The 72,089-nt window shown below is 47.7% G+C and overlaps 1 protein-coding gene across 2 annotated transcripts; it reads right to left on the reverse strand.

Moving 5' to 3' along the window:
• Window positions 1-11,595: 11,595 nt before the first annotated feature.
• LOC142300183 (zinc finger protein 474-like) lies at window positions 11,596-55,472 on the reverse strand. Of its 2 annotated transcripts, none has more exons than XM_075341876.1 (4): window positions 55,408-55,472; window positions 49,368-50,439; window positions 33,491-33,671; window positions 11,596-11,848 (listed from the first exon to the last, which is right to left on the reverse strand). In XM_075341876.1, the coding sequence occupies exons 2-4, from the start codon at window positions 50,259-50,261 to the stop codon at window positions 11,700-11,702; spliced, it is 1,224 nt and encodes a 407-aa protein (XP_075197991.1). In that variant the 5' UTR covers window positions 50,262-50,439; window positions 55,408-55,472; the 3' UTR covers window positions 11,596-11,699. The 2 variants fall into 2 exon arrangements, with proteins under 2 accessions (XP_075197991.1, XP_075197990.1); XM_075341875.1 differs by lacking the exon at window positions 55,408-55,472 and adding an exon at window positions 54,959-54,991.
• Between the last annotated feature and the right edge of the window lie 16,617 nt (window positions 55,473-72,089).

Genomic DNA, 72,089 nt, shown 5'->3' on the forward strand with positions numbered 1-72,089 from the left:
AGGGGTCTCAAACTCGGCTGGGTGTATGTATATTATAATAAATGTGCACATTCTTTGTTTAAATATAAAAAAAAAAAAAAAAAAATTTGATGGTAAAAAAAATGTCATGCCCTTTTTTTTTTTTTTTTTTTTACATTTCATTCCTTTCTTGTAACTAATAGTGTTACAATTATCCCTATATCCCTATGTAGAAATTTTGGCCAACATCTTTTAGTAATGTTCCCCATCTTGTTGTAATGTGCCCATGCTTGCCCCCTTGTAGTATTGTGCCCCATCCTAGTCCCCATCCTACAGTAATGTGCTCATCCTTGTCCCCATCCTATAGTAATGTCCCCAGCCTTGTCCCCATCTTATCGTAATGTGCACATCCTATAGTAATGTGTCCAGAATGGTCCCCATCTTATAGTATTGTTCCCCATCTTTGTCCCCTTGTAGCAATCTCCCTATCCTGTAGTACTGTCCCCATCATATAGTTGTCCCATTCTATAGTAATGTGCCCATCCTACAGTAATTTCCCTATCCTATAGTAATGTGCCAACCTTGTCCCCATCCTATAGTAATGTCCCCAGCCTTGTCCCCATCTTATCATAATGTGCCCATCCTGTAGTAATGTGTCCATCCTTGTCCCCATCCTATAGTAAGGTCCCTATCCTATAGTGATATCCCCAGGCTTATCCCTATCCTATAGTAATGTTTCTCATCCTTGTAGTAATGTCCCTATCCTGTAGTACTGTGCCCCTCCCAGTCCCCATCCTATAGTAATGTCCCCATCCTATAGTAATGTCCCCAGCCTTGTCCCCATTCTATAGTAATGTCCCAATCCAATAGTATTATGCCCATCCTTGTAATGTCCCCATCCTTTAGTAATGTGCCCACCTTGTCCCCATCCTGTAGTCATGTGCCCACCTTGTCCCTATTCTATAGTAATGTCCCCATGCTGTAGTAATGGGTGGGGGGGCAGTGGCGGCGGCGGCTGAAAGGGGGCAGGGGCGCTATAACTTACCGATTGCTCCCTTCACATTCCACAGTCGCCGGAGTGAAGCTGTGGGGGCGGTCTCCGGCCCCAGATCCATAGTGATTGAAGAGATCGGTCACAAGGCCGTCCTCTCCAATCAGAGCTGGGGGCGGGTGAAACTGAGGTCACCCAGCTCCAGCCAATGATCGGTGCTACAGCTGCACTGATATGGCTGGATTTCAATGTTTCAGCCATTTTCAATGGCTGAAAACATTACAGTGGCTGTGATTGGCTGACGAACGCCGTTCAGCCAATCACAGCCTCCATAGGTCCAGGGAGGAGAAACTGCCCTTCCTGAGGTCACCTCCTCCCCGAATCTAAGGTATTTGCAATGCAAAGCGATCGCAGCCACCGGGGCTCCGGGGTCGCGATCTCGCCATGACATACTGGGTACGTCATGGTTCCTTAAGTACCAGGGAGCCATGACGTACCCAGTAAGTCATATGTCGCTAAAAGGTTAATGTGCAGTCCTTCACACACACACACACACACACGTATATACATACACACACACACACACACACTCTCCTGTCCTCAGCGCCATGGCCCCGCTCGGCTCCACCCACTCCTCACTCCACACATTCTCGGCGGCCAAGCGATCAGCTGATCACCCGGCGGCCGGCTACTGGGAGCGATCAGCTGATCACCCGGCGGCCGGCTACTGGGAGCGATCAGCTGATCACCCGGCGACCGGCTGCTGTGAGCGATCAGCTGATCGTTCACAATAGTCTGCCGCCGGTAAAAACTGTAAAAAAAAAAATCAAAACGGATTCCGTTGTTTTGCAGCATCCGTTGCATCCGTTGTTCCACTATATGCAACACATCCGTTGCATCCGTCACACAACGCAATGCAACGAATACCGTTCAACGCAAGTGTGAAACTAGCCTTAATAGCTGGTATTCAACTACTGGCCTCTGCAGCTCACAAAGCCTTGCTAACATTAGTAAAGTGCAGCTCCAGCATGTGGTCATGTAGCACACTATTCCGTGATCTATCACTCGCAAGCAATGCTGTAGCACTGTCAAACCGGCGGGAATAGTAGCTGTCTTGCGGAAATAAGCAAACACCATGCCTGGTTGTAGGTTCAGGGGTGAAAGCCACAGATCTGTCTCGTCTGGTATACCTTTCAACACACACACACACACACACATCTGATCGGTAAACGGCGTACTGGCAAAAAAATTCCAAATGTCAAAATTACGTTTTTTGGTCACTGTATATTTTGCACAAAATGCAATAACAGGTGATCAAAACGTAGCATTGGCGCAAAAATGGTACCGTTAAAAATGTCAGCCCGAGATGCAAAAAATAAGCCATCACTGAACCATAGATCCTGAAAAATAAGAACGCTACGGGTTGCAGAAAATGGCGCAAAACGTACACCACTTTTTTCGGAACTTTTTTTTTAACCCCTTAGATAAAAGTAAACCTATACATGTTTGGTGTCTGCGAACTCGCACCAACCTCAAGCATCACAACAACACATCAGTTTTACCATATAGTGAACATGGTGAATAAAATATCGCAAAAACCATAAAGCAATTGAACTTTTTTGCAATTTTTCCGCATTTGTGCTTTTGCCGTTTTCCAGTACACTATATGGGAAAATTCGTTATTTCATTTAAAAGTACAGCTTATTCTGCAAAAATCCAGCCCTCACATGACCAGATTGACTGAAAAATAAAAAAGTTATGTTTTTAGGAAGAATGGCGAAAAAAACGGAAAGCGCAAAATCGGCCGGTCGTGAAGGGGTTAAGTCTACAATTAAGAGATGCATTTATTGCCTTAATCTCAAGATCACTTTAATCTCAAGTTTAAAATCATTGCTAACACTAATGTGTCTTTCTTCTTTTAGCTAAGCTAATATTTGAAGAATGAGCGTTCCTAGGAACACTTGTTCCTATCAAGCTATCTAAACAGGGTGGCAATCACCCAAGGAATGAGCAAAATGCTCTTTTGTCTAGTAATTAGCAGCCTGTGGAAACAGCCTGATAGTCTAATAAAATCATCGAGTTAAAAATCATCATTGTCGGCAGCTCATAACCCTGGTAACAAGGATATATACAGTATGATGTGAAGAAAAATGATATTCTATGTGCACAGAATACTCACATTAGCGATCATTCTGTTTGCATGTAACACGTTTGTAAAGTTAAAACACACCATTATGCTACCACTAATTATTATTATTATTATTATTAATAATGATAATAATTTTATTTGTATAGCGCCAACATATTTCATAGCACTTTATAATTCAAAAGGGACATATACAGATAATATTAGACTAAACAGAGAAAGATAATTCAACAGAAACCAAGAGGAGTGAGGTGTCGCGGGCGGAGGAGGGGACGCTGCGCTCACCCACTGCTCGGGTCCGGCTGCTGCTGCTCGGTGGTGGTTCGAGCGGTGGGCCGGATCCCGGGGACTCAAAAAGGGGGATGATTTTGGGGATTTGTTGTCCGTGACGCCACCCACGGTTGTGGTGAGGTTGTGACACAACCGCTGCTCTGGACGGGGATCCCGGGAGCGATGACAGGGAGCAGCTTGGATGTTGTTCTTCCCCTCCGTGGGTAGGGGGGTTGGTTGTCCCGGGGCCCGGTGAGGGGAGAATGGCAGGTGGGTTACGGGACCCGGTGAGGTGCAGGGTCGCGGGGGCAGCGCGGTGCCGCACGGCACAGTGGTACTCACTCAGCCAATGATGAACACAAAGTCTCCGGTAAAACAAACGGCTGGATGGACGGGTCCCACAGACGGCTGCGGTGGTTCTTCTCCCGGTAGGTTGGCGGTGACTGCCTTTCCCTGCACCTGTGTTGTGTTCTTGGTTCTGGTGGCTTCCCACCGGTAACCCGCTCCCCAGCTTGGATGGATGCTGAGGGACCCCTTTTGCCCGCAGGCTCTGGCCCTGGGAACTGTAGCCTTGGCGGTGACTGTATTTCCCTTCACGGTTTGAGCTGTTGCCTTCAATCGGGTCTTGACTACTGGCTTGACTACTGGGAAACCTCAGAGTTTCCCTTCGCTAACGGATTTGACCGGTTTTACGGCGACTCAAAGCCTGGTCGGGGTCCGTAGGCCCTGCCGAATGGTGCTGGCTTCTCTTCGCTCCCCGATCCGGTACCGGCGGGCCACCGCCCATCCCTGGTCCTTACGGTTCACGTCAATCTGCCTCGCCTGCAGACGGTCACCACCGTCTGCCAACCTTGCTGTATGTGCCCGGGCCACGCACCCGGACACGGTCAGTCTCCTCCACTACCACTTCACTCTTTCACTCCAAAACTAATCTGACTGCCTTTTCCCTCCCCCAGGACTGTGAACTCCTTGGTGGGTGGGGCCAACTGCCTGGCTCCACCCCCTGGTGTGGACATCTGCCCCTGGAGGGAGGCAATAAGGATTTTTGTCTGACTTCGGTGTGCCTAGCTGGGGTGTGGGGTGTGTTGTTGCAGTACCTGTGACGACCTGGCTTGTCCAGGGTGCCACAGAGGGCCTACTCATAAGATTACAATTTAGGAGGAATTAGGGGAAGCACAAAAACTCAGTGGTAAAAAGTGTGTGCATTGTATGTGCCAGCCATCAATATAATAAATAGACGACTCACATATCTCTTCATGAACTGGTCACCAGCCAGTATGTGTACAAATACAGATACAGAGAGATATTAAGGCCCAGTCACACTAAACAACTTACCAGCGATCCCAACAACGATACAACCTGATAGGGATCACTGGTAAGTTGCTAGGAGGTCGCTGGTGAGATGTCACACTAAGCGACGCTCCAGTGATCCCACCAGCAACCTGACCTGGCAGGGATCGCTGGAGCGTAGCTACACGTGGCAGCATGCTGCGCTTGGTAACTAAGGTAAATATCGGGTAACCAACCCGATATTTACCTTGGTTACCAGCGCACAGCGCTTAGCGCTGGCTCCCTGCACACCTAGCCACAGTACACATCAGGTTAATTACCCGATGTGTACTCTGCTACGTGTGCAGGCAGCAGGAGCCGGCTTCTGCGGACGCTGGTAACCACGTTAAACATCGGGTAACCAAGAAGCCCTTCCCTTGGTTACCCGATATTTACCTTCGTTACCAGCGTCCGCCGCTCTCACACTGCCAGTGCCAGCTCCCTGCTCTCTGCCCACATAGCCACAGTACACATCGGGTTAATTACCCGATGTGTAGTCTGGCTACGTGTGCAGAGAACACGGAGCCGGCACTGACAGCTGAGAGCGGCGGACGCTGGTAACGAAGGTAAATATCGAATAACCAAGGTAAGGGCTTCTTGGTTACCCGCTGTTTACCATGGTTGCCAGCGTCCGCAGAAGCCGGCTCCTGGTGCCTGCACATTCAGTTGTTGCTCTCTCGCTGTCACACACAGCGATGTGTGCTTCACAGCGGGAGAGCAACAACTAAAAAATGGCTCAGGACATTCAGCAACAACCAACGACCTCACAGCAGGGACCAGGTTGTTGCTGGATGTCACACTAAGCAACATCGCTAGCAAGTTGTGCCTCAGCAGCGATGTTGCTAGCGATGTTGCTTAGTGTGACAGTACCTTTAAGTGCATAGAGGGTGTGTAAGCAGATGGTAAAAAGGACCAGATATTGTAATGGCAAAATGTGTATAGTTAGATAAGTGAGGTGAGGTGATAGGCCATTCTAAAGAAATGCATTTTTAGGGCCCGCTTAAAACTGGGTATTGTGACTTGAACAAATTGTCCTGGGTAGTGTGTTCTAGAGAATTGATGCAGTTAGCAAAAAATCTTGGAGATGGGAGTGGTCAGTCCAAATAACAGAGGATGACAATCTTAGGTCATTAGAAGAACAGGGGGCATGGGTATGGTGATAGACAGAGATGAAGGAGGAGGTGTGTGGAAGTGCAGAACTGTGGAGAGCTTTGTGGGTGAGAGTGATAAGTTTATTTTGTATTCTGTAGCGGATGGGTAACCAGTGCAATGACTAGCATAAGGTGGAGGTGAGGTATCGGTGTAACGGTTGGAGACGAATATGATCCTGGCTGCTGCTTTCATGATGGATTGTAGAGAGTAATGTTTAGTAAGAGGGAGACCGATTAGTAGTGAGTTGCAGTAATCCAGACAAGAATGGATAATAAGAGAGACAGCAAGTCTTGTTGCAGAATCGATGGTAAGAAAAGGTCGAACTCTAGGGATGTTTTTGAGGTGCAGGTGACATGAGCGATCTCAACTCTCAACTCTTAATTACTATACAGGTAACTAGAGTTACAATGGGGACCCCATGTTGCATCCATGGAGTAACTGTTCTTTGGAGGAGTGAGCCTTAAGGTACCGTCACACATAACGAGATCACTAGCGAGATTGCAGTTGAGTCACGGTTTCCGTGACGCAGTAGCGATCCCGTTAGCGATCTTGTTATGTGTGACACCTACCAGCGATCAGGCCCCTGCTGTGAGATCTCTAGTCGTTGCAGAATGGTCCAGGCCATTTTCTTCAAAGGCGATGTCCTGCTGGGCAGGACCCATCGCTGTGTTTGACACTGTGTGACAGGGTCACAGTGACTGATGAGATCGTAATACAGGTCGCTACTGCGACCTGTATCGTTCCTGCATCGCTGGTAAGATCTGACTGTGACATCTCACCTGCGACCTCCCAGCGACTTACCTGCAATCCCTATCAGGTCGCATCGTTTTTGGGATCGCTGGTAAGTCGTGTGTGACTGGGCCTTAGTAGTCAGACTAGCTTTATCAGTAACTGAAGGCACATAACCAGGGGTGTAAATATACTGAATGCAAGGGTCGCAATCACACCCTGGCATTAAAGGTGCCTTTATCCCAGATGAGAAGATAAATATTCTTAAAGACCTGTGATATTTGGGAATCCTATTAGAGATTGCATTGCAGCGTACAAGTTGGATATTTTACTCCACTGTCAGGCACAGAATAAGTAGCCAAAACTGTAGTCTGAGGAACAGACAGGGTCAGATACCAGGAGATCAGTAAAAGGGAAGTTAGACAAGCATTGGACAAAGTCAGGAGGAGTTAAATAAAACATCAAGCTGAGTCAGAAACAAGAAATCAGCAAATAAGCTAAACATTGCCTGTTCTGCCCAGTGATGCTGGTCATTGTTCATTTCTTAGTGAAAAACTGAAGCTTTTGGTGGTGGAGCAGAACATTCCTATACTTTTACTATTGTTCAATGTTACCTTTATAGAAACACTTCATCAACGGTTTGAAGACTGAATGAGTTTGTTCATCAGGATCAGGATACAAGAAGTATAAAACAGTGTTTATATACGTAGGTAAGTGCAGTATATATTCAAGTAAAGGTGCCAAAGTACTGCTGTAAATGTAGGTATCGCTATTAGACTATTTGCATAGCTGAAAAAATCATTACCCAAATATGTATAAAATAACAGAGCTTACATTTACTTGAGTTTTCCTGAACATAATGTATTTATTTACAAGAAATACATAGATAATATAAAGTTAAAAGTAGTGATGCCTCAGGTTCACTGGTCTATGTCATTGTTATCATGCATTATTTTTAAAATGCACTACAGTTCTTCATAAAAATGCTATAAAAACATACTATATATATATATATATATATATATATATATATATATATATACAGTGCCTTGCGAAAGTATTCGACTCTCTTGAATTTTTCAACCTTTTCCCACATTTCAGGCTTCAAACGTATAGATAAAGATTTGAATGTTATGGTGAAGAATCAACAACATGTGTGACACAGTTGTGAAGGTGAATGATATTTATTACTTATTTTAAACTTTTTTAAAAAAATAAATAACTGAAAAGTGGGGTGTACAATATTATTCGTCCCCCAAACTCATATATATACAGTGGAACCTTGGTTTACGAGAACAATCCGTTCTGGGAGTGTGCTCGTAAACCAAGTTACTGGTCTAGCAAAGCAAAATTTCCCATAGGAAATAATGGAAACTCAAACAATTCGTTCCACAACTTGTGCAATGTCCCATCCTGGTACCCTATTGTGCCATTACACACACACACAAACACACACACACACACACACACATATTATGCTCACCTGACTCTCCGTTCCCTCGGCGGCCTCCTGGTTCTTGTAGCCCGCAGGCATGTGTATCCGGTAACCATCGCGACCAATGCAGGAGCTTCCGCTGTCAGTGCTTCAACAGCAGATGTCATACGCAGGAGCCGCTTACCTCTGATTTGCCAACACGCTGACGTCAAAGGCATGAGCCGCTTGCCTCTGATTGGTCAGCGAGCTGCCTTTGAGAAGTGCTGACAGCGGAAGCTCCTGCATCCCTCCTGGCTCTTGTAGTCCCCAGGTATGTGTATCCGGTAACCATTAATACCAGCTGTGATTTGTTGCTATAGGAACAAAGGACAGTGTTAGTATAAGAAGCTTATGTGTGAGGTACTATGATGTTAGTGGGGAGACGATAGAGACAGAAAGAGACAGAGAGAGAGAGACAGACAGTCAAAGAGACAGACAGGCAAAGAGACAGAGAGATAGAGACAAACAGAGAGACAGACGGGTAAAGAGACAGACATGGAAAGAAACAGACGGGAAAGAGACAGAAGGGGAAAGAGACAGACCTGGAAAGAAAAAGATGGGGAAAGAGACAGACAGAGACAGGCAGACAGGGACAAAGACAGGAAGACAGGGAAAGAGACAGACAGAGAGACAAAGACAGACGGGGAAAGAGACAGAGAAATAGAGACAGACAAGGAAAGAGACAGACAGGGAGACAAGGAAAGAGACAGGAAAAGATACAGGAAGACAGACAGGAAAAGAGACAGACAAAGACAGACGGTGAAAGAGACAAACGGGGAAAGAGACAGGAAAAGAGACGGGAAGACAGAAGAGACAGACCTGGAAAGAAACAGATGAGAAAGAAACAGAGAGACAGAGACAAACAAAGAAAGAGACAGACAGAGACTGCAGACAGGGAAAGAAACAGACCTGGAAAGAGACAGACCTGGAAAGAGACAGACGAGGAAAGAGACAGACTAGGAAAGAGACAGATGAGAAAAGAGACGGATGGGGAAAGAGACAGAAAGGGATAGAGAAAGACCTGGAAAGAGACAGACCTGGAAAAAGACAGACAGAGAGACAGACAAAGACAGACGGGGAAAGAGACAGATGGGGAAAGAGACAGATGGGGAAAGAGACAGACCTGGAAAGAGACAGACCTGGAAAGAGACGGAGAGTCAGAAAAAGACAGATGGGGAAAGACACAGACCTGGAAAGAGACAGACCTGGAAAGAGGCAGGCCAGGAAAGAGACAGATGGGGAAAGAGACAGATGGGGAAAGAGACAGACCTGGAAAGAGACAGACCTTGAAAGAGACAGACCTTGAAAGAGACAGACCTAGAAAGAGACAGACAGAGAGGCAGAAAAAGACAGACGGGGAAAGAGACAAACCTTGAAAGAGACAAACCTTGAAAGAGACAGACCTGGAAAGAGACAGACCAGGAAAGAGACACACCAGGAAAGAGACAGATGGGAAAGAGACAGATGGGGAAAGAGACAGACCTAGAAAGAGACAGACCTGGAAAGAGACAGACGGGGAAAGAGACAGATGGGGTAAAAGAGACAGATGGGGAAAGAGACAGATGGGGAAAGAGACAGACTGGGCAAGAAAGAGACAGACAGGCACAGACATAGAGACAGACACAGAGATAGAGAGAGACAGACAGACACAGAGACACAGAGATAGAGACAGATAGACTGATACAATGACAGACAGAGAGATAGAAACAGACAGAGACGATACACAGTTACTATCCTGGGCAACGCCCGGGTACTACAGCTAGCGTATATATATATATATATATATATATATATATATATACAGTATATATATACATATATATATATATATATACTGTATATATATATTTATATATATATATATATATATACATACATTCTATTTTCTTCTCTTCTTTCTACTAGCTATTTAATATGCACACATCCGTACTATGTACAACATACTATATTCCTCTGTCTTCACCCAATCACAGAGGCCACTGACCCTTTTAGGGTAAATCTGACAGCTGCCACAGCTGAATTTCAGTCCCAATCCGGCCCTGACTTTAACTGACAGAGTAAACAGGCTACCAACCGTCAAATGAGCAAAAGGCTTGGTTGTTGGGTGTGATGATCTTTTGTGTTACACACCATCCTATTTAACAGGACTTGTGTTTCCGGCATCCAATGTGTACTGATCTTTTATAGATTGTTCAGTGTGGTTATGAAGTATGGTTGTCAGTATACACACACCTTTTTGTCATAATCAAGGTAATAAGAAAATGAATTTAAAATTGGCCCTGCAATTGACAGTGGTGAAAGTTCCTTTATACTAATCCATAAGGGATTGTAAGGTAGGGACATTCCCGTTCCTGAGTAGTCCAAGAATACATTGTGGATGTACATTACCAATAAATCATTTCCAACTCGGGGGGGGGGGGGGTTCTTAGGACCAAAACTTCCCAAATACAGTTTCCCATTAAAAGCTGTGTATACTTTTCCTTTTTTTTTTTTTTTTTTTATTATCAATTCATTTTGTGGTTCTTTAGCAAATTCTTCATTGGTGTGCCTTTTCCCTAGAAATTGTGAGAGTTGCATTAAATGACCATAGTTCCTTTTATGTGATCTGTAAGAGGCACTATTGTAAGGGGTACTTTGCACACTACGACATCGTAGGTGCAATGTCGGTGGGGTCAAATCGAAAGTGACGCACATCCGGCTTCGCTGTCGATATCAGAGTATGTGAATCCTTTTTGATACGATTAACGAGCGCAAAAGCGTCGTAATCATATCATCGGTGTAGTGTCCGACATTCTCATAATTTCGCTGCAGCGATGGTACGATGTTGTTCCTCGTTCCTGCGGCAGCACACATCGCTGTGTGTGAAGCCACAGGAGCGAGGAACATCTCCTACCTGCGTCACCGCGGCTCACGCCGGCTATGCGGTAGGACAGAGGTGGGCGGGATGTTTACATCCCGCTCATCTCCGCCCCTCCGCTTCTATTGGCCGCCTGCCGTGTGACTTCACTGTGACGCCGCACGACCCGCCCCCTTAGGAAGGAGGTGGGTTGCCGGCCAGAGCGACATCGCAGGGCAGGTGAGTGCATGTGAAGCTGCCGTAGCGATAATGTTCGCTAAAGCAGCTATCACAAGATATCGCTGCTGCGACGGGGGCGGGGACTATAGCACTCGGCATGGCTGCCATCGGCTTGCGATGTTGTAGTGTGCAAAGTACCCCTAAGTCTTTTAAGGCCTACAAGACCCCTGTAGAGCTCCCCATATAATATATCTACTTTTTTATATGAGATCCCAAAAACAAATTATTATAACATAAATGTGTCCATCCATATAGATTGTATACTTCAGTTATCAAATGATAATGTATTCTGCAGATCATCGACACCTGCTACCTGTCTGAATATCTGAGTTATCTGTGAAAATGAAAACATCTGACTCCATGCAGACAAGATGCAGACATGAAAAATAATATCTTTATTAAAAATATAATGATTTTAACACAAAAAACATTCTCACCATTTACATGGCGTCCAATGGAAGTCCCTCCAATTTAATGGTATAATGTGTTATCCTGAAGGCACACTTACTATGCAGAGACTTCACAGTTCCCACAAGTCCAGTATTACATTATTAGACAGGACGCGGTCACACTACTATGTTTTCTTCACTTTACAGGACCGCTGGTGGATGAGAAGTCTGTCTGGCAGGAAGGTGCGTCCACAAACCTCACATGGAACCAGTTGGCTCTGGGCACTGTGCCAGGCAGCCTCATTTAAAGCAGCAAGATCATAGGAACCTTTTGCTGGAAAAAAAAGACAGAATATCACTTTTCATTTTGGTTAAGCAAAGTAGGAAAACATTTTCAGGAAATACCTGTAGACTTAGCATTAGCTTAAACCCAGTCATTGTGATTGTACGAGGCGTTCTGGTTATTGTCTCATGAGTGCACTAAAAAAAGTTATACTCAGGTCATTATGTCTGAGCGAACGTTACACCACAATTAGCTATGCGCTGTTTACTTGATTATGAGAATATTTTCCATCTGATCGAACACAGCAAAAATAGTGGGAACAAAGTAACACAATTTAGTATTCCGGGGTTTTATAATTTAGGTTAATATGGACATAAAAAAATTGAGCATATATGTAAATTCATTGTTTATGTTGTACTGAATATTTATTTCTATATGCAATGAATATCTGACAGGTTAGCATTAGCTATGATCGAATACCGCAAATATTCGGCAACGCCCATATTCGCCGAATAGGTCGCCACTATTCGACGATTTGCAAATATTCGATGCACAATGCATGTCTACGGGAAACCCGAATAGTTGCCGAATAGCAACTATTCGGGCTTCCCATAGACTTATATTGCGCATCGAATATTCGCATAGCGGCGAACTATTCGTCAGATATTTGCGAAGCCGAATATTGCCGAATATTTGTGATATTCGATCATCCCTAGTTAGCATCCACTGATAGTGACTTTCCATTGACTTCTATGGGAGTTTCAGTAGAGACTGTCTTCTATCATAGTAGCCACAGAACAAGGTAGGATAGGGATAGTGGGCCTACCTTATGGAGACAGGTTCGGATCCAAGCAACCAACATTTACCAGACATTTATGACCTTTGCCATGGAAATGTCATCAGTGTCTCCCATTGAATATCCTTTACAGTGTATCTATCCAATTTATGGGCAGCACATTATGAGAGAATAAACAAAACAGCATAGAAAATGTTGTACCACTTAGTTGATACCTGCTAGGACAGAATACTGTATTTAAGAGATTGTCCAGTAATATAACTATATAGTGATGGGCAAATAGTAACTATTCATGTTCAGATATATACAGTATATATATGTATATACTAGATGGTGGCTCGGTTCTAATGCATTGGGTATTCTAGAATTTATTGTGTAGTTAATGTATGATTTTTGACTAATAATGGAAGGAAGACACAGTAAATTTTTGGTCAAAGATAAATTTTATTGTTTAAAAATTGTGAATGTTTAACATGAAGATGTAACCTGGTATGTGGGTTGATGCTGGTATGTGGCCCCATCCTGGTATGTGGCCCCATCATGGTATAGGCAGGATCCTTGTGTATGCAGCATCCTGGTCTATGTCCTATCCTGGTATAGTCTCCATAACTTGTATGGCCCCAATGTGTGTGTTGTTGTGGGGGGTGTGTTTTGTGCAGTGTGTGTGTGTGTGTATTTGTTTGTGTGCCGCGGTGTGTGTGTGGGGGCATGTGATTGTGGGCGATGTGTGTGTGCAGGGGTGTTTGTGTGCAGCTGTGTGTGTGTGCGCCCATGTGTGGGTGGTTGTGTGTGTGTGTGGGGGGCGCATTTTATATGAGCGGGGTTGTGTGTGTGTGTGTGCGCGGCGGTGTGTGTGCGCGGCGGTGTGTGTATGTCGGTGTGTGTGTGTTTGTGTTGGGCTGTGTGGGAGTCGTGGTGTGTGTGTGTGTGTGTGTGTGTGTGTGTGGGTTCATTTCCCGCTGGCTATGAATAGTAATGATTGGCTCATGAGCACTCAGGGATGCAGCTCTCCCACTAACCACCATTGAATGCAGGGGAAGCACATTGCTACTTAAATATTAACACTTAAACCCATCAGCTCCACCTCTGGGAGATTAAATGACCGAAGATATGTATATAAACATATTACCAGTAATCACAGAAACTGGCCCCCGAAGAAGATTACCTCGAAACGTACGTCGGGCGAGGGACAGGACCCGACATCTGAGCCCCACACGTGTCTATTATGGGTAAGTCTGGAGAACGGTACTTTTAAACTATCGCTGGAACGGACGGGCACATTATGGCTGCTAATTGAGCTTTGGCGCCATTTAGTGTCCGTCTGGTTAATAGCATGGATTTCTTATATTTAATTCACCTATCTGTACCTGTGCTCCAGAATCGCTATTACACGATTACTATTGCCCATGTCTGTATTGGGTTTGTGAGGGCTCTGATGTCCGGCTCTGCCCCTTCTGGGCTTTTTTCCAGTGTCCTCACTTGTTGTCCTGCCCCCCTTTTTTGGACTTTATATGCTTGATTGTTTTTAGATCAATTGTATATTTGTACATGATTTTAATATAATAAACTGTTTTTTGCAATTTTCTATAATAAAAATAAATTAATCATAAACAGTTTCTGTGATTACTGGTAATATGTTTATATACATATCTTGGGTCATTTAATCTCCCAGAGGTGGAGCTGATGGGTTTAAATGTATTGTTAGGGAGTGACCCGATGACTGAAAAATGAGATTCCAATTCCATGCTTGTGTTGTTAAATATTAACACTGCAGTGAATGTTAAGTAGCCGCTCATGAATAGTAATGAGCGGCTCATGAATATTAATGAGCGGCTCATGAATAGTAATGAGCGGCTCGTTAACATTCACAGCAGTGTTAATATTTAAGTAGCCATGTGCTTCCCCTGCATTTATCATTGGTTAGTAGGAGAGTTGCGTCCCAGAGTGCTGGGTTCCTAGTGCGCCACAGCTGCGTCTCCTTCTGTCCTCGTCCCTCTATTTGTCTCTGTTGCATGGGGAAGTCCTACGATGCCGCAGCTGTATCTCCTCCGGTCATTGTCACTCTGTGTGTCTCTGTGGCGCGGGGAAGCCCTGTGATGCTGCAGCTGCGTCTCCTCCGGTCCCCGTCCCTCTGTGTTTCTGTGGCGTAGTTGGGTCACTGACCTGTGCTTTGGGGCCTCCTGTGGGTTGGGTCTTACTGTGCTCCGTCGCATCGGGTGTAGGGAGCTTCCATGGCGGTGTCACTTGTACCTGTCCGCCGGCTGCGTCGTGGCATTTTCAGGGTTTCCACGAGTGGGCGTGTCCTAATTGAGCGGTCATTGCTGCTGATTGGGTGTGGGTAGAGTAAGGTGTGGGTGTGTGAGGGACGTGATGCAGGGCCGCTGTTGATTGGGTGAGGTGGAGTGAGGGGTGGGTGTGTGGGGGGTATTCGGCCTGTTGGAGCTGTGTGGGTGTGGTTTAGGAGGTGTCAGCGTATGACATCATTTCTTGGACAGACGGACAGAGAGACAGAATAGAGAAATTATATATATATATATATATATATATATATACACATAACATGATTACTGAATACCAAGTACTATTCCAGTATTCAGCACAGCAAGAAATGCTTTTTCCCCATTGACTTGCATTAGGTTTGTTATTCGTGATGAATACAGTAATATTTTTTTGGGATTTGTTACGAATAAGCCGAACATGAATAGTTACTATTTGCCCATCTCCACTAATAACGTATTCACACGATAGGCGATCAAAATCAGATCAGTAGGGTTCAACACATGAATCTCCAACTGTTCAGCTATTTGAAGCTGTTTGAAGCTCCTCCTGACTCCTGAGGAGGGATGTACGTAGTGTTTGGGCTGGAGCAGCACAGCTTCATACACTGAGTCATGACCAGCTGAGGGAGGATTCTCCGGTCATGATGTCTGTGTAACCAAACCCCCTTATCCTCTAAAATTAAACACACGGACTGCATGCGACTTGGTTCAAATGGCCACAGCAGCCTTTTTTATTGCCTATTGTTTTACAGACTAGTACCTTAGGGACGCCGTCCAACGGGCGACCCAAAACAACCACATAACGGTAACAATAGACAATAACATTTACAATACCCCCCGGGGTAGGCCCAGTCCACTACTACTACTCCCCCTGTCCCCGGCCGCAACACACCGACCCAGAGACGAGGTGCCAATCACCCACGGATTGACCCCCACACTTTGGCAGAACCCCGTGCCTGCCACATCCCGGAAACCGAGAGCCACCATACCAAGACAATGACTCCCGGTCCAGCCACCAATCACTTCCAAACCTCTGGACCAGACCTACCCCCACCGCTACTGTGACAAAAGGTATCCCAACTACCCAAAAACATCTCCCACATGACAACACAAAGGGAGGGTGGGCGGGGATCGTTCGGCGTCCGGAAACAGAAGAGGAGGTAACTCCTTCCTCTCCCAGCTAACCCTTTCCCTGCTCCTCCTCTTCCTCCCCGGCTAAAACCATCCCCCAAAGCCATATTAGGCATATACCACTGTCCCTATTAACCCATCACTCCCTACCTCCCCCTTGGTCATGTCGCCCCTCCCCCCAAGTGGGTCCGTGGCTTTCTTGACCAGCTGAGGGAGGATTCTCCGGTCATGATGTCTGTGTAACCAAACCCCCTTATCCTCTAAAATTAAACACACGGACTGCATGCGACTTGGTTCAAATGGCCACAGCAGCCTTTTTTATTGCCTATTGTTTTACAGACTAGTACCTTAGGGACGCCGTCCAACGGGCGACCCAAAACAACCACATAACGGTAACAATAGACAATAACATTTACAATACCCCCCGGGGTAGGCCCAGTCCACTACTACTACTCCCCCTGTCCCCGGCCGCAACACACCGACCCAGAGACGAGGTGCCAATCACCCACGGATTGACCCCCACACTTTGGCAGAACCCCGTGCCTGCCACATCCCGGAAACCGAGAGCCACCATACCAAGACAATGACTCCCGGTCCAGCCACCAATCACTTCCAAACCTCTGGACCAGACCTACCCCCACCGCCACAGGACAGACCACGTGACACCTTACGTGGCCTGGACCCGCCACACACCAAAAGCACGCTCCACACCATCCTGCAGACCCAACGCCCATAAATCCAGACCGACCTCGTTGAGGTGCACACCATCACCCCTCCGAAATCGCCAATCAGCCGGCTCCAAATCCCTGTGCCGTACCACAATCCCACCATTCCTGGTCACAAACCTAGCCACTACCCTATTCACCTGGGCCCTGGCCTTATTAACCTTCTCCACCGACCGAGCCCCTCTCCATGCCAACCTGGTCACTATGTCAGACCATACGACCAGCAAACCAGGATACCGCTTCCACAACTGCAGTAAATCAATCTTTATGTCTCGGATCAAATCCCGCGACGCCCTGGCACCAAGATCATTACCCCCCACATGCAATACCAGCACCTCCGGGGGCCGCTCAACTTTACAATGGAAACGAAATTCCGGGACCACCCTGCCCCACTCCATGCCCCGAACTCCGATCCATCGAACAGTCGCCTGCGCACGATCCAAACCCAGCTGTCGACCATTCGGGCGGACCTCCGCCCGACGGGCACCCCAAAATACGAAGGAGTGCCCCAAGATCCAGATCAGGCACTTCCCTATAACAAATAAAACAAAACGAAAATATCAAAACCAATAACAGCACAACCACCAACACATCAAAAAACACCCCTTTCCTCAAACCTTCCGCACGTAACCAAAGTCCCATGATGCTACAACAACTGCGGTCTCACATACCGCCGAAAACAAGAAGATTCCCATCTACCAATACGCTTTACCACCTCATCTCCAAGCCCCCAACGGGCTGCCTCCGTTGCTGCACCAATTCGGAATGAATGCGACCCGAATTCCTCCGGGCGCTCCCCCGCGTTACGTAGACTTAGCCGCAGCACCGCCACAAACTGAAACCTCGACAAAAACGACCCATTCAAATGCCGCAACAACGGGCCAGGTAAGCCTCCCCTCACGGCCATAAATCCCTCGACTAAACGCACAGGGCACAATTCCTCTCCTGGAACCGCATATAACACCACCAATCTACCACGGCCCAGCTGATCCATTTTTGACCGGCGAATCCGGCACTCCACCTGACTACTGCTCACTTGCACGTCCTCAAACATCAAACCACCACCCGTCACCCTGGACGGGCTCACCAGCTCGCCTATCCGGAACGCCCCATAAAAAGCGAGACCGAAAGCCGTTGTAAATAGAACCGTCTCGTACACAGACTCACAAATGCCGCTCAGGCCACCCACCATCCGTCTCAACAAACCAAACGATACAGGGCGCCTCTTGTCCCTCTCCCGTACGCCACGGCGAAAGCCCCGCAAAGCCTGACGAACCCGAAAATCCTGTGAAACATCACGCTCCCCTCTCATTTTTAACCAAAATGCCACTGCCGACACCCGATGTGCCACAGCCGATGCCGATCGCCCGGCTGAAAAATCCGTACTCACCAATGACAACAAAGCCACCAAGTAATCCACGCTTTCCCCACCAAACATCAGACGCAACAACTCCTCCCATTCAGCCCACACCTTAGCATACCGGCACCAAGTCACCTCGGTCACCGAGTTCCGAATCAAGTCTGAGATCACCGCCTCACCAGATGCCACAAATCCTCGGGGCACTCCACTCCAACTTCGTCCGCCCACGGCAACAGCGCCCGAAACCTGCTGAACTGAAAACGAGACAAAGCATCAGCCACCTCGTTGTCAACACCCGGAACGTGCCTTGCCACTACCTGCCTGCACATTCAACTGCAGACATCTCAACACTAAATGCCGCAAATACACCACCACCGGCTCCGACTTAGCAGACAAGTTGTTAATCGCGTGCACCACCGCCTGGTTATCACAATGAAAACACACTTTCCTTCCGGCAAAGTGCGACCCCCATAGCTCCACTGCCACTACAATGGGGAATAGCTCTAACAGAGCCAAATTCCTAACCAAGCCGCTCTCCCGCCACGCCTGTGGCCACTGCCCGACACACCAATGACCTCTGAAGACAGCCCCAAACCCGGCCGACCCCGCCGCATCCGTAAACAGCTGCAACGCCCCGTTAGACGCCACCCTCTCCATCACCAGCGTCCGGCCGTTGAAATGCTGCAAAAATTGATCCCATACTTCCAAATCGTCCCTGATCGCCTTTGTGATCCGCACAAAATGCGCCGGCAACCGTACCCCGGCCGTCGCCGTCGCCAAACGCCTCGCAAACACTCTCCCCATTGGCACAATTCTGCAAGCAAAATTCAATTTTCCAAGCAAAGACTGCACCGCCTTAAGCCGCACCTTCTTCGCCGCTTTTACCCCTGACACTGCGGACCTCAAATCACGGACCTTCTCCGCCGGCAACCTGCATTCCATAGCAATGGTGTCAATTTCAATTCCCAGAAAACACATCACCGGCGCCGGGCCTTCCGTCTTATCCGGCGCCAAAGGAATCCCGAAACTGGCCGCAACTTTTTGCAACGCAAATAGCAAACCCGCACAAACCATCGAACCCGCCGGCCCGACACACAGGAAATCATCCAAGTAATGAATGATGGACGTAAGCCCGGACACGTCCCGAACCACCCACTCAACAAACGAACTAAATGCCTCAAAGTACGAACACGAAATGGAACAGCCCATTGGCAAACAACGATCAACATAATAACTGCCATCCCACCAGCAACCCAACAAATGCTGACTATCTGGATGAACCGGTAACAACCGAAACGCTGCTTCCACATCCGCCTTTGCCATCAATGCACCCCGCCCCGCCGCCCTAACCAGGTCCAACGCCTTATCGAACGACACATAATATACCGCCGACAACTCCGGCGCAATGCCATCATTCACCGATAACCCTTCCGGGTAAGACAAATGATGAATCAGCCGAAATTTATTCCGCTCCTTCTTCGGTACCACCCCCAACGGTGACACCACCAAATTCCCGCACGGCGGGGCGACATAAGGGCCGCCCATCCTGCCCAAAGCCACCTCCCTTTCCAGCTTCTCATCCACCACTTCCGGGTGATCCCGAGCGGAACGCAAATTACGATACGGCGGAACCGATGCATTAACAACCGACGGAATATGAAAACCATCCGAAAAACCAGAACTTAACAACGCCGCCGCCTCCTTGTCCGGATACCTATTTAAAAACGGAACCATCACTTCTACCTTCACCGGCGTCGTCCCTCTTACCAGCCCCATCACCAGCCTTTCCTTTTCCTTTTTTAAAACATTTGGACAAGCTATGTCCCCCCCCACATCCGGAGCATTCATGCTTAAAACGGCACGCCGCTCCAAACCTGCACTGCCCTTCATTGTACTGCCAACACAAACCTTTCTTGAAACTTGCCGGGGACCCGGCCCCCCCCGAACCCCCGGCGCCCCCCCGAAAGGGCTGAGCCGGTGCCGACATCAATCGCATCCATAAGGAAATATCCTTATGGTCCCAACGCATATCTGGCCGCAATGCCTTCCGCTGCCTAAATTGCTCGTCGTAGCGCAGCCACGCCAGTCCGCCATAAACTCGATAAGCCTCCCCTATCGCATCCATGTAGCCGAACAAAGCCGAACAATGCTCCGGCTCCTTCTCCCCGACCACGCTCGCCAAAATCGCAAATGCCTGTAGCCAGTTGGCAAAAGTCCGAGGAATAAGCCTATAACGGCGCTTTTCCTCCTCGTCCTTCTCCTTTTTGGAATCACTCGGCTTAACCCTATCCAAATTAAATTTCTCCAGGGGAAGCAGAGAAAATATCTCCACATATTCCCCTTTCCAAATTTTTTCCCGCACCTCCTTCTTTAAATGGGCCCCCAGCGGGCCCTCAAAACAAACATAAACTTCGCTTTTAGCCCTATCATCTAAGCGCACCACCTCATCCTCCTTCTCCTTTTCCTTCTCCTTTTCCTTCTCCTTTTCCTTCTCCTTTCCCCCCCCCGTCTCACTCCCCCCCTTCGCCCCCCCCTCTACTCGCACCCGCTCCGTCACCCCCCGTCGCCGCCGAGGCCCCTAAACCGGCTGCACCCACCCACGCCGCCACCGGCGCCTGGGCCCCCTCCCCCCCCCGCTCCCGAAGCCGCCGCCAGCCCCTGCAACAGCCCCAACAATTGACTCCACACTGCGAAACCAGCGGGCGCTGCCGTAGCCGCAGCCGCCCCCCCCCCCGAAGCCCCCCGCCAGCGCAGCCCCTGCCGCTTCCGCGGCCGTCTCACCCGACCGCCGCTCGGCGTCTCCCGAGACCGCCGCCTCGCTGTCCTCCGTCTGTCGTCCATCCGACTCCTCCGAACCGAAAGCCTCTTCCCCCTCCTCGCCGCTGGCCTCATCTTCCATCCGACATCCGGGGGGCGCCGCCGCAGCACCCCCCCCACCACGGCCGCCAGACAGGGCCGCCGCGTGGGCAGAGTCATCCCCGCTCCATCTCTTGCCCCGGGGTGACAACCCAGGAGACCGTCCTGTCCCCCGCGCCGGCACCCCGGGCCTCGACCTCTTGCGCCCGCCCCCCTGCCGACTGCAAGGGGCCTCTGGGCGCGGACGACCAGACGCCCGGCTCCGGATCTCAGCCGTCGTCGCCTCTGGCCCTCCTGGGCTATTGCAGGCCTCCATCCGCCGAGTCCTCCCGCTCCCACGGGAGACTGCCACATCCGGGGGCTGCACAGCGGTACTGAGTGACCCGGCGGTTGCCGCAGGGCTCCCGCCGTCACTCCTTCTCTCAGCCGCACCGGGGTCAGGCACCGCAGACCCCCCCCCGGCGCCGGACCTACCGCCACGTGCAGCCCCGCGGTCCCCCCGCCGACTGCAGGGGGATCTGCTGGCCTCTCTCCTGCGCCGAGCGCGCTCCCGGCCTGGAGCCGCTGCAGTCTCAGTAACTCCAGCCCGGAGGCCGGGACCGGAAGCAGGCCCCGTGCTGGCCACTCCCACCTCCCGACCGCCGCGGCTGGAACGAAGATTCCTCCCGCCGGCCTCTGCAGCAGCCAGACGCTGCTGCTGCGCTGCACTCTGCGGAGGGTCCCTGGAGGGGCTCTTACATCTCCTCCTCGCCCCCCCCGCGCCCGGGGAATACCTGCGGGGGGGGCCGCGACTGGCGCCCGCCGCTGCTGGGGGGACGAGGGGCAAGCGCCGACGGGTTAACCCCGGCAGCCCTGATGTGGGTCTGCACTGCCAGGGGCCCGTGCGCTGCGACCGCTGCCTGAATCAGACGCTGGAGCTCCTGAAGATCTGCCATGGAGGTGCACGTGCAGATCGTTCGGCGTCCGGAAACAGAAGAGGAGGTAACTCCTTCCTCTCCCAGCTAACCCTTTCCCTGCTCCTCCTCTTCCTCCCCGGCTAAAACCATCCCCCAAAGCCATATTAGGCATATACCACTGTCCCTATTAACCCATCACTCCCTACCTCCCCCTTGGTCATGTCGCCCCTCCCCCCAAGTGGGTCCGTGGCTTTCTAGACCATTGTAGGGGCTGCAGCTTCTCCACTACTCTATTCCCTTCGATAGAAGCTGAAGGGCTGTAGCTTATAAAGCCACTACACAGTGTATGGAGTTGTGCTGTCCTGGATCTATACACAACCAATAGTTATGAAACTATCTGATGTTGCTGATGTACCCTAATAATAAGCCATCAATATTTAAGTAGTGAAATATCCCATTAAGGCTGGTTTCACACTACGTCTTTTTAACATCCGTTGAAAACGTTATTTTAGCGGAAGTACGGATCCAGTGCAAATGCGTTTTCATTTCAATGCATTTGCAATGGACTCGCGTCCACCTGCGTTCACCTGCGTTTGCGTGCGTTATAGTGCGGATCCGGTGACTTGCAGTTTTTTAACATGTTTCAAAAACACTACTTGTAGCGTTTTTGAGCTGCGTCAAAATACTGCAAGTCACCGGATCCGCACTATAACGCACGCGAACGCAGGTGAACGCTGGCGTGCTGATAGACAGGATCATGCTTTTGTACTGAGCATGCCCAGAAAGTACTGAGCATGCCCAGAACCAGTCTCGCGTGATCTGTCTCTCTCTCCTCCTCCCTCCCTCACCCTCTCTCTCTCTATCTGTCTTTCCCCCTTCCTCCCTCCCTCCCTCTCCCCCACCTGAGAGCTGCGGACACTCGTAACCAAGGTAAATATCGCGTAACCACTTCTCTTAGTTACCCGATGTTTACGTTGGTTACGCGTGCAGGCAGCCCTGCTCCTAGCAGCTGCAGACACTCGTAACCAAGATAAATATCGGGTATCCAAGGCCGATGTTTACCTTGGTTACCAGCGTCTGCAGCTGTCAGAAGCCGGCTCCCAGTCTAGCTCCCCTCACTCCCGATCACATGACTCCAGTGCCCGCCCCTAAACATCCAGTGCAGGATCCTGCAAAATAACATATGCGTTTGCATACGTTATTTGCTGTAAAAGCAGGATCCGTACTTCCGCTAAAAAAAACGTTTTCAACGGATGTTAAAAAGACGTAGTGTGAAACCAGCCTAATGTGGACATCATTACGCCCCATGTCTTTGGCAGATTCTCCACTTCATCATGGCCCTGGGGGGCTGGATGATGTGAGGTGAAACAGACATAACTCAAAGCCAGCTATATACTTCTGTTGCTCCCTGAAAGGATAACATTTTTGAAGTGTTTCTTCTAAAAGCCCACCATACACTCACAGACCCCAATAACATGAAACAGAGAAGCCCAGTGTCATGAACTGCCTCTTCAGACCTTGTACTTATGACAGCACAGTGGACTCCATTTATAATAAATGTTTAATTAACCCTCAACTGGTGAGGTGGGGTTTGCCACACAGCAGGGAATTTTTTTTCAGCAGGCCTTCATTGGAAAATGTTGGTATGAACCATCAATTCATTACATTTTCCGATACTTGTGGGTGTCAAAAATTTGTTATACTCATGTGTAATCAATCGCCAATAAGAAAACAATAAAAACAAACATGATCTTGGCATTTTCTGTAAAAATTAGAGATTTCTAAACACTGGGGTTCAGGAAGCCCCACATCACCAGTTGCGTGACAAAAATCCCATTTCACACAGTGCAGAGAAAAAAATATTTGCTGTTGTGTTGAAAACTCAAGTTCCCATGGCTTGATTCACCCAAAGCCACAATAAGCTTGGTGGAGACCACTATATATGACCACATAGTTTTATTACAGGGCGTTCAGGGACCTATAGTAATAGACCAATCTACATAAGCTTTGTTTGTGCTAAACTCTTTATAGTTTGTTTCTTTATTGCCCGCATCTATTCCTGGAATACTAGACAATGAAATGCTTTTTGCTCAATCTATTATTCATTTTCAGAGTAAGGCGAGCAGATTCTTTCATTCAGCAGGGTCTCCACATTTTTACCATGTTACGATGTCTCTGTAGTTGGCACAAGGGCCATGTCTGTTCTGCCCAGTTTTGATGTGATTCATATCCCACCGCTTATGTCGTAACAACAAGCAATGGTTGCTGCATCTATTAAAAACAAACTTTTTATAGTGCAAAGTTTTGCCAAAGTAATTTATGTGTTTCTCATTTTACATTGTGTTACAAAATATGATTTTGGAGGCAAAATCCATATACTGAGAAGTTAGTAAATAATAAAGTATATGTGAAATGATAAATAGCAGCATAGTGTTATTGCATTCATGATACTGTACAACTTAGATATTGAGATGGATGTGAATTGCTAGATTTTCAGAGCTAGTACCTATTGTGCAGGATTGTCCCAAATGTCACATATCTGTAACCAGGAACGTGAAGCCATCATACATGAACCTGATAATCTGTTCCTGAACTTTTTCTTACGTGTTTCAAAGTGGACCATAATATACTGCCATATTATTGCAGTAGATATAAAAAGACTAACAAGCAAACCACTAGGTGTGAACAGGTGCACACTGAACATTCAACAAAGATACAAAAATATATATAGTAGCACTCTAAAAAGGTAAAATATGCAAACAATGAATTTAGGAGTTTTTGCACTATATTACTGCTATTGAAAAAAATAAGATCCTTGGTATACAAATTGGCCAATTCGTGTAAGCCCAGCAGCCAACAACAAGGCGTACCTCTTTTTGCCAGGACCCTATACTAATATGCCTCTATCTGGGTTAAAAAAAACTCTACAAGTAATGGGCAGGTAGGATCCATATAGAGTATAATTAATTCTAATTAATGCAAACGTTTATTACAAGTGCATTGATTATGAGTCAAAGTCTGAAATATAAGTGCATTAGTCAACAGTTACTGCATGTATTCTAAAGACTGCATTGGTGTTATAAATTACTACCTGAAGTATGAGTGCATTAGTAAAGACTTACTGCATGTGTTATGATGACGGATGCCCTGGTTGTGAATTACAACCAGTAATACCAGTGCACTGGTCATAAGTGACTGTATTAATAGTACATTGCTTATGATGCGTCACAGCCTGTACGAGACTTGTCAGGGGGTCAGTTATGAATCAAAGCCTGTATTATGATCACATTGGTGACGAGTCACAGCCAATGCTAAGTTAGTTAGAAATTAAAGACTATATTATAAGCATTTGATTATGAGTAAAGGGGGCTTTACACGCTGCGACATCGCTAATGCGGAGTCGTTGGGGTCATGGAATTTGTGACGCACATCCGGCCGTATTAGCGATGCCGTTGCGTGTGACACCGATAAGCGATTTTGCATCGTTGCAAAAACGTGCAAAATCGCTAATCGGCGACATAGGGGGTCCATTCTTAAAAATCGTTACTGCAGCAGTAACGAAGTTGTTCCTCGTTCCTGCGGCAGCACACATCGCTGCGTGTGATGCCGCAGGAACGAGGAACCTCTCCTTACCTGCCTCCCGGCCGCTATGAGGAAGGAAGGAGGTGGGCGGGATGTTACGTCCCGCTCATCTCCGCCCCTCCGCTGCTATTGGGCGGCGGTTCAGTGACGCTTCAGTGATGTCGCTGTGACGCCGCACGGACCGCCCCCTTAGAAAGGAGGCGGTTCGCCCGTCACAGCGACGTCTCCGGACAGGTAAGTATGTGTGACGGCTCTGGGCGATGTTGTGCGGCACGGGCAGCGATTTGCCCGTGTCGCGCAACAGATGGATGCGGGTACCCACACTAGCGATATTGGGACCGATATCGCAGTGTGTAAAGTAGCCTTAAGAGAGTGCTACAATAAATTCATACATTGTGGATGTTCTGTAGACACTTTCCACAGCAAATCTGGAAAAATCTATAGCAGATTGACCGGATTGGCAGCTGTCACATGGGTCAGAACGTCACCACTGAAGGCCGTTTTACCCTGAGACCAGCAAACAAGCCCTACTGGGACTACAGTGATTACTAATGAAGGTGAATATCTTCTTTTCTCAATTCTTCATAAGCATACTTAGCTGCAGAGTGGCAGTGGAACTCAACACACTTAACAATATTGTATTTGTGTTGCAGATTACATTACAGTAGATGGTTTAGCTTCTTGTCGTCCATAGTGGACCAACAACAAACATCAAATTATTGCACTTTTAGTGTGAATTTCACGCGCCCCATTTATATCTATGGGGAAACACAAAATAAAATGTAATAAACATGCAGGCACAAAGGACATGCTGTGGATTGAAAAATCCCAAACCAGGTCAGCAATTGACTTAAAATAACAGCAGCATGAAGATGAAATAAAGGAAAAATTTTGTCCATTTTGCCAGTGTTTTATTCAACTGGGCATTTTTTGTTGAATGTGAATGTGCCCTTTTGAATACTGCAGTTATTGACTGCAGAAGTGGCAGCTTTCTTGGCTGTCAGCCACTGGGAAGGAGGTGCGCATGTTGACATGGCAAATTTGGGCTTCTTGGAAGTGATGTGTGTGGTGACACAATATTGACATAAGGGAGCAAGGTGGAAGAAGCTAGGAGTTGAAAATAAAAAGAGATGTGGCACCAATGGGGGAGAAAATGCTATTGGTATAGGGCCTTTTTACTATTGAGAAGTGCAAGAGAACGTGAACTGTAGATAGAGACAGAGAGACGTGATTGTCCCTTGGGCAATAAAATGCAGAGGATCTCATGATGTGCTGAGGTGAAGGGGAGCAGTGATTCTCTTTTACTAAGTGACACTGAGCCTTCCTGAAAGCAGGTAGTAAGCTAATTCAACAGTTTATGAGGCTGGGGGCTAGGTGTTCTAACCATGGAGGAGGTAGGTTTTCAGAGGAATTGTGAAGACCAGCAATGCAACATTATAGCCTAGATGAACATACTATTGGAAGGTGAACCTATTGTTGCCCTGGGGGTTGTGTGAGCCTGGAGGGAGCCAAGGATACATTGCTGCAGAGCTGAGCTTAGGGATGGAGAGAGTCAATCAGTGAATCTAGTCAGCGTGGTGCTGAGCAACAATTCTGAGTTTCTGCAATGCACTAATTGTTTGGAGATCTGAGGAGTGGTCTAGTGTCTTCAGTAGTGCAGTGTATTACAACTGAGTGAATTAGTAAGACAGTTGTGATGCATACTTATGGTGAACATGTACGTTGGGGAAGCTTAGGGTGAAGAACCCTTGGAAGTAGGGTTTAATTGGTGTCTACAACAACCATTTAATAGTCAATGGGAGTTGATTTATTGGGTGTGATTATAGTGAAGCAAGTAGGAGTCAGGAATGAAAAGTAAAAGATTACTTATGTCATAATTAAGCATACTGCTTTAGAGCCTCATCTAAGATCTGCAAACATAAAAAGTATTGAGCCTTCTTACAGGGACATAACCCATGGGCTTCTTGCCACTGTGTTCCAATCGTACTCAGTAAAATTTAATTGCATATGTGGCTCCCCAGAGGCTTCGGTCACCACAGGGTATTGCATATGACTTAAGGTGAAGTACTCATCCCGGGTAAGGAAGAGGTTAACCACTGGTGTTCACTTACACAACACACACAGCTCAGGTGCTTTCCCACTGGAACTGGGCTAGAGGTGGTCACCATAGCAATGGGACTTCCCCAGCCACTAGTGAGTCATTAGGAAGGTGGGGCAGCATGGGGGAAATGAGGAATACACAAAGTTTTTCCTCAGAATAGTCTGGGAACTGGAGCAAGTCGGTCGCTGAGGACAGTGCTTTGGAGCTTCCTCAGAAGAACCAGCCGAGAAGAGTGCTTTAGAGCGTCCTCAGAGGAAGAAGGACAAGAGTACGATAACATCCAGGGACTCGCAGAAACACGGCCACTGAGGAGAGTGCTTCAGAGCTTCCTTAGTTAGGACCGGACAGACTGGAAGGAGCAGGAGTTTACCGGGTGGAGCTGGTGAGACAAAGGAGCAACACGGTAGCCGAGGGATGAGTCTAACAGCCCCTTCGGGACCGGCGCAGTCAGGGTGCAGGGCCCTAGGGTGACGTACACTCCACGTTGCACCATTAGAATCTGCAGGGAAGGGGGATTTCATGTCCCATTGCCCACCACAAAGGTCCTGGGGCAGAGCAGCATATAGAGTCAGGAGTCAAGACCATGGTCGGCCCCACATATGATTTGCGCTGCCTGCGGACGTGATGGAAACTAAACCCAAGGATACTAGGGTTCCTAAGTAGCTTCACTCCATGGGGATCCACACTACAGAGCGCAAGGAAGGAAGGTCTCACAGCTTCACAACAACAGTGGTGGCCTCTGAATCAACCGGGATCGGCTGGGGCCCAGCACGGCGGAAACCGGCAGAGAGTAAAAGAACTTTGTCCGCAGTCCTGGTGTCGTCCCATCATTGCTGGCGCCGGTGCCCCATGCTCCAGTGCCAATGGCCGCTAAACCCCATCATCGTCCTCCATGGGGGCCTAGCTCTGCCTGTGGGGAGCTGGACCATCTGGGCTGCATTACCATCCGCCCCAGAGAAGAGCAACATCTCGCAGCGGCGGCTGATAGTTGGCTGCATATCACGGGTGGCGCTGCAAAGCAAACCCCCATCATCCCCTATACCGGTCACCTTGCACCTTTTATTGACACCAACAGGACCACGGAGTCAGATCAGGCCATTCACAGCAACCCTCAAATACCACTGACTCGGTGATGAGTAGCTCTGGGCTTGTCACATACACTTGATTTGGTCTGTTATTGTTGTCTTTAAAGGGAAACCCCTTGAATAACACAACCCTACACACTATTACATCGAGGTTCTCAGTAACCTATCTGTGGAACAATAAGGTCAGATGTCAAAGAGTAATGCGGGCGTCACACGGTACAATCTATCGTGTGATCGCACGAGCGATCGTACCCACCCCCGTCGTTTGTGCATCATGGGCAAAGTCGTTAAACCGCCGTCACACGGGACTTACCTGCAGAGCGACCTCACTGTGGGCGGCGAACATCCTCTTCCTCAAAGGGGAGGGACGCTCGACGTCACAGCTATGTCACACAGCCGCCGGCCAATAGAAGCGGAGGGGCAGAGATGAGCGGGACGTAAACATCCCGCCCACCTTCTTCCTTCTGCATAGCCGGCGGGTGCCGCAGGACGCAGGTAAGCTGTGTTCATCGTTCCCGGGGTGTCACACGGAGCGACATGTGCTACCCCGAATACGATGAACAACCAGCACAATGAAAAATAAACAATTTTTTAAAAATAGGCGACGTGTATGTGGCGCCCTGGACTAGCCAGGTAGCCACAGACAAAACACACACACACCCCCACCCCCCAGACAGTTACATTAGTCAGACAAAAATCCTTGTTGCCTCCTTCCAGAGTCTGATGTCCACACCAGGTGGGGCGGAACCAGGCGGTTGGCCCCACCCACCGAGGAGTTCACAGGCCTGGAGGCGGGAAAAGTGTCAGTTCAATCTTGGAGGTGAAAGTGAGAGGAGTGAACACTTGAGGTGTCTGGGTTGGAGCCCAGACACTGACAGCAAAGTTGGCAGATGGTCGTGACCGTTTGCAGGAGTTGGTGGAACTCCGCAGAGCCATAAGGACCGGGGTCGGGCGTCGGCCCGCCGGTACCGGACCGGGGAATGGAGTGAAGCTAAGCACACAGGCAGGGCCATCGGACCCCGACCAGGCTTGGAGCCGCCGTCAATAGTCAAATCCGAATGTGACAGGAACCCTAGCGGTTTCTCAAGTACTAAGTCCCGATTGAAGGCAACCGTCCACCCAGAGAGGATATACAGCCACCGCCACAGGCTAGAGATCCAAGGGCCAGCGCCTGCGGGCAAAACGGGCTCCTATGGCACCTATACGCCGGGGAGCGGACTACCGGTGGGCAACCACAGGAGTCAAGAACATTCTCAAAGGTGCAGGGAAAGACAGCCACCATCAGCCGTCTGGGGAGAGCACAACAACAACACTGCAGCCGACTGCGGGACCCGTCCATCCGGTCGTTTTCGTTTACCTACGACTCTGTCAGTGATTGTCTGAGTGAGTACACCAGTGCCGTCCGGCACCGCGCCGCGCAGTCCCTACACCCCAGCCATCCGGCCTCCCCGTTACACCATCAGGCCCCGTGATCACCAACCCCTGCACACAGAGGGGACAACATCTCAGCTGCACTCTACCATCTCTCCCGGGATCTCCGTTACCAGCAGCGGTGGTGCCCTTATCCCCACGACCCGTGGGTGGCGTCACAAACAATCTCCCTAAACATACCATCCCCATTTCACTCACGGGTGAGGAGCGCTGCTCGAGTCCCTGGGTCCGGTCCACCGCTCAAGCCACTGAGCAGCAGAAGCAGAAGCCCCGGACCCGAGCTTGGCGAGCGCGTCCCCTCCGCCCGCGACAACTTGGTGTCACGAACAGGATCGAGCCGATCTACTTACCAGTAGAAGTGTGCCTTGCAGTGTCCGCCGGCGGCGTCCGGCCGAAAAATTTGAAGCGCCGCCATCTTGGGCGTGAAGATTTCCCGCTCGAGCATCTTCCCTGAGCAGGGAAGGTGCGAAAGTGAAGCCCCGCCCCCAACAAGCGGAAGTGCTAGAAAGAACCAAGGGGGGGCGGGTGAAAGCCTGCCTAATGTAGCCGAGGGCATAAAAAGCGGGGACGCCAGGACTCTGCAACATACCCAGTTCCTGGAAGCAGCTTGCAACATGTCCGCACCACCTGAGAGGCCTGAGTCTCCGGAGGCTGCCCCCGGGACGGCGGCGTGGCTGAAAACCCAAGTGATGCTGTTATGCTGTCGTAACCGGGCCCAAGTACGGGACCTGCTGGATCGCTGGACCGCTGAGATGGAGGAGCTGGCTGCGGTCGTGCGGGCGCATGAAATAGAGGCCATGCTAGAGGAGCTGGTGAGTGACCCACGCCCTTGTGTCCCTGAAGGACCGGCCGCTGCGGCTGAAAGACTCGGTCTACCCCTGACCCCAGCAGGGCCCACCCCATCGCCTGTGCTGGCCGCCCGCACAGCCCCGCTCAGGCCACCATCCCCGATGGAGGTTGCGGAGTCTGTGCTGCCCCGCCAGGGCCCGGAGGACCGAGAGGACGCCAGCCAATCAATAGCTGGAGCGGTTGACTTAGAAGAACCGATGGCGGGCCTCCGTACGCAGACCGATGACGGATCACTTGCCACTGAGGAACCACAAGTCTGCGCTCAGTTAGAAACCATTGCTGTCCTGTCGGGTCCCGTCATTAGCCCACTTGAGTCAGATGACAGCGGCTCGGGGGCTGACACAGAGCCTGTCTCAGAGGAGGAGGGAAGCTTCGGCTTGTATGACATGGAGGCCACTTACATTCCTCGGAGCGGAAATAATGGATGCCGGGCAGTCCTTCCTCGTCGCGCCTGCCGTGCGCTGGAGGGGCTGGAACCCGTGCTTCTTCACCTGGAGCTGGGTGAGGAGTACGGAAGTGAGCAATAGTGGCAGCGGTTCTCCGTTGCAACCAAGTTGTCCCCGTTGGGACCCTCAGCTGAATGAATGAATCCGAATCAACCGAAGTTTTCACCTGATTGTCTACAGTGATTATCCCGGCCATTGCTGGCAAGTTGTCCCCGGAGGGACTCTCTGTGTTTACCACCCACATGAGAAACTGCTCATGATCATGGCCGAGAACTGGCAGGCCACCCACGAACTTGTGGGCCTGTAAATAGTGTTGTGGGCTGGTTTCCGTCCGTACCGCCTCCGGAGAGGCAGATTGGAGGAAGGGCCCGCAGCAGAGCAGGCTGGGGCCCGGCCACCACCAGGACCGGTGGCCATCCTCCGGGGGTCAGGGGTCCCCCTGGACGTGGGGTCCTCTGAAGTGACAGCCGGGTGCGAGACACCGTACACGTTCCCGCTCGGGTAACCTGGACCAGGACTAGGGTAAAGGGGTGCTGCCCGTTTCTTAGGGGCAGCATCAAGGATCAGGTTATTTGGGTGGGAGAGCGGATGACCATGAATCCGTCCGTCAGTAATGTTTGAAACGTTAAAAGTAATGCACCTCCGTAAGGGAAGTCTTGAAAGTATGCTTATGTTTTATGCTTTACCGTTTTACCATGTTATTTATCTTTTTCAGTCTGAAAAATAAAACCGGTGATGGATGGGCAGCCCGCGGACGGTCTGCATTTTACCAAGGGGGAATGTGGCGCCCTGGACTAGCCAGGTAGCCACAGACAAAACACACACACCCCCCCACCCCCAGACAGTTACATTAGTCAGACAAAAATCCTTGTTGCCTCCCTCCAGAGTCTGATGTCCACACCAGGTGGGGCAGAGCCAGGCGGTTGGCACCACCCACCGAGGACTTCACAGGCCTGGAGGCGGGAAAAGTGTAAGTTCAGTCTTGGAGGTGAAAGTGAGAGGAGTGAACACTTGAGGTGTCTGGGTTGGAGCCCAGACACTGACAGCAAGGTTGGCAGACAGTGGTGGCCGTCTGCAGGAGTTGGTGGAACTCCGCAGAGCCATAAGGACCGGGGTCGGGCGTCGGCCCGCCGGTACCGGACCGGGGAATGGAGTGAAGCTAAGCACACAGGCAGGGCCATCGGACCCCGACCAGGCTTGGAGCCGCCGTCAATAGTCAAATCCGAATGTGACAGGAACCCCAGGGGTTTCTCAACTACTAAGTCCCGAATGAAGGCAACCATCCACCCAGAGAGGATATACAGCCACCGCCACAGGCTGGAGATCCAAGGGCCAGCGCCTGCGGGCAAAACGGGCTCCTATGGCACATATACGCCAGGGAGCGGACTACCGGTGGGCAACCACAGGAGTCAAGAACATTCTCAAAGGTGCAGGGAAAGACAGCCACCATCAGCCGTCCGGGGAGAGCACAACAACAACACTGCAGCCGGCTGCGGGACCCGTCCATCCGGCCGTTTTCGTTTACCTACGACTCTGTCAGTGATTGTCTGAGTGAGTACACTAGTGCCGTCCGGCACCGCGCCACACAGTCTCTGCCCCCCAGCTATCCGGCCTCCCCGTTACACCATCGGGCCCCGGGATCACCAACCCCTGCCCACGGAGGGGACAACATCTCAGCTGCACCCTACCATCTCTCCCGGGATCCCTGTTACCAGCAGTGGTGGTGCCCTTATCACCACGACCCATGGGTAGCGTCACGAACAATCTCCCTAAATATACCATCCCCATTTCACTCATGGGTGAGGAGCGCTGCTTGAGTCCCCGGGTCCGGTCCACCGCTCGAGCCACCGATCAGCAGCAGCAGAAGCCCCGGACCCGAGCGTGGCGAGCGCGTCCCCTCCGCCCGCGACATGTACACGACTCAAGATTTGTGACCGATTCTGCGTCGCTCGGAGGTGTCACACGAGACGACGTAGTGAACGATGCCGGGTGTGCATCACGAAAACCGTAACCCCGACGATGCATCACACGATAGATCGTCTCATGTGATGCCCGCATAAGAGTCCTAAGAATAAGGTATCAATGCTGTGGTCCCGGAAAACCCTTTAATTCTACAGTAGGAAATTGCTTTGTTGCTGATTTTTGCCCTCTCATACCTCCAATCTGTCTGACTTCTGGCTTTTTTGGTTCAGGTCTTTGCAAATTCTTTGGTAGTTGATCATTTTCCAAATGCCATTTCTTCAAGCACTGAGGTTCATGGATGCTGATAGATTTTGTTCCAAACTCCCGTCCACAAATATAGCACACAACTGTTGGGGGTGGCCTGACAACTGGTGGCTGTGAACAAAATGATTTGAGTAAAGATAACTAAGAATTCTAAGTTAGTTTGTTAACAGTATCAATTATTTTTTGTTATTTAATAATATATTTCACATATTCTTAGTTACAACATAATCTGCATCACTGTGCGGAAAATGTCATCGCTTCAAGCAGTCATCGTCACAGAAAAGAGACCCTCAAATTCCAGATCCCAATGTTGACCCTGCTCAGATTCATACGTAGGATCACAGTGCTGCAAGACAACAAAATCCCTCACTATGTCTCCCAAAGATCTTCATGATATCCATTATACCTATGAACATTTGTATGGACATATACAGTGCCTACAAGTACGGTAGTATTCAACCCCCTGCAGATTTAGCAGGTTTGATAAGATGCAAATAAGTTAGAGCCTGCAAACTTCAAACAAGAGCAAGATTTATTAACAGATGCATAAATCTTACAAACCAACAAGTTATGTTGCTCAGTTAAATTTTAATAAATTTTCAACATAAAAGTGTGGGTCAATTATTATTCAACCCCTAGGTTTAATATTTTGTGGAATAACCCTTGTTTGCAATTACAGCTAATAATCGTCTTTTATAAAGACCTGATCAGGCCGGCACAGGTCTCTGGAGTTATTTGGCCCACTCCTCCATGCAGATCTTCTCCAAGTTATCTAGGTTCTTTGGGTGTCTCATGTGGACTTTAATCTTGAGCTCCTTCCACAAGTTTCCAATTGGGTTAAGGTCAGGAGACTGACTAGGCCACTGCAACACCTTGATTTTTTTCCTTCTTGAACCAGGCCTTGGTTTTCTTGGCTGTGTGCTTTTGGTCGTTGTCTTGTTGGAAGATGAAATGACAACCCATCTTAAGATCCTTGATGGAGGAGCGGAGGTTCTTGGCCAAAATCTCCAGGTAGGCCGTGCTATCCATCTTCCCATGGATGCAGACCAGATGGCCAGGCCCCTTGGCTGAGAAACAGCCCCACAGCATGATGCTGCCACCACCATGCTTGACTGTAGGGATGGTATTCTTGGGGTCGTATGCAGTGCCATCCAGTCTCCAAACGTCACGTGTGTGGTTGGTACCAAAGAACTCGATCTTGGTCTCATCAGACTAGAGAACCTTGAACCAGTCTGTCTCAGAGTCCTCCAAGTGATCATGAGCAAACTGTAGACGAGCCTTGACATGACGCTTTGAAAGTAAAGGTACCTTACGGGCTCGTCTGGAACGGAGACCATTGCGGTGGAGTACGTTACTTATGGTATTGACTGAAACCAATGTCCCCACTGCCATGAGATCTTCCCGGAGCTCCTTCCTTGTTGTCCTTGGGTTAGCCTTGACTCTTCTGACAAGCCTGGCCTCGGCACGGGAGGAAACTTTCAAAGGCTGTCCAGGCCGTGGAAGGCTAACAGTAGTTCCATAAGCCTTCCACTTCCGGATGATGCTCCCAACAGTGGAGACAGGTAGGCCCAACTCCTTGGAAAGGGTTTTGTACCCCTTGCCAGCCTTGTGACCCTCCACGATCTTGTCTCTGATGGCCTTGGAATGCTCCTTTGCCTTTCCCATGTTGACCAAGTATGAGTGCTGTTCACAAGTTTGGGGAGGGTCTTAATTAGTCAGAAAAGGCTGGAAAAAGAGATAATTAATCCAAACATGTGAAGCTCATTGTTCTTTGTGCCTGAAATACTTCTTAATACTTTAGGGGAACCAAACAGAATTCTGGTGGTTTGAGGGGTTGAATAATAAATGACCCTCTGAATAAACTTTTCACAATTTAAAAAAAAAAATAAAAAAAGAAATAACATTCTTTTTTGCTGCAGTGCATTTCACACTTCCAGGCTGATCTACAGTCCAAATGTCACAATGCCAAGTTAATTCCGAATGTGTAAACCTGCTAAATCTGCAGGGGGTTGAATACTGGGGGTTGAATACTACTTGTAGGCACTGTATAATGTTCATTTTAACAGGCCAATTACTCACTTTTGTGCACTGCTTTTCTTTTACGGGATTATGCTAAAGTGAGTTCTGTGTATCACAACAGGTCTACTCAGGACACATACTGTAGATCAGAAAGCTTATAAATTCCCTCTTCTTTTTCTTTGTTTATTTTTTAGTTGAACAATAGGGCCTCACTAGTTATTCATTTCACTATGCTCTATGGGCACTCCAACAATATTCATATACTAGCTGTACTACCCGGCTTCGCCCGGGTTAATAACTGCTGTTAACAAAATAGAATGTATTAACAAAAATTTAATTTTGCACACAAAAACCACAAAAGAAATAGATAGAAATGTAATTATTAAAAGGCAAAAACTAAGCTAATAGAAGCATTTCACAACATATATTTCAGCACCACAGATATTCCACACAGATTTAACTAAATTGGCCAATGTGCTTCGTATGTCTCTTTCCAGATCTGTCTCTTTCCTCGTCTGTCTCTTTCCCCATCTGTCTCTGTCTGTCTCTTTCCCTGTCTGTCTCTTTCTAGGTCTGCCTCTTTCCTCGTCTGCCTGTCTCTGTCTCTTTCTTTGTCCATCTCTATCTCTCTGTTTCTTTCCCCATCTGTCTTTTTCCAGGTCTGTCTCTCTGTCTCTTTCCCCATCTGTTTCTTTCCCCGCCTGTCTCTTTCCCCGTCTGTCTCTTTCTCCGTCTGTCCTGTCTGTCTCTTTCTTTGTCTGTCTCTATCTCTGTTTCTTTCCCCATTTGTCTCTTTCCAGGTCTATCTCTTTCCCAGGTCTGTCTCTTTCCCAGTCTGTCTCCCCACCTCTTTGTCTGTGTCTTTTCCTGTCTGTCTCTTTCCCTGTCTGCCTGTCTTTGTCTGTCTCTATTTCTCTGTCTCTTTTCCCGTCTGTCTCTATCAAGGTCTGTGTCTTTCCCCATTTATCTTTGTCTGTCTCTCTGGCTGTCTCCTCCTTCCCTGTCTGCCTGTCTCTGTCCCTGTCTGCATGTCTGTCTGTCTCTTTCCCCATCTGTCTCTTTCCAGGTCTGTCTCACTTTTTCACCGTCTGTCTCTGTCTGTCTCTTTCACCATTTGTCTCTGTCTGTCTCTTTCCCTGTCTGTTTCTATCTCTCTGTCTCTTTCCTTGTCTGTCTCTCTCTATCCGTCTTAAATTATTTAAATATTTAAAAAAAAAAAAATGGCATGGAGTCCGCTCTATTTTTGATAACCGGCTAAGGTAAAGCAGGCAGCTGGGGGCTGGTATTGTCAGGCTGTGAAGTCCCATGGTTATTTGGCTCTACCCAGCCTTAAAAAAGCAGCCCGCAGCCGCAACAGAATTGGCGCATCCATTAGATGCGCCAATTCAGGCATTTTCCAGGCTCTTTCCAATTGCACTGGTGCAGTAGCAATTAGGGTAATACTTTTGGGGTTGATGTCTGCTATGTAATGTCAGCTGGAATTAAGCCTAGGGGTTGGTAATGGAGATGTGTCATGTGGTAATGAAGATGTGTCATGTGGCAAGTGTACAGTTATAAAACACACACACACACACAGAGGAAAAAAATAGTTTATTTGAATAAAGACTCCCAAAAAACTTAGTTGTTCATCAATTTATTAATTTTAAAAATTGCTTGAAGTTCAGACGTAATCAAATTGAGGAATGAAGACTCCCCTGTGGAGACACGGGGCTCAGTGGGTGCTCTTGTCCACTAAAACCCGCCGCCTTTAGAAAGACAGCGTGGCTCAGGGCTCATCCCAACTGAACGCCGGCCTCTTCAATCGTGGGCGTAACACTACTCAGACAACACAGGGTGAGGGAACCACAATAATTAGACTTTATTGGATCCCCAAACAATTAACGGCACATAACACATAACCAGCAAAACACAAATGTAACAGGCAACAGAGTCTCACCCTTCCGCTGGCTCACCAGGGATTTAGAATGTCCATGCCTCAGAGCTTCCAGGGCCACTTACTCCAATCCAGCAGCACCCCGCTTTTGGCGGGCACCCACCGAGACAGGAATAGCGCCAGATTTAGGAAGCTGTGTGAGGTCTGCAAAGTCTGTAGCCAGGTGACTGGATTGTCCCAACCTGAGTGTCCTCCTTAGGTAGTCCTGGTATGATGATACAATCCTGGCAGCCGGGGTCGAAATCCCTAGACTGTGGATATGGTCTCCAATCGGAACCGGAGTCCCTAGATTGAAGCCATAAGGTATCCTGATCCTCTAGTCAGCTCCTAAGAGCTTAGACTGGATCCATCAGCATCCATCAACAACCTGGTGGCTTAAAGAAGTCCCTTTTATAGCCACAGCCTTCCACTTAGATACACTGCGTCCTCATCGATTGGTTGGACAAGAGCGCCTCTCCCATTGGATGAATCTCAAGCTGCATGGACAATGTTCATCCAAATGATGTCTACATGTAGTCTGGGAGTCACCGACTAGACAATGGCTACTAAGGTAATCACATGAGCAATACACAACTACAATACAATGACTACTGGAAAAGTATGGAGAAACAATACGTCTGGCTTTCAGTGGCCAACACAATTACATGAATCCAAAAGAGTCTTGTAAAAACAATGAGGGACTTATCCCCCGTCTATAAACAATCTATCATCCTGTCTGGCTGAATGTTAAGAAACTTTAACCCATGAGAGTCCATGTCGTCACATCCCCCACACTCACCTATTCACCAATTTATTAATTAGAAAGAAATCCTCAAAGTTCCGATGTAATCCATTGGTGTAATGTCCCACAATGCCCATTGATTCCTATGGAGCTCCATAGGTCACTCCTGGTCAGTTACAAGCATGAGAAATTCCTGGCCTGCCATTGACAGGAAGTGACTTATGGAGTCTCATTCTGACAACGTTCTCAGAAGAAAGCTACTTAAGAATCAATGGGCGTTGTAGGAACATTACACCATTAGATTGCATAAGAACATTTTTTTTATTTTACTCCTGTGTGTTTTAATTCTACACTTGCAGGGTTAGTAATGGGGGTGTCTGATACAAACCTATCCATTACCAACTACTTGGCTTGATGACAGCTGTAAATTGACAACCTACATCAACTCCACAAGTATTACCCCGATTGCCAATGTAGCGCCCCTGACTATGTTAACAGGATGCAGTTCCCTGCAGCACCCTGATATAGCCAGGGGCGCTACATTCCCCCTTGGTTAAACGTAGCTTGTCCCTGAGCTACCAGACACCTAGAGTTTTATTAAAACTGTAATCGTAAAGGGTGGGACGTAACATGAATTAAAGACGGAGTTTGGCGCAGGGTCACCAGGACTCTGCATTAAAGTTCCTGGAAGGAGAAGCAGCAAGATGTCGGAACACCGAGACTGGTCACCTGAGAGTGCTGTTTCTGGGATGTCTGACTGGATCGAGCAGGAGACGGAGCAACTCTGCAGGTGAATGCGGACGCGGTTCCTGTTCATGCTGGACGACTCGAGAGTCAAGAAGAGGAGCGTGGCCGCGGTGTTGCAGGCCCGTGAAGTGGATGCCCTGCGTGTGGAGCAGGTAAGCAGTAACCCAGTTCCGGTTTATCCGGCCTACGCGGCCGCGGAATCCGATCTGCCCCCGGCCACCGCAATAGCCATGCCACCTCCTCCCCCCTTGGCTGCAGCTGCAGCCAAGCCGCTAACCCCGACACCATCAGCAGAACCTCCAGCCCCCGTGGAAGATGAACAGGCTGCAACGCCTCCGGCTTCCCCACCGGCTAGACCAGACCAGGTTCGCAGTGCCTTTGGACTCACTAGTGGCCAGACCAGATCAGGCCGCAACACCTCCAGCCTCACCACCGGCAATCACAATCCCGGTTCCGGAACCACCGCCATCTTTTTTTGCAGCTGCAGAGGATGAATCCACCAACATGCTGGCTCCACTGCAGCGCAGCCTCCCGGTAGCTTCCGGGGCTGCAGGACTCCGTCTACACCCGGTTCCCCTGGAGGTGGAACCCGAGGTCAGTGCCCCCTGCTGGGAGAGGCAACACCAGCAGCTGCTCACAGAAATGGCTACCCGGGAGTGGCGTCGGGCAGAGATTGCTGCCCGTACATACAAGGAGAAGGAGCATCTGAGAAAGGCTACCTTCCGGGTCAGAGGGACACGGTACCAGGACCTTGTGGAGCGGTTCGACCCCATTAAAGGTTGAGGTTTCATAGCAGAACCGGGCCTTGCTGCTGGGGTTTTTGTCTCCAGGAATGATGTCGCAGAACACCTCCCAAAGTGGCACCCCGATCGAAATCTCAAGCCTGGAGACATGGTCTCCTATTGCCGGCATTGTGGCGAGCGGGGCTGGTACACCCTGAAAGTGAAAAGGCATGTCATGGAGGGCAAAAGAGTGATGCCAGCTCCTGCAACTGTCCCCGACTACCATAGAGAGGAATGGTAGCGGAACCCGGCTATCTCATTAAAATGTTATGATGTTATGTTGTTTTATATGTTTTGAAATCTGCATAATCAGAAATGTTGCAAAGTATAATTTAAGTGGGAAAGTCACCTGATTTTCTGCTGATCATAAAGTTAAATATGGACCATGGCTGCAGGACTGGCAGCAGCCAGCACAAACTTGTGCTAATTGTATGTAGTTGCACCTCATGTGCCTACCAGAGTCATCCTTTGAATCACCGAGGTTCAGTCCCGATCACCAAGGACAAAGCAAGGAACTCGGGGTGGTGTGACACCATGGCTAGCGGTGGCACCGGTTCAAGTGTTTTGGGTGGCGGGTTGAAGGAAAAAGGGACAATGGGAATGGACTGTCTCAGGAAGGAGCTGCAGCGGAGTAGGCTGAGCTACCAGCTACCGCCACAACTGGTAGCATTCCCAGTGGTTCTTAAATAAACTCTGTGAAGTTTGTGTAACGTTAAAAGTGTATTGCCTCCCTATAGTGGGAAGACTGTTTAACCTGTTATCTATTTACAATTACAGTTTTAATAAAACTCTAGGTGTCTGGTAGCTCGGGGACGAGCTACGTTTAACCAAGGAGGACTGTAGCGCCCCTGGCTATATCAGGGTGCTGCAGGGATCTGCATCCTGTCAACCAGGGTGCAGGGCCTACCCCCCATGGTTCCAGGTTCCCATCAACAGTGTCACTGACATCCGCACTACAAATCCCAACCACACCTCACACCAGGGCTGGACAGACACACCAGTGGGTTGGTCAAGTTGGAGCACGGCCGCCCACCTAGGGGTCAGGCAGACTGGTGGGAGGGGAGACAAGATAGAAGAGAGTTAGCCCTCAGAGAGAGAGGAGCGTGGGAGTTGGAGCTCCTAGGGAGGCGACACGTTGGGTCGAAAACGGTGGTCCGGGACCACAGGAGTCGGAGACCGGAATTAGGAACACTGGACAGAAGTGTAACAGACACAGTCTAGGAGGACTGTTGGCACTAGAAAGCAAAACAACCTTATCGGTACCGAGCACGGCAGGGTACAGGACCCTAGATCGGGGAGTAGCTTCAAGCAACCTGATAATTAACCTGTGGAGGACAGTCTCTTTGTGAACTTTCCCCAAGAGCTCAGGGATTGGAGGCATCAGCACAATGTGGGGGATAGGGTTCTCCAAAACACACAACGCACTGAAATCCCAAGTGCCAGCCACCAAGAGCACAGCTGCCATACACACGGGTAGCTGGGCCCCAAAAGCTTCAAGCCAAGGGGCCACAACTGTCAAACAATTTGTGCATGGAGGCTGGGCTCCGGACTTACCAAGTGACACTGCGGGGAGCGGGACCTGGACGGGCTCCCCCCATAGAGACTGCGATCCCTAGAGACTTTAGTTTACCATCTGGGTGAGTGTCTGCTTAATCCACCTGATCCAACACCATGACTACTGCAGTGAGTGATCTAACCCCAGCACCCTGCTTTCCAAGGCCAAGCAAGCTACCTGCACACCAAATCCCCACCATCCGGGGCCTTCCCTACCTGCGGAGGGACTGAAATCTGGCTGCCCCATACCATCTGCCCCGGTACTCCCATCGGCAGCGGCGGTACTCCCCTTTACCGCAATCTACAGGTGACATCACGAACATTTATCCCCTGTAAATACCCCCTTTTCATTTGAAGTGGCATGAGCCCCCGGGTCCAGAGACCCTCGAGCCACAGCAACCCCGGATCTGAGCAGTTCGACTGCTGCAGGGGTGGCACACTAACGTATTAGGGCAATCGGTAAAAGCTGAGCAAAGAGCCAGAGTTGGCATGCACCACATTTAGGGTGGCTGAGAGCTGCTCTTTTTAGGCTGGGAGGGGCGAAATACCTATAGGCCTTCCCAGCCTGCTAATACCAGCCCTCAACTGTCTGCTTTACCTTGGCTGGTTATTAAAAGTGGGGACCCCAAGTAATTTTTTATTTTTTTGTTTATTTTTCACAGCAGTGTACAGGCATCTTCCCCATGCAACAAATGCTTGTTGATTTGCTGCGCTGACTTTATTACCATATGAACAGTACAGAAACACTGAACTTGAACACAGATTTATTTTTTTTAAGTTCGTGTTCAAATTTGATCCCCAGTCACCTGGTGTCTGATACAAACCCCGAACTTTACTGATCGGGTTCGTTTATCCCAATTTGTGAGTACACAGTAGCTAATAATTGTATTACCTCACCTACTATATCACTAGCTACAGCCACAATTGTCCTATTTAAAGTTGAAATGTAACTTAAGAAGCTTCTAAGGCAAAGAACAGATTGTTTTATAGGTGTTTAGTTACTTTAACATCAGCATCAGCCAAATTATGGGTTTAATGCATTTCAGAATTTATGAAGTGTTAATAGTAACATCATACGGATAAGACAAATCAGGCTGAATTGAGTAACATTCAGCCCACAAGAGTTCTCCTGTAGTTTAAGTCCTTTGGGGAAAAAATAAATCAATGGAATAAAAGGAAAAACACCAAATCTTGGATTGGGTCCATAAAATTGAAAGTTCATACCTTGATTACTCACTAATCTCATTTTACTTAACATCTTTTAAATAGAAAGGGTCATTTCTGCAATGTTCCAACAATTTTGTCAGATCATTTGTAAATTTTAGGGGATTTCTCTTGTTTAATGATCTCATATGAAGGCCCATATTTACACTTTCAACTATAAGTCTCATGCAATGCAATGAACACATTAATAAAGTTAGGAATATCTCACCCATCATCAGTATTTCATTGTAACAGGTAACGTTATATATTTAGCAATGACATAAAAACTCAGGAAAAAAAATGATGAGGATCATTTACAGTCTCTTTTCTATAGAGCTAGCAAGCCCTGCTATGAAGCAGGCCAAATTATTGAATCTTGCCAGCTTCAGTCTCCCTATGCTCCTTCAATATTGTAGAGGCAATGTTGCCATTGCATATATCAACAGAGAGTGCACAGGTCAGTAGCTCAACAATAACCTAGGCAAAGAGCTGTACCATGTAAAATTAAAAATCTTTTAATTGTTGATATTTGAGCAGGTGTTCAATAAAACATATATTTTAAAGTTGCTTATTTTGATAAACTCTTCAAATTTTACCAATTGAGAATGCTGAGACAACCTCTTTAAAGTTGTCCACTAGTAGGTCAACCCCTTCTGATTCCACATGTTTCCCCCAAGTAAAATAAAAAAGCCTATACTCACCACCCATACTGGCGCCAATCAAGCAGCGCATTTGTTTGTGTTCCCGGGGCTCACGTGACGTTGTGACATCACAAGAATCTTGCGTCCAATGAGTGCCAGCTTCTGTCTGCCCACCTTTGGACCAACCTAATGAGCAATCAGTAGAAAATGAGCGGAGCAATCACTCCCTGTTGTTTAACTTGTTTGGTCCAAAGGTGGTGAGACAGAAGCCGGCGCTGATTGGATGCAGGTCTCGCGTGATATCACGTCATGTGAATCCCGGGAACTCAAACACAAGCGCTGCTTGAATGGTGCTGGTAGAGGACGTGAGTATTGCCTTTTTTATTTTACCTGTGGGAGACATGTGGAATTAGAAGGGGTTGTCCTGGTAGTGGTCAACCCCTTTAATAATGAGCACTTTGGTTGGCATTATTGTAGTAGGATGATATTTACAGTTACGTCCAGAAAATATTTGGACAGTGATTCACGTTTTGGTACTTTTGCTGTTTTCCAAAATATATTCAAGATGCAGTAAAGGCCACTTTACACTTTTGATGAAAGCACCCGTCCCCTCGGTTGTGCGTCATGGTCAAATCGCTGCCCATGGCGCACAACATCGCTAGGACCCATCACACGGACTTACCTGCCTAGCGTCGTCGCTGTGGCCGGTGAACCGCCTCCTTTCTAAGGGGGAGGTTCGTTCGGCGTCACAGCGGCGTCACTAAGCGGCCGACCAATAGAACCGGAGGGACGGAGATGAGCGGCCGGAATATCCCACCCACCTACTTCCTTCCTCATTGCCGGCGGCTGCAGGTAGGATGTTGTTCCTCGTTCCTGTGGTGTCACACATAGCGATGTGTGCTGCCTCGGGAACGACGAACAACCTGCATCCTGCAGCAGCAACGATATTTGATATTAGAACGACGTGTCAACGATATGGTGAGTATTTTTGATCGGTAGCGGTCGTTCGTACGTTTCACACGCAACGACGTCACTAATGAGGCCGGATGTGCGACACGAATTCCGTGACCCCAACGACATCTCATTAGCAATGTCGTTGCATGTAAAGTGGCCTTAATAGAATCAATATGGACTTAAAATGTAGACTCTCAGTTTTAATTTGAGAGTATACAGATCCTAACTGGAGTAAGGGTTTAGGACTTACAGCGCTTTAATATGTAGTTACCTCTTTTTCAAGAAACCAAAAGTAATTGGAAGAGTTATCTTTGAAGGTCTTTATTTAACCCCTTCACCACATAGCATGGTTTCACCTTCCTGACAGGACAAATTTTTCAATTCTGACCAGTGTCACTTTATGAGGTAATACACTGGAACACTTCAACAGATCCCAGTGGTACTGACATTGTTTTTTCATGACTTTTTGTATTTCATGTTAGAATTACATTTTTTTATTTTATTTGTGATAGTATTGGAAATTTAGAGCAAATTGTGCAATTTTTAAACTTTTATTTTTTATATTTTAAAACCAGAGAGTTATGTTACACAAATAGTTAATAAATAACATTTTCCACATGTCTACTTTACATTAACACAATTTTTGAAACATATTTTACTTTGTTAGGAAGCTAGAAGGGTTAAAAGTTTATCAGCAATTTCTAATTTTTCCAACAAAATTTACAAACATTTTTTAGGGACCAAATCACATTTGAAGTGACTTTGAGAGACCTAAGTAACAGAAAATACCCCAGAGTGACATTAATCTAAAAATTATACTCCTCAAACTGCTCAAAACCCCATCCAAGGAGTTTATTAACCCTTCAGGTGCTTCACAGGAGCTAAAGCAATGTGTAAGTAAAAAATGAAAATTTTTACTTTTTACCACAAAAATGTTAATTTAGCCCCATATTTTGCATTTTCACAAGGGTCACATGAGAAAATGCACTGTACAATTTGTTATGCTATTTCTCTTGAGTATAGAGAAATTCCATGTGTGGTGGAAAACTACTGTTTTGGCGCACTGCAAGGCTCAGAAGGAAAGGGGCACTATTTGACTTTTTGAATGCAAAATTGTCTGGAATTGATATGATGTTGCACTTGCAGAGCTCGTGATGTGCCTAAACAGTGGAAACCCCCTACCTACAAGTGACCACATTTTGGAAACTAGATCTTTCAAGGATCTTATCTAGATGTGTAGTGAGCACCTTGAAACCCCAGGTGCTTCACAGAATTTTATAACATTGAGCCATGAAAATAATTCACAGAATTGTATAACATTGGGCTAAGTAAATAAAAATGATCATTTTTTCCACTAAACTATTGCTTTAGCGCCAAATGTTTTATTTTCACAGGGGTAGTGGGAGAAAATGAACAGCCAACACAATTTGTTATGACAGTAACCCATATGTGATAGAAAACAACTTCTGAGGCACAGTGCAAAGCTTAGAAGGGAAAGAGCACCATATTATAGTGAAGATTTTTCTGTTATGGTTTGTAGATGTCATGTATGTCACATTGGCAGAGCCCCTGAGGTGCGAGAACAGCAGAAACCCCCATAAGTGACCCCATTTTAAAAACTACACCTCTCAATGAATTCACCTAGGGGTGCACGGGTCATATTGACAACACAGATATGTTATGGAATTTTATAGCATCGGCCAGCAAAGAAAAATATTTTTACCACAAGTGTTTTGTTTATATTTTACATTTTCACATAGGAAAAAAGGTAAAAATGGCACCAAAAGTTGTCATACAATTTCTGTTGAACCTGGCAATACCCATATGTAGCTGTACCATAATACTTATCTACATGGTGAGACTCAGGAGGGAAGGAACGCTATTTGACTTAAAGTATAATTTTTCACACGATACTTTGTGGACTTCATATACAGAGCCCCTAAGTGTCAGAAGAGCATAATCTCCCTCAAGTGACACCATTTAGAAATGACACTCCTCTAGGAATTTATCTACAGGTGTAGTGATAATTTTGACTCCATGGGTATTTTCCAGACACAAGTGTAGCAATGACTGTTGCTGAGTGAAAATTGCAGTTCTGACATTGTAGTTCCCAGTACGTTATAGTTCCAAGTACATTGTAGTGCCTGCACACTGTCCCCTGCTCATTCTCCTGGAGACATGCACCCTGTAAATTAAGGGGGCTCGCGTCACTACAGAAATGCCAAACGTGTGGACTCTAAATGTGTTTAGGCACAGTGTGAGACTGAGAAAGGAGGGGGGCATTTGGATTTGGGAGTGCAGAATTTGCTAGATTTCTTTTTTGGGGGAGCCATATAGTTCTACCAGAGTCTCTGTGCTATTAGCATTGTGGAAATACCCCATATTTCTCTTAACAAATGACAGAAGTGACCATGGTGTAAACTTATGTCAAAGGTCGTGAAGGCTTTAATGAGCTGCATGGACTATTCCCTCACTAATCTATCATCAATTAAGCAGGTAAAAGGTCTGGAGATGATTCCAGGTGTGGCATTTACATTTTTTAAGTTGTTGCTGTTGCTCTGAACCCACAATATGCGGTCAGAGGAGATCTCAATGGAAGTGAAAGACAATCAATCATGGGGCTGAAAAAAGAAGAAATTCACCAGAGAGACAGAAGAAATATTAGGACTGGCTAAATGAACAGTTTGGTCTATTCTGCAAAAAAAAGAGTGCATTTGTGAGCTTGGAAGCTCAAAAATGCATGAACTTTCATGGAAGACAACAGTGTTGGATGATCACAGAATCTTTTACATGGTGAAATCCCTTCACGACATCTACCCAATAGGAATTAGGTGTTTCTGTTTGTAAGTCTATCATAAAGAGAAGCCTTCATGACAGCAAACACAAAGGGTTCACCACAAGATGCAAACCATTAATCAGCCTCAAAAATAGAAAGGCCAGATTAGACTTTGCCCAAAATAATCCAAAGAGATCCACCCAGAAGGCATTCTTTGGACAGATGAAACTAAGATAAACTTGTACCAGAATGATGGGAAGAAGAAAGTATGGAGAAGGCTTGTAACGGCTCATGATCCAAAGCATACCACATCCTCTATAAAACATGATGCAAGCAATGTGATGGCTGGGCAAGAATGGCTTCCAATAGCACTGTGTCAGTTATGTTTATTGATGATGTAATTCAAGACAGAAGCAGCTGTATGAATTCTGAAGTATACAGGGCGATAATATTTGCTCAGATTCCACCAAATGCAGTAAGGTTGATTGGACAATGCTCCCTAGTACAGATGGACAGTGACTCAAAATATACTGCGAAAGTAACCTTAGAGGTTTTTTTAAGGCAAAGGAGTGTAATATTCTGCAAGTCAATCACCACATCACAATGCCATTGAGCATGCATTTCACATGCTTAAGACAAAACTTAAGGCAGAAAGACCAACAAACAAGTAACAACTGAAGTCAGCTGCCTGGCAAAGCATCACAAAGGAGGAAATCCAGCGTTTGGTGACGTCCGTGGCTTTCAGACTTTTGGAAGTCATTCCTTGCAAAGGATTCTCAACAAAGCATAGAAAATGAACATTTTATTTATCGTAAAGTAAATTTGTCCAATTACTTTTGAGTCCCCTGAAATGAGGAGTCTTTATAGAAAAATAGTTGTAATTCCTAAATATTTTACAAAATATTTTTGTTCAACCCCCTTTAATTTAACCTGAAAGTTTAAACTTCAATGGCATCTCAGTTGTTTCATTTTGATTAAAAAATGGTGGAATGGTAGAGGCCAAATCACGAAGATTAAGTCAGTGTCCAAATATTTCTGGATCTAAATATAAGTCTTCCACTTTTCATCTACTCTCTGATAGCTTATATTTAATAAATCTAGAACTTGCTTTGCTGAAGAAATGCATGTGGAATATATATGTCATTGTGGTAGATATCGGCTTCAAAGAGACAAAGAAACTTCCTGAGTTATAAAAGAGATTAGACAGAAAAATGAAACAGAACAGTAATAAGACACAGAGAAAGTGCTGAAAAGAGTTAGCAGATGTTAATGTGATCAAGTTGGAAAAAATTCAAAGAACTTTGGCAACTGGTCTTTATTAATGTTTAAAATTAATAAGTACATATGTTTAATAATTAGTGTAAGTAAACCAGGGACAAATGCCGAATATGAAAACAAGCCTTATTACTAGGTTAAAAGTGGTGAGTTTTTGCTCTTACTTTACTCCCTCTGCACCTCTGAGTATTCTGTTCCATTCCACCATATGGTTCCAGAGATATTGACCTTATAACTTTGAGCTAATTTTTTACCAAACAGATTGCTCACATGGCTTTTTTTTTGGGGGGGGGGGGTGTTGGCTGCTGTGTGATTTTTACCCTGTGAGCAATGCTTCCTAGGTAAAAACCATACAAATGGACTCTAAAAGAATGCCCATTCTAGTGGAAGTAGGAATTTTCTTTAATTTTTTCATGTGACAGAGTAAAATGATGTTTATGTTCATAAGACACAACACACAAAATGAAATGGAGAATAGAGCTGAGGTGACTCAATGCGCTATATTCTATGTCCTCCAAAATTTTAATATGCCCTTCACTTATTTTAGCATTAAAAATCGTTGTGCTCACATGCATATAGAAGCTGCTGTTTCTATCCCTGCCCCCAACTCAAAATTCCAATATTGCTTCAGCTTCCACTCATAGCAGATTCATCAAGCAACTGAAGAACTACAAGGATATTTGGGAAAGGGTAAACACCCCCACAAAAAAAAAAGTAGATGGACAGTACTATGTGCCAATTGTCCATATCTACATGTACCTTGTAATATAAAGTTATATTTCACGGAGGAGACTTTTTCAGGTACGTGACATAAAAATATATACTAAGGTTACAGCTTAGCTACCGTATGTAAGATGTTGAGCTTATGGCAAATTGCATAGTAAAAATATGTATTCACTTAGCCTTTAATACCATAGCACTTTACATACATTAGCAATACTGTACCCATTGGGGCGCACAATCTAAATTCCCTATCATTATGTCTTTGGAGTGTGAGAAGAAACTGAAGTACACAGAGAAAACTCAAGCAAACACAGGGAGAACATGTAAACTTGTTGCAGATGTTGTTCTTGGTGGGATTTGAACCAAATTACACCAACACTAAGACTACAGTGCTAATCACTGAGCCACCATGCTGCCCAAATGTGCATGTTATCTGAATTCTTAAAGATATTTGGTATATTAAAGAACATTCATGTTACCTTTTGATTTGGAGCATCAGCTTCCTCTTTTTTGAGCATTGGTTTAGTACTTTGCACATTTGTATTTTTCTTGTTTGGACCTCCAGCTTTAGGTTTGCAACTCCTCTGATGGACTATGAGGCGGTCACTTGCAAAGGTTCTTCCACAGTTTGAACATGGCAACAGTTGTTCCTTAAAACTCTGCCAAGCAGCTTCGTTTTGTACTTCTCGAGTGGCTCCTTTAGACAAATCTACTTGAGGCCTCTGAGGAACAGGTCTTCGTTGCCCTTTAGGTAACTTATCGTTTTCTATTTTCCACTTTTCAAGGCATTTTGGTTCATGTATTGGGAGAGATTTAGTTCCAAACTCTCTTCCACATATGTAACAAATTAATGTTCTTGGCTTCACTGGATTTTGAGGTTTCATTGTGCTGGAAAACTCACCGGCCTTTTTAGATTCTGGCATAGAATTTGAATTTGTTAATGTCTTGTTAGCTGTGGAATGCTGAGATCCTGAACTCTTACCACTTGGTTTACAACTTCTTTGATGCACAAGAAGCCGATCTGGAAGAAATGTACGGCCACAATTTCCACAAGGTAAAAGCTGAGATTGGGCACTTTGCCAGGCGGCCTCATTTACAGCATCATCTGAGCCATCTCTACAAGCCTGAGGTTTGATTGGAGCTGCTCTTCGGAGATGTTTTGGTAGATTTTCATTCTCTACTTGCCATTTTTCTAGGCATTTGGGTTCATGGATGGCAACTGACTTTGAGCCAAATTCTCTGCCACATATATAGCAGACTTTAAAACCTGGTCTTCGAGGAGCAATAACTGGTCTTTTTTCTTCTCTCTTTGACATGTTGTCTGGTGATCTTTTTACTAATATTGCAGTTTCTGGCCTAACAATTCTACGCATATGAGATACTATTGACTTAACATCTGGTTCTTTCCCAATCTTGCTCGTTTTTTTGTTACTTTTTTCTTTGCTTCTTAAGTAGTTTAGAATTTGTCAACATTTTAGTGTCCTTTGTCAACTTGACTTCAGGTCCATTATTTTTTTACAATTTAACAAATGTTCTAAATTTGACTTTAATCTGAAATGTAACAGATAAAATTATTAGTCATACATAACATAATTTATGATAATGATAATTTCAATGATAAACAAAAAATCATTTGTTTACAAATATAACACAAAGTTTTCCTTGCTTGGCCCATCATGAGCCTGCCTTACCATAGAGTAAAAGGCGCCCTGCACCAGACCTCTGACCTAAAATGGGCTGCCTGGTGGAAACAACATTTTCTATATTAGCTTCCTGTGGACATAAATACAGCTAAGGAATATCCGCACCTTGCTTCACTTTTCACTGTTATAGGAAACCAGCTACTTTATGCCCACAGCCATCCAGACTCATAGATCATCAGTGTCTGCAATGCTGACAGAGGACTTTACTACATCAAACCACCTATACTAGGCTACTGATGGCTCAGAAGAAAGGCTGCTCTGTTCATTTTGGAAAAGTGGTTATGTGAGTGTAGGAGGTGCTCGACCCTCCCCCCCAGGAGTGTACATAATGATGGTTGTCCTGTATTTTACATATATGAGGTAATGATGTAAGGTTATAAACTATATGCATTAGTTAGATAGGTTATAGTATAAAGTTAGCCATTTAGTGGCTATTTTAGATAATGCAGACACAGAACACAACGTAGTAAGGTTGTAGCTATGATTTTAGATAGGGTTATGGCCATTCCGGGAAACCGTGGCCACCTCTAGAGGTTCAGAGCCTATGGCTCACCCCGGCAGGCTTGGTTAATCCGTCCTGGGGGGATGGGACAAGGAGTGGGAAGAGGGACAAGGAGATGGTTCCAGAGTACCAAGAATTATGTCAGATGAGGGAAACAGACATAATACCAGGTGATGACCACTATTGCCATATTGGGAGGCTTAAGTTAAGAGAGAAAGAGTATTCCCCCAGGTATGGTAAAAGAATGTTGGTTACCATGTCGGCCATGAAGGTGTTAAGAACAAGTAAAACTTATTTAAGAAAACCCTGGTGTGACATGGTTTCTTCACAGCAGTCTCTGCATCTGAGCGCATGAAGCTGAATGGAGCCCCAGAAAAGTGAGTGCCAAGAACCACCCACAGAGTGGTACCCACACACAGGGATCCATAAGAATAGGAGTGCAGAGACCAAGCAGCCCGGTGCTGCCATAAAAATAGACATTATAAATGTGAAAGACATAAAGTGGTCTTAAGGTTCTAATTACTTATGCACAAGGGCAGCCAGACTACTTACAGTTACCACACTGAATCTGGATGAAAAAAATTGATGGTATTGGAGTGAGTTTCTTACCCTTGTTTTGTCTGCATTACTTTTTTGGTGGACTGCTGCAGTAGACAACCAGACAGCATAGAGCACCGGCGGCATAGCTGTGTCCTCGGAGGATAAGAATTCTGGTGCTGACACAAGCCCAGGTGAGATCCAGAGCTAACACAGGAGAATATGTGTACCACTAAGCACTTTACTGAGGCACTGGTACAGAAAGAGGGTGAGATGAGGTATATTAGGTAGATGATTGAGCAATAGTGGTGTTGAGTGTAGTGGTTATAGCCCCTGAAAAATAGGCTGGTGAGCCAGAGAGAGAGAAGTAGATTTGGCCTCAATGGTAGGAGCAACGAAGATATATCATTGTCGACAAAATTTATTCTTCCAATAATTGTAATGGGAATGGATTGGTGGGGCACAGAGATAACTTCTTCCATTATAAAGAAGTTCATATGGAGATATATTTTATACGTTGCAAGCATTCAACTTCTAAAATTATAGTATTAGGCTATTTCTGCTATATTGCAACTGCAGTCATTTTTGAGTGATCCTAAAGGGCCAATACCCATATTACTAGAACTTGACCTTACCCACAACTAGGGAGCATTCATGACGTGGAAGAAAGGCAAGATGATTCAGGAAACTAAATAGGAAAAGGATTCTTTACAGTTAGAGCAGTCACACTGTGCCTTACTGCAAGAGGATGTAATTGCAAATACTATTTAGAAATAAACATTTCTGACATGCAAAAACAAAACCCCAAAAAATTAGTGACCAATATAGCCATCTTTCTTTATGATGACACTCAACAGCCTACCATCCATAGATTCTGTCAGTTGCTTGATCTGTTTACGATCAACATTGCGTGCAGCAGCCACCACAGCCTCCCAGACACTGTTCCGTGAGGTGCACTCCTTTCCCTGCCTGTAGATCTCACATTTTATGAGGGACCACAGGTTCTCTATGGGGTTCAGATCAGGTGAACAAGAGGGCCATATCATTATTTTTCATCTTTTAGACCTTTACTGGCCAGCCATGCTGTGGAGTAGTTGGATGCATGTGATGAAGCATTGTCCTACATGAAAATCATGTTTTTTTTAACGATACCGACTCTTTCCTGTACCACTGCTTGTCTTCCATAAACTGGCAGTAGGTCTGGGAGTTGAGCTTCACTCCACCATCAACCTGAAAAGGGCCCACAAGTTCATCTTTGATGATACCAGCCCATACCAGTACCCCACCTCCACCTTGCTGGCATCTGAGTAGGAGTGAAACTCTCTGCCCTTTGCTGATCAGCCTCTGGCCCATCCATCTGGCCCATCAAGAGTCATTCTCATTTCATCATTCCATAAAACCTTTGAAAAATCATTCTTAAGATATTTCTTGGCCCAGTCTTGATGTTTTATCTTATGTTTATGTACCGCCCTGCGGCCTCGGCTGCGGCCACTGAGCTGCTCGGGTCCATGCTCGTGTGCTGTGGGTGGTGGCTCGAGCCTCTTACGGACCCGGGGGTCACGTCACTCTGAAAGGAGTAGTGGCGATGCATGCAGGGGTTTGGGTGATTGTTTGGTGGAATTGCTAAAGTTCGTGATGCCACCCACGGGTTGTGGTGATTGTATAGTGGACACAACTGCTGCCGTTGACTAGGCCTCCCGGGGATGGTGTTATGCAGCTTGGTGTTAACCCCTCCGTGGGCAGAGGGCGATGGTCCCGGGGGCCCGCGGGAAGGTGAGGGCCGTGGTGCAGGGCGCAGGGTCGCGATGCAGAGCGGTGCGCTGCCTGACGGCACTGGTGTACTCACTCTGACACAAGATAACGGAGTCTCTGGTAAACCAAACGGTAGAATGGACGGGGCCCACAGCCGGCTGCGATGTTCTCCCTGGACGAGTTGGTGGCAGCTGTCGTTCCCCTTGCACCGATGTTATTTTGTGAATGACTCCTGTGCCTGAACACTGTTAGTCCACTCCCTGGCGTGTAAGTGTCGTAGGAGCCTGTTTACCCGCAGGTGCTGGCCCTTTGGATCTCTTGCCTTTGGCGGTGGCACTTATCCAGGATGGTTGGGCTGTTGCCGTCAATCGGGACTTGGGTGGGAATGAACCCCTGAGGTCCAGACCACAATCAGTAAATTCGACTACCAGGGCGGCTTCTAGCCTAGTCGGGGTCTGAGTACCCTGCTTGGTGCTTGGCTCCAATCGGTTCCCCAGTTCGGTACAGGCGGGCCACCGCCCGACCCCGGTCCTACAGTTCCACCGACCGTACACCAACTCCCGCAGACGGCCACCACCGTCTGCCGACCTTGCTGGAGGTGCCTGGGCTCCGACCCAGACACTTGCAGTTCCACTGGCGGGCTTGGACTCAGGTCCGCCGGTGTGTGTCTCTCCTCCTCAACTCTCTCACTCCACTCTCTGAACTGAACTCCACTCAACTGCCTTGTCTTTCCCGCCTCCAGGCCTGTGAACTCCTCGGTGGGCGGAGTCAACCACCTGGCTTCGCCCCACCTGGCGTGGACATCAGACCCTGGAGGGTGGCAACAAGGATTTTAGTGTGACTGTTGTCACCTATCCGGGGAAGGGGTGTGTGTGGTGTTGTGTCTGTGACTACCTGGCTAGTCCAGGCCGTCACATTTATTGTTCAAAGGTGGTCGTTTTTCAGCCTTCCTTACCTTGGCCATGTCCCTGAGTATGGCACACCTTGTGATTTTTGATACTCCAGTAATGTTGCAGCTCTGAAATACGGCCAAACTGGTGGCAAATGGCATCTTGGCAGATTTTCGCTTGATTTTTATCAATACATGGGCAGTTATTTTGCAGCTTTTTTGCCCAACACGCTTCTTGCGACCCTGTTGGCTATTTGCCATGAAACGCTTAATTGTTTGGTGATCACGTTTCAAAGGTTTGGCAATTTCAAGACTGCCGCATCCCTCTGCAAGACATCTCTCAATTTTGGACTTTTCAGAGCCCGTCAAATCTCTCTTCTGACCCATTTTGCCAAAGGAAAGGAAGTTGCTAATAAGTATGCACCTCTTATGTAGGGTGTAGATGTCATTACACCACACCCCATATACTGTATAAATAAAAAAAAAATATATATATATATATATGTATATATTATATCTTCATATACTGTATATGACTGACACAGTTTGTCTGATGTCTGCAGGTTTAAAATGGTATTCCCATCTCCAAGATCCTATCCAAATATGTACTAGGCATAATAATTAGAGTATTAGCAAATACCTCCAATTAGAAATGTATAGTTCTCCTGATGTAGCCATGTCTCTTACCTCATATGCAGGGCATTGAAGCTAGGTATACATGGTTACGACCATGAGCAACTAACCAACTGTCACTATATGAGTTGACGTAACCATGGATACCTAAGCTGCAATGTAATGTACATGATGGAAGCGGCATAGCTAATCAGAACTATAGTACATTTTTAATTGGTATTATTTACTAATATCATTATTATTACACCTGCTATATATTGGGATAGGCTCTTAGAGATGGCAGTAATCCTTTAAGTTTGGTCTTCACTGCAGATGGCTGATGACAAGAACAACTATGTTACAAGCTGCCCATTGAGAAAATGAATATATCTTCCCATTGTAGATACAATATGTCCAAAGGGAAATCTACAATGCTTGGCAAATAAACAGTGCTGATATATAGTGTCACATGCAGGAATGCTCCAGTAGAGCGGAAACATGGTCGTATGTGTCTTATTTCTTACCATTCAGGAGTACAGTATCGTCCAGGACTCAGCACTATCACAGGATCCCCCTCTCTGCTCCCTTGTTGTACAGGAATGTCAGCTCTGTGGTTGCTGCAGTAACTATAATGGAGCCGCTATCTCTTAGTATCCAAGCAACATGTCAACAAACCTGATGAAACTGCATCCAAGCTAATGGCTCCTGGGTCCTTCAGCAAATAGTGCTAATGCTGTAACAAGAGCGCAGGGATCTCTTCCTTAGTACCACGACTTGTATGGACTTGTGTTAGATAAAGAAGCAATAAACAACAATGTAATCGTATATATCAGGTCAGAAGATGGACCTCCTATACGTAGGTACATGCATTAGTAAGCCACTTTGGTTATTGAAAAACTTCATGCAGATATTTTTTTTCAATCACCTAATATACGTGTTCACATACAGGTCTTATTTCACTTTGATCATGGCTCCCGATAATGGCAGTGAGCTCATCTCTGTACTGAGGTATTGTCTGAAGCTGCAGCACCCATCTGCGTGTCACCCCCGACCCGTCCCCTCTCCACAGGGTATAACAGGAGGTGTAAGCTGACACCTCACTGTACTCACAGTACCTTTTGCTTACACCAAGATGGATTTTAGCTATTTTTCAGAAAAATAAGGCAGGGAAAATGGAAAGAGTGACTCATACAGCACCTTGAAAAAGTATTCATACCCTGTGACCTTTTCCACATTTTACTCACGAACTTAAATGTATTTTATTGGGATTTTATGTGAGATACCAACACGAAGTAGCAAGAATTTGTGTAGTATAAAGGAAATGATACATGGTTTTCTAAATATTGTAAAAATATAATTCTGAAAATTGTGATGTGCATTTGTATTCAGCCCCCTGTAGCCTGATACCACTAACAAAAATCCTAACTGATCAATTGCCTCCAGAAGTCACATAAGTAAATTGAGTCCAATTGGGTGTAATTTATTCTCAGTGTAACTACAAAGAAGCAAGAGCGGTTATGCGCGTGGACCCAATGTGCCATAGGACCAGGGCTTACCCTATGTGAAGGGGCACGACTAAGAGACTACCTGGTCTTCACTAGAGCCTCTGGCTAGTGGTGAGGTTAGGCCTGAGCAGCAGGTAGCCGCCAGATGCCACTCCAGGGCAGTCCCTGAGCCCACAGCAGCTGACCAGAGGAGTCAGGGTGTAGGAAACAAAAGGCAGAACAAAGACACCAGGGCAAACAGAATGAGGACAAGGCAAACAGAACAGGTACAGCTAACAGCAGAAGTCTAGAGAGGAGAAAGCAAAACCTGACAAAACAAAATGAAAACTTAAATGGACTGACCAGACAGACAGACAGGTAGAACACAGACAAAACTTGTACGCAACGAAAGTCGGACAAAACTTGCAAGCAGGAGGACAAACAGCAAAACAAACAGAACTTGCAAGCTGGAGAACAAGCGGAACAAAAACTGGGATAGTAGACTGAACTTGCAAGCAATCAGAACAACAGTAAACTAAACTAAATAAAACAAAGTTCAGACCCAGAGTGGAGGGAGGAGCAGACTAATATAGCACCTGCTCACAGGGGATTGGCCAGGGAAGCTGGACACAATGATGGGAATTCCAGCAGAATCTAGCCACACTTAGCTATAGCCATGATGGATAGTCTCCAAACCGGAGGAAGCAGGAGAGCGGGGTATGCTACAACCTGACCACTCACAGGGAGACGCCTGCAGGGAGCATGAAGGTACGTGCAGGACACCGGCGTGACAAGCTGTTATTTAGAAAACTATGTATCATTTCCTTACACTTCACAAATACTTGCTTCCTAATATTGGTATAACACCTATAATTCCAATGAAATATATCTAAAGAGGTTGTCCACATTTTATATTGATGGACAACCTTAGCAAAGGTCATCAATGTCTGATCATCCGGGGTCCAATATCCCGCACCCTTGCCGATCAGCTGTTCTCTGTGCCTGCGGCAACAGTAGGCAGCGAGAAATGCTCAGTTCTGGAGCTGCCTCATCTTCTGATCGTACCCGAGGATGGGTACTGTTCATCTGCCTCCCATTCAAACGAATAGGAGGCAGATGTGCAATACACTGCCATGACACTGCTATCAGAAGATGGCGTAGCTCCGAAACTGAGCGTTTCCAGCTGCCTACTACTGCTGTGAGCACCAAGGACAGCTGATCGGGGAGGGTGCTGGGTGTTGGACATCGGACAAGGCTAGGCTATCAATGTAAAAGTAGTGGACAACGTCTTTAAGTTTGTGGGTGTAACATGAAAAAATATAGAAACGTTCACAAGGTATGACTGGATTTTTAAGGCACTGTAAGTACTTCTACTCCTATTATTGACTTATGCAAAATGTCTTGAAGCAGTGGTGACCATTTAAAGTTCCACTATGCAATAAAAATACTCTACTACCAGATAGAAGTTTTTTTTATTTAAAAAACGGACAATTAGGGCAATAAGGTAATATAGCGGCATGCCGCACAATACTAAATATTCATTTCTTTAGGACGGTTATGCAAATCAGCAAGTTTTTACCATACAAACAACTGTGCTACTAGTAGTTCCCACATATTAATAGTGTGTAGTAGACTCTCAAACATTGTGTGGTTCTGCTATATAAATAATACAATGGGAAGGTGATAATATTACCCTTATAGCAGAACCCACAGAACCTGTAATGAAACCTACATAGCAGTTTTTTCAATAGTTGCCTCTAAAAGTGTCAGACATTGTTGGTCTTGACTGCATATTTATTTCATCCAGAATATAAGAAAATTACTTAAAGTCAATAATGGAATTTTTAAATGGCAATCATGGAGCATTTCCTGAATAAACATTAAAGGGGTTTGGACAATCCCTTCTCATTGCCCTTGTTTTCCCGCGTAAAAATGAATAAGCCTACACTCGCCTCCAGTGCGGCCGCGGTTTGCCTGAAGCTGTGCTCCCGGGGCTCACGTGACATTGTTATGACCTGCAAGCCCCGTGACCAATCAGTGGCGGCTTCCTTATATATATTGATTATTGTTTGTCATTATAGTAGGTAAAAATAATCGTTAATAATAGACAGAAAAAATGTATTTACATGGACATAGTATTATCCAGGATTACAATGTTGACTGTAATAAGAAGTAAAATTTCTATTTTCATACTGAAAAATATCTGTTATATCAATCAAATAGACATTGCAATACCACTTAATCATTAAAACGAAAAAGCAAACAAGTTCTGACTCATTTTCCATAAAGTATTTAAGCACAAACATGACTTGACTTTTAAATTATAAACCTTAAATTATTTTTAAAGCGTCTCTTTAAAGTAAAAAAACAGAAGATCCATCTATGTAGCTAATTCTGTTAAATCATATTTCAAAAACATCCATTACAAATAAAGTTGAAATCAGAAGTTTACATGCACTATCTATAAAGACACATCTCCATGTTTTTCTCGCAATGTGACATGAAATCAGAAAAAACCTTTCCCGTTTTAGGTCAATTAGGTAGCAAAATTATTTATATTTGCCAAATACCAGAATAATGAGAAAGAATGTTTAAGGCCCTGTGCGCACTGGAAAATAGAATTTTCTTAAGAAAATTCCGCAGGGTCTGAAAGATTACCGCACCCGCGGTAAAAAAACGCGGCAAACCGCACCCGAAAACTGCATATGGTTTGCCGCGGTTTTACCGCGGTATTGTTCGCAGTATTGCCGCGGTTTTGCCGCGTGCGGGTTGGTACATGTGCTTTAATGAATTCCATGCAATAAAGCACATTGAAAGAAAAAATCAATAGAGAGTAGATAGATAAATAGACAGATAGAAGAATAGATAGACAGATAGAGGGATAGATAGATAGATAGATAGAGGGATAGATAGAAGAATAGATAGACAGATAGAGGGATAGATAGATAGAGTCCCTGTGAGCACACGCTGCAGTTCTCCCGAGCGGTAATGTGAGTTCACATTACCGGCCGTGGGAAATGCCCTGTGGTTACCTCTGCAGGCTCGTTGCGAGGCTGCATTCAGCAGCGTGTCACTCGCTTCTGGATGCAAGCAGCGCAAGACGTGGATTACGCCGGACCTGTGGATTACTCCGGAGCTGTGTTTCGGGGGGGGTTAATAAACGGTTGAAAGAGGAGGCTTTTTTGTGTTTTATTTAAAATAAAGGATTTTTTGGTGTGTGTGTTTATTCACTTTACTTACGGGTTGATCATGTCAGCTGTCTCGTTGACGCTGCCATGATCAAGCCTGGAGTTAATGGCGGCGATGCGCTGCCATTAACTCGTTATTACCAGGATTGCCACCGCATCACGGCATCTGGAAGAGCCGGGGACACGCCGGTACTGCCGCATAATGCATGCGACAGTCCAGGGGCAGCTGCGGCTGATATTCTCGGCTGCAGGAGGGGGGGGACATTAACCCTGCCCCCCATCCTCCCCGGCCTGAGAATACCGGGCCGCCGCTGTGTGCTTACCTTGGCTGGAAGGTAAAAATACAGAGGAGCCCACGTGTTTTCTTTTCTATATTTCCGTTTGATTTGTATGTGTAGTCTATATGTCTGTGTGTGAGTGATGTGTGTGTTCTATGTCTGTGTTCTATGATGTGTGTGTCTGCTCCGCTTCCTCTTCATGTAATGACATCACTTTCCTGTGGGATTTCACGATAACATTGCAGTCAATGGAGTGAAATCCCGCAGGGACCTGCGGAAAAAAAGTGACATGCAATTGTTTTTGCTGCGGGAATCCCGCAGCAAAACATGCAGCTGTCAAATTCCGCATAGTGCACACAGCATTTTTTTTTCCCATAGGTTTTGCTGGTGAATCACTGCAGAGATGTTATGAACATTTTCTGCAGTGAAACATGCAGCAAAACCGCAAGAAATCCGCGGGAAAAACTGGTAAGTGCGCACAGGGCCTAAGGCATTTTTATTATTTTGTGCAATGTCAAAAGTTTACATACACTAAAAGCCACTTTACACGCTGCGATATCGGTACTGATATCGCTAGCGTGGGTACCCGCCCCCATCTGTTGTGCGACATGGGCAAATCACTGCCCGTGCCGCACAACATCTAAGGGGGTGGTTCGTTCAGCGTCACAGCAGCGTCACTGAACTGACGCCCAATAGAAGCGGAGGGGCGGAGATGGGCGGGACGTAACATCCCGCCCACCTCCTTCCTTCGCATTGCGGCCAGGAGGCAGGTAAGGAGATGTTCCTCGTTCCTGCGGCGTCACACGGAACAACTTCGTTCCTGCTGCAGTAACGATATTTGAGAATGGACCCCCATGTCACTGATGAGCGATTTTGCACGTTTTTGCAACGATGCAAAATCGCTCATAGGTGTCACACGCAACGGCATCGCTAATGTGACAGGATGTGCGTCACAAATTCCGTGACCCCAACTACTTCACATTTGTGATATCGTAGCGTGTAAAGCCCCCTTTAGGGGTACTTTACGTGCTGCGACATCGCTGCCGATATATCGTTGGGGTCACATCGTCAGTGACGCACATCCGGTGCCGGTAGCGACATCGCAGCGTGTAACACAAATGAGCGACGATCAACGATCGCAAAAACGTGCAAAATCGTTGCTCGTTGACACGTCGTTCATTTCCATAATATTGGTGCTGCTTCAGGTACGATGTTGTTTGTCGTTCCTGCGGCAGCACACATCACTATGTGTGACGCCGCTGGAACGACAAACATCGAGTCCTTACCTCCGTCCACCGGAAAAGGAGGAAGGAAGGAGGTGAGCGGCATGTTCCGGCCGCTCATCTCCTCCCCACCTTTTCTATTGGGCGGCGGTTCAGTGACGCTGCTGTGATGTCGCTGTGACGCTGAACGAAACGCGCCCTTAGAAAGGAGGCGGTTCACCGGTCACAGCGACGTCGCAGAGCAGATATGTGCGTGTGACGCTGCTGTAGCGATAATGTTCACTACGGCAGCGATCACCACATATCGGCCGTGCAACGGAGGCGGATGCAATCGCGCTCGACATCGCTAGCAAATGCTAGCGATGTCGCAGCGTGTAAAGTACCCCTAAGAGTACTGTGCCTTTAAACAATATGGGACAGCGCATAAAATAATGTCATGTCTTTGGAAGCTTCTGATAGGTTTATTGGCAACATCTGGGTTAGTTAGAGACACACCTGTGGATGTATTTTAATATAATGTAATAATAAATAATAATAATAATAATAATCATAATAATAAAAAATATTATTGATAAGGGAAACAATTGAATGTGAATACAATTTGTGTGAGATGTTCAGGAAAGTGCAGGGCCCAGCAAGTTTCTACAATATGTGGTTGGATTCAGGTAAATTATCCCCCAAGAAATGCCCATCGCCATTTTACAAAACATTAGAGGAATGCATTAGCCAGAGAAAGATCACATAAACTCGGGAGCAGCCTCCAAGACTTAGGGCGGCTTTGCACGTTGCGACATCGCAAGCCGATGCTGCGATGTCGCACGCGATAGTCCCCGCCCCCGTCGCAGGTACGATATCGTGTGATAGCTGGCGTAACAAACATTATCGCTACGCCAGCTTCACATGCACTCACCTGCCCTGCGACCATCGCTCTGGCCGGCGACCCGCCTCCTTCCTAAGGGGGCGGGTCGTGCGGCGTCATAGCGACGTCACACGGCAGGCGGCCAATAGCGGTGGAGGGGCGGAGATGAGCAGGATGTAAACATCCCGCCCACCTCCTTCCTTCCGCATATCCTACGGAAGCCGCGGTGACGTCGGTAGGAGATGTTCCTCGCTCCTGCGACTTCACACACAGCAATGTGTGCTGCCGCAGGAGCGAGGAACAACATCGGACCGTCGCGTCAGCGTAATTATGGATTACGCCGATACTGCACCGATGATACGATTAAGACAATTTTGCGCTCGTTAATCGTATCATCTAGGCTTTACACACTATGATATCGCATGTGATGCCAGATATGCGTCACTTTCAATTTGACCCCACCGACATCGCACCTGCGATGTCGTAGTGTGCAAAGCCCGCCTAACCCATAATGATTTGCAGCTATGACATTACTAGGTATAGCAGGAGTGACTACCATAGTCTGTATAAAAGCAGAAGCAGAGAATGCAGCAGCCATTTTGTAGTGAGTTTGGATAGTTAGAGAAGTCACAATTCAAAGTTTAGCAATAGAGAAAGCTTTAAAAGTCTGAATTAATGTAAGGTAATGGAGAAGCTATCAAAACTTCCCTTGAAGATCTTATAGTTATATAATGCATTGTCATTGTTCGAATGTTGTTTTATCTATGTCATGGACCGCAACACTTAGTTGACCAGTGAATTGGGTTTACTGTTGGGACTGGCCCAAGATGGGAGGACTTAAGTGGGCATTTTTGTGAGGCAGATAGGGAAAGGAATTGAATATAGAAGGACTTAAGGGCACTTTACATGCTGCGATATCGCTAGCGATCGCACCAGCCCCCGTCAGTTGTGCGTCACGGGCGACATCGCTGCCTGTGGCGCACAACATTGCTTACACCCGTAACACATACTTACCTGCCTAGTGACGTCGCTGTTGCTGGCGAACCGCCTTCTTTCTAAGGGGGCGGTTCGTTCGGCGTCACAGTGACGTCACTAAGCGGCCGCCCAATAAAAGCGGAGGGGAGGAGATGAGCGGACGTAATATCCCGCCCACCTCCTTCTTTCCTCATTGCCAGCGGCCGCAGGTACGAGGTTGTTCCTCGTTCCTGTGGTGTCACACATAGCGATGTGTGCTGCCGCAGGAACGACAAACGTCGTCGCACCTGCAGCAGCAACGTTATTTGTGAGTTGAACGACGTGTCAACGATCAACGATATGGTGAGTATTTTTGATCGTTAACAGTCGTTCCTGCATTTCACACGCAACGACGTCGCTAACGAGGCCGGATGTGCGTCACGAATTCCGTGACCCCAACGACATCTCGTTAGCAATGTTGTTGCGTGTAAAGTGGCCTTTACAGTCCTAATGTTAGCAAACCTGTGTTAAAATGAGTTTTTGTGTGTGAAGCAGGAATTCCATTCTCAGATAGCACATCCTGATAGAAGCAAAGAATAGGTGGCAGAAAGATCCCTTATCTCAGTCAATTGTCAGAAGGATTCCTTATCTCAGATACAGCCTACAACAAATGGTATCCATACTAGATGAGAAATGGAAGGGTAGAGTGACCTAGGAGTCATAGAGGAAAAGATGGCCAGGCTGGGACATGTATTTGTGACGTCCCTGGACTATCAGGTCGTCACAGGGTATTGCAAAATCTGCACTGCCGTGTAGTATCCACCTCCTTCTTGGTTATGGGTCCCCAACTTTATGGTGTTGCCAACATCAGCTAATCAAAACCCTAGGTACACTCTACACCACACCCACCAAACACACCAGTGGACGGCTTGAGTGGAATAGAGTCGCCCACTTGGGAGGTTGGAGAGGGGAGGTCAGGAGTGTCAAGAGAGGAGAGTTGAGCTTGAGAAGTGAGAGGAGGTCAGAAGCTGGGCTCCTAGGAAGCTATCTAGGTGGCAGATGGTGGTCTGGGCCTAGAGGAGCTGGACCCCTGGTCGCAGGGGATCATGGCAAGGGGCACGGAACTGTCGAGGAGGACAGCCGGCGGCCTTGAACCATCACCGGGCTGGGAGCAGGGCATGATGGAGTACATGGACCCTAGGTCAGGGAGTAGCTTCAGGCAACCTGAAAATTTACCCAACGAGAATGGAGCCTTCAAGATCCGCTCTCCACCCGCTACAAAATTGGGGTACTAGTGCAACGAGGGGGATAGGACTTTCCACTGAAAACGGTCCAGAAAATCCCCAGCGTGAACCCTGAGAGCAAGCTCCCATACTTAGCCATAGTGGCGAGTGGGACCCGGCAAGTTCCATACTACCGGGACCAACAGAGAAGGAAACTTAGTGCCAGGAGGCAGGTCACGGATCCCCAGGCAGCACTATTGGGGACGAGACCCGAACTAGCTCTCCTCAGTGGCAGCGGTATCCAGAACTTTGGATTATCCAGTTGTCGCCCGGGTTATTCCCCCTACCCATGGAGGGTCACAACACCTGGCTGCCCTATTCCATCATCCTCGGGTACTCCCAACTGCAGCGGTGGTACTCCTAATTACCACATACCACGGGTGGCGTCACAAACTCTAATACATCTCCCTGTAAATACCCCCTTCATTTGAGTGGCTGCATGACCCCCGGGTCCGGAGACCCCTCGATCCACTGCGGATCCGGATCCGAGCAGCTCGGCTGCTGGCATGGGGGCGGCATATATTATCCAAGGGGAAATGAGAAGCATGTGGCCCATCTCAAATAGACTTTAAACATAGTAGTGAGGAACTGTTGTAATGCAACTCAACCAAGAAGGGCCTCACAAAGCACGTGGAACTTGAGAATAGCTGTGAGCAGCTGTAGTGACACATTTTGACCTGTGCAATTGTCACGGGAAGATGAAGATTTCCAGAGTAATTTGCTGGTCTAAAGGAAAATGTATCACAAGTACTGTATTGTGACGTGTAACTGAAGGGGGGGGCCAGGTGATGGCAGCAATGCTCCACTCCCTTTTCTCACTCCAGTGTTGTGCATGTGTTCCGTCCTGGCTGGGAGGTGCGACACTTACTTGCGCCTTCGATGGCTCATCGGCCATCCCGTCGCCGGTCACCGTCATAGGCATCATACTTGGGCAACACATCACAGAAACAGTTTTCTTTGGACTCAAACTTAACTTTTTTATTCAGCATACAAGCTTTCTTCTTCATAACACGTTTCAATCTCCATAATAACCTTCCTAGGACATGCCACTTTCTCCTTCGTTACCGTTCTGCTGCCACTGCTCAACGGACTAAAGGGTGCCTTACATGCTGCGACATCGCTAATGATATATCGCACATCCGGCGCCGTTAGCGACATCGCAGCGTGACACCAAGGAGCGACGATCAAAGAGCGCAAGTGTCGCGGGCGGAGGAGGGGACGCCGCGCTCTCCCACTGCTCGGGTCCGGCTGCCGCTGCGGCTGCTGCGGCCTGCTGCTGCTGCTCGGTGGCTCGAGCGATGGGCCGGATCCCGGGGACTCGAGCGGTGCTCCTCGCCCGTGAGTGAAAGGGGATTGGTTTTTGGGATAGTTTATTGTCCGTGACGCCACCCACGGTTGTGGTGATTTGTTGACACCACCGCTGCTCTGTATGGGAATCCCAGGGACTGATGACAGGGAGCAGCAAAGTTGTTGGTTCTACCCTCCGTGGGTAGGGGGTTGTTGTCCCGGGGCCCAGTGATGAGGTGCGTGATGCAGGGCTTGGTGGGGTGCAGGGACGCGGGGGCAGCGCTGTGCCTTGCGGCACTGTGGTACTCACTCATCCTGACACGATGACACAGTTCTCGGTAAAACACACGGCTGGAAAGACGGTTCCCACGGACGGCTGCACTTGCTTTCCCCAGTAGTTGACGGTGACGGTCCCTTTTCCTGCACCTAATGTTTCTGTGTTGGTAGCGATGGGTTCCCTCCGGTTACCCACTCCTCGGCTTCAATCTGGGCCGAAGGAGCCCCTCTCTTTGCCCGCAGGCGCTGGCCATGAGAAACTGGTGCCCTGGCGGTGGCGGTATCTCTCTCCAACGGTTGGACTGTTGCCTTCAATCGGGACTTGGTTGTTGGGAGACCCAGAGGTCCCCTTTACTAACGGATTTGGCAAATTCACGGCGACTCCTAGCCTTGCCGGGATCCGAAAGGCCCCTGCCAATGGTGCTGACTGCTCTTCGTATACCGCTCCGGTACCGCCGGGCCACCACCCATCCGCGGTCCTTCCAGCAACCTCCAAGCAGTCACCCCTGCAGACAGTCACCGCCATCTGCTGACCTTGCTGTCTCAGTCCGGGGCACACACCCGGACCAGCTTCAGGCTTTACAAACTGTCACTTTCCCTTTACTTCAGCTTCTCTCCTTAGCTCCTCTACCACTTCCTTCTACTTCCTCCTCCTAAACTCATCTGCCTGGTTCTCCTGCCTCCAGGGCTGTGAACTCATCGGTGGGCGGAGCCAACCGCCTGGCCCACCCCCTGGTGTGGACATCAGCCCCTGGAGGAAGGCAACAAGGATTTTAGGTTAGCCTTGGTGTTCCTAACTGGGGTGTAGGGTGTGGTGGTGTCATGACCTGTGACCCCTGGCTTGCCCAGGGCGTCACATTTCCCCTTAGCAAAATGCAGACCGTCCGCGGGCTGCCCGTCCAACGCCGTTTTTATTTTCTGTAAAGATATAAAAAGGTAAACATAATACAACTTATGACATCATCCCACATCGGGAGGTTCAGTTCTTAAACGTTGCAAACGGTAACATTAAAACGGTTGCGGCTGCCGCTCTCTCCCACCCAAGTAACCTGGCCCTGATGCTGCCCCTAAAACCCAGGCAGCACCCCTTGACCCCAGTCCTGCACCAAGTTGCCAGAGCGGGATCTGTCCTTCCCACCTGCCTCTCCGGAGGCGGTTACGGTAGCTGCACAACATCATTTTTATTTACAACCCACTTAACGTTTGTGGTTGCCCTGCGAGTTCTCGGGCTTGTCCATAGAAGTTTCTATGCAAACAACTTTTTGAAGGGTCCCCACGGGGACAACGGTGCCGGCAACGGCCGGTTTCCAATCACTGTAAAATCAGATAAATCCTCGGTTCCATTTTCTTATCATCATCTGCAGAACTTTAAACAAACACACTGGTGGTCCCAACGGGGACGGTGCAACGGTGCTCCGCTGCCGTTATTCCGAGTCCTCTAAATCACCTGAGGGAGGGGGCGCGGCGCTCACACGGGACTCCTGGCTGCCCCTTAACTTTGCATCCAGCGCGAACCACCCCCTCTCCCCACAGTGCCGGGTGTACTGCACGATGTCGCCCGGCATCAGGTTACGACCGGGATGCTCCTCAGGCAGGTGGGCATTCACATCCCGCCGGGCTATAAACACTTCAGCCTCCAGGCCCGGTTCATAAATAAACCCATAGCCCCGGCGGACATCAAACCGCCTCACCTGCCCTTCATACAGCAGGCCCCGGACACGGAAAGTTGCCTGGCGGAGGCTCTCTTTTTCCCGAATTGCACGGGCCACCAACTCCGCCTTCCTTCTTTCCCTCTCTTCAATCTCCGGGCCCAACGGTACCGGCTCCCTGTCCCAGTACGGTGCTGCTGCGAGCTCCGGCGCACGGGTCGGGCCCCGCGAGACCTGCTGGACATTGCCCACTGCTGGTATTCTGGGCGTCAGGTCCCGCGGTGACTTGGCCTTAGACGCTGCCTTGCATCGGCAACCTGGTGCAACCTCAGCCGAGGTGTGGGGGATGGGCACAGGGGCTTTCCGTGGTTGGGCCTTCGGCACGGAGCGGGTCATCGGCTCCGGCTGGGGGACTTTCTCGGGGGACGCCTCTGGTTCGGTTTTCGGGGCTTTCCAGGGCAGCACCTCCGGTCGACTACGGGCTCCGGCTGCAGGTCGGTCCACCTGGGCGGACATGCTGGGTATCGCTACCGGTTGCGGTGGTAGCGGGCCTAGTGGCGGGGTCACGGCTTCCGAAACGGGTGGCGAAGGAGGCAGCAGGGGGAGAGGGTTTGGATCGGGTCCCGCAGCCGCGATGACCGGCCCTTCGAGGGCATCGGGGCGTGGGTCACTCACCCTCCCTTCCTCCGCTTCCTCCTCGCGTCTCCGCACGGTCGCTATGACGTCCGCCATGTCGGTCTCCCACTCCTCAATGAGGAGCTGCATCTTGACCTGCAGCCTCTGGTAGAGCTGCGCGGTCCGGATCTCCACCCACGCCGCGGTTCCAGGCGCGGGGGCTACGGTGCTGCGGGACGGCATGAACATGTTGCTGGCGGCCTCTCCCAGGAACAAGATGGCTGCAGGGTCCTGGCGTCCCTGCTTTTATAGCCGCGCTCACATGCAGCTAGCCGCCATTCCGTCTCCTTCAGCCTCTTTCCGGCCCCTCCTCTATCGGGGCGGGGTTTTGGCCTTCGCGCCTCTGCTACTCGAGAAGACGCTCGAGCGGGAACTTTTCGCGCCAAAGATGGCGGCTTCTGAAATTTTCCGGCCGGACACCTCCGGCGGTCACAAGGCGCACCTCTACCCAACGGCAAAGTGGTAAGATCCTGTTCGTGATGCCAAGTTGTCGCGGGCGCAGTTTAGGGGACGCCGCGCTCTCCCACTGCTCGGGTCCGGCTGCCGCTGCGGCTGCTGCGGCCTGCTGCTGCTGCTCGGTGGCTCGAGCGATGGGCCGGATCCCGGGGACTTGAGCGGCGCTCCTCGCCCGTGAGTGAAAGGGGATTGGTTTTTGGGATAGTTTATTGTCCGTGACGCCACCCACGGTTGTGGTGATTTGTTGACACCACCGCTGCTCTGTATGGGAATCCCGGGGACTGATGACAGGGAGCAGCAAAGTTGTTGGTTCTCCCCTCCGTGGGTAGGGGGTTGTTGTCCCGGGGCCCAGTGATGAGGTGCGTGATGCAGGGCTTGGTGGGGTGCATGGACGCGGGGGCAGCGCTGTGCCTTGCGGCACTGTGGTACTCACTCATCCTGACACGATGACACAGTTCTCGGTAAAACACACGGCTGGAAAGACGGTTCCCATGGACGACTGCACTTGCTTTCCCCAGTAGTTGACGGTGACGGTCCCTTTTCCTGGACCTAATGTTTCTGTGTTGGTAGCGATGGGTTCCCTCCGGTTACCCACTCCTCGGCTTCAATCTGGGCCGAAGGAGCCCTTCTCTTTGCCCGGAGGCGCTGGTCCTGAGAAACTGGTGCCCTGGCGGTGGCGGTGTCTCTCTCCAACGGTTGGACTGTTGCCTTCAATCGGGACTTGGTTGTTGGGAGACCCAGAGGTCCCCTTCACTAACGGATTTGGCAAATTCACGGTGACTCCTAGCCTTGCCGGGATCCGAAAGGCCCCTGCCAATGGTGCTGACTGCTCTTCGTATACCGCTCCGGTACCGCCGGGCCACCACCCGTCCGCGGTCCTTCCAGCAACCTCCAAGCAGTCACCCCTGCAGACAGTCACCGCCGTCTGCTGACCTTGCTGTCTCAGTCCGGGGCACACACCCGGACCAGCTTCAGGCTTTATAAACTGTCACTTTCCCTTTACTTCAGCTTCTCTCCTTAGCTCCTCTACCACTTCCTTCTACTTCCTCCTCCTAAACTCATCTGCCTGGTTCTCCTGCCTCCAGGGCTGTGAACTCCTCGGTGGGCGGAGCCAATCGCCTGGCCCACCCCCTGGTGTGGACATCAGCCCCTGGAGGAAGGCAACAAGGATTTTAGGTTAGCCTTGGTGTTCCTAACTGGGGTGTAGGGTGTGGTGGTGTCATGACCTGTGACCCCTGGCTTGCCCAGGGCGTCACACAAGAACGTGAAAAATCGTTGCTCATTGACACGTCACTCCTTTTCCAAATATCGTTGCTGCTGCAGGTACGATGTTGTTCGTCGTTCCTGCGGCATCACACATTGCTATGTGTGACACCGCAGGAACGACGAACATCTCCTTACCTGCGTTTACCGGCAATGAGGAAGGAAGAAGGTGGGCGGCATGTTCCGGCCGCTCATCTCCGACCCTCCTCTGCTATTGGACGGCTGCTGTGTGACGTCGCTGTGACGCCGCACGAACCACCCCCTTAGAAAGGAGGCGGATCGCCGGCCAGAGCGACGTCGCAGGGAAGGTAAGTCCGTGTGACGGGTGTTAGCGATGTTGTGTGCCACGGGCAGCGATTTGCCCGTGACGCACAATCGACGGTGGCGGGTACGCTCGCTAGCAATATCAGTACCGATATCGCAGCATGTAAAGTACCCTTTACTCTCTGTCTAGCACTCGCCTTGGGCACTATTCCTCCAGCAGCGTCTGACTTCTATGGTGCCCGTTTCTTGCATTTGTGCCAATAGGACACAATGGAGGATTCCGCCTGAAGGCCTGGGCAAACTCTGGAACAGAGCTTGTGGTTCCAGGACCGCCTGTGCAGCTCACCATTTCATCTTCACCACTCTGAACTGAACTGACTCATCTGGCCTGTCTGCCTCAGCAACTCACTCTTTACTTCACCCACTGTGCTCCATCTCCCAGGTTACTATTGTATCGATTTCTAGCTTGCTGAATCTGCACTGAACATTCCCTATAATAACACATTCTATCTACCACTGTCTTCTCCTCCTGCACTTGTCTTATACTCTACACAATACACATTACAATATTTCCTGCAATAAAAGACCCTATATAAAACATTTTATACTCTATATACGAAACACTAGCTAGGATAGCGTTTATAGCAGAGAACTACGATGCATTACACTTAAGGTATACATTTATAATAGCACTATAACCCTTTGGCCACTAGGTGGCACCGATTGCTGTGCTGCTCTGGCTCTGCTACATCTCCGACAGCCACACTAATATATACTGCTCAAAAAAATAAAGGGAACACTTACACAGCACAATGGTATTTTTGTGTTCCCTTTATTTTTTTGAGCAGTATACATAAAGCACATTTGCAGCACAGAACTGCACATTAGGGAAAACACTGTATAGTAGGAGGGGGAGCGAATTGACCACCTCCTACATAACTGTGAAATTTCTGCCTGTGGATTGTGCAAAGATGTCTTCTTTAACCCCTTCAGCCCCCGGGCACTTTCCATTTTTGCGTTTTTGTTTTTTGCTCCTTTTCTTCCGAGAGCCGTAACTTTTTTATTATTCCGTCAATCTTGCCATATGAGGGCTTGTTTTTTGCGGGACGAGTTGTACTTTTAAATGAAACAATAGGTTTTACCATATATTGTACTGGAAAACAGCAAAAAAATTCTAAGTGTGGAAAAACTGCAAAAATAGTGTGATCGCACAATAGTTTTTGGGATGTTTTATTCACCGTGTTCATTATATGATAAAACTGATGAATCTATGTGATGCAGGTCGGTGCGAGTTTGTAGACACCAAACATGTATAGGTTTACTTGTATCTAAGGGGTTAAAAAAAATTCACAAGTTTGTCCAATAAAAGTGGCGCACGTTTTGCGCCATTTTCCGAAACACGTAGCGTTCTTATTTTTTGGGATCTATGGCTCAGTGATGGCTTATTTTTTGCGTCTCGAGCTGACGTTTATAATGGTACCCTTTTTGGGCAGATGCTACGTTTTGATCGCCTGTTATGGCATTTTGCGTAAAACTTGCGGCAACCAAAAAACGTAATTTTGGCGTTTGGATTTTTTTTACCACTACGCCGTTTACCAATCAGATTAATTGATTTTATATTTTGATAGATCGGGCATTTCTGAACGCGGCGATACCAAATATGTGTATATTTATTTATTTTTTAACCCTTTAATTTTCAATGGGGGGAAAGGGGGGTGATTTGAACTTTTAGGTTTTTTGTTTTTTTTTTTTTTTTTTAAAACTTTTTTTTTACTTTTTTTTATTTTACTAGTCCCCCTTAGGGGGCTATAGCGATCAGCAATCCGATCGCTATTATCTATCTGCTGATCACAGCAATACAGCTGTAAACAGCAGATTCAGTCACTTTGTTTTTCCCTCTGCTCTCGGCCGAGGGAAAATGAAAGTGAAACATCATAGCTGCAGGCGTCATCACATGACCCTGTGCTACGATGGCAACCACCGATAGTCACGTGATAACACACGTGACTTCCGGTGGGGGCGGCGGTAAGTAAAAAACATGGCCGCGCGCATTTAAATCTTGCTGTC

Source organism: Anomaloglossus baeobatrachus, chromosome 1 (genome assembly GCF_048569485.1).
Source record: "Anomaloglossus baeobatrachus isolate aAnoBae1 chromosome 1, aAnoBae1.hap1, whole genome shotgun sequence".
Taxonomy (NCBI): Eukaryota; Metazoa; Chordata; class Amphibia; order Anura; family Aromobatidae; genus Anomaloglossus; species Anomaloglossus baeobatrachus.

What these genes read in the sequence shown, in the direction of transcription:
- LOC142300183 (XM_075341876.1), bottom strand. Translation starts at nt 50,261, where the DNA reads ATGCGTAGAATTGTTAGGCCAGAAACTGCAATATTAGTAAAAAGATCA. An exon ending in CTGATGCTCCAAATCAAAAG is followed by an intron (nt 33,672 to 49,367) that starts GTAACATGAATG and finishes TTTTGTTCACAG; the next exon opens with CCACCAGTTGTCAGGCCACC. An exon ending in AGAAGTCAGACAGATTGGAG is followed by an intron (nt 11,849 to 33,490) that starts GTATGAGAGGGC and finishes TTTTTTTTCCAG; the next exon opens with CAAAAGGTTCCTATGATCTT.